This window comes from Pyrus communis, chromosome 15 (assembly GCF_963583255.1).
Source record: "Pyrus communis chromosome 15, drPyrComm1.1, whole genome shotgun sequence".
NCBI classification, from domain to species: Eukaryota; Viridiplantae; Streptophyta; class Magnoliopsida; order Rosales; family Rosaceae; genus Pyrus; species Pyrus communis.
The window spans coordinates 2,881,807-2,953,895 of record NC_084817.1 but is presented as its reverse complement, the minus strand read 5'-3'; the positions used below and the strand labels follow the sequence as shown (position 1 = coordinate 2,953,895).

At 37.8% G+C, this 72,089-nt stretch overlaps 4 protein-coding genes and 2 pseudogenes across 4 annotated transcripts; 5 read left to right on the top strand and 1 right to left on the bottom strand.

Annotated features, from left to right (window-relative positions):
* Positions 1–4,687: 4,687 nt before the first annotated feature.
* On the top strand, positions 4,688–7,108 carry LOC137718762 (aspartyl protease family protein At5g10770-like). Its single transcript, XM_068458299.1, has 2 exons — positions 4,688–4,900; positions 5,602–7,108. Exons 1-2 carry the CDS (start codon positions 4,717–4,719, stop codon positions 6,909–6,911), a joined length of 1,494 nt encoding a protein of 497 aa, XP_068314400.1. The 5' UTR covers positions 4,688–4,716; the 3' UTR covers positions 6,912–7,108.
* A 6,741-nt stretch (positions 7,109–13,849) lies between these two features.
* Positions 13,850–15,112, bottom strand: LOC137718100 (uncharacterized mitochondrial protein AtMg00810-like). The gene has a single exon (XM_068457610.1). It carries the CDS (start codon positions 15,110–15,112, stop codon positions 13,850–13,852), a length of 1,263 nt encoding a protein of 420 aa, XP_068313711.1.
* A 7,721-nt stretch (positions 15,113–22,833) lies between these two features.
* Positions 22,834–26,381, top strand: LOC137718588 (aspartyl protease family protein At5g10770-like). Its single transcript, XM_068458138.1, has 2 exons — positions 22,834–23,164; positions 24,839–26,381. The coding sequence occupies exons 1-2, from the start codon at positions 22,984–22,986 to the stop codon at positions 26,131–26,133; spliced, it is 1,476 nt and encodes a 491-aa protein (XP_068314239.1). The 5' UTR covers positions 22,834–22,983; the 3' UTR covers positions 26,134–26,381.
* A 10,950-nt stretch (positions 26,382–37,331) lies between these two features.
* On the top strand, positions 37,332–39,995 carry LOC137718096 (aspartyl protease family protein At5g10770-like; annotated as a pseudogene).
* Positions 39,996–47,009: 7,014 nt separating this feature from the next.
* Positions 47,010–49,095, top strand: LOC137718095 (aspartyl protease family protein At5g10770-like; annotated as a pseudogene).
* A 4,855-nt stretch (positions 49,096–53,950) lies between these two features.
* LOC137718419 (aspartyl protease family protein At5g10770-like) lies at positions 53,951–56,422 on the top strand. Its single transcript, XM_068457966.1, has 2 exons — positions 53,951–54,197; positions 54,949–56,422. The coding sequence occupies exons 1-2, from the start codon at positions 54,014–54,016 to the stop codon at positions 56,250–56,252; spliced, it is 1,488 nt and encodes a 495-aa protein (XP_068314067.1). The 5' UTR covers positions 53,951–54,013; the 3' UTR covers positions 56,253–56,422.
* The last annotated feature ends 15,667 nt before the right edge of the window (positions 56,423–72,089 follow it).

The window sequence follows — 72,089 nt, the reverse complement described above, 5'->3', positions numbered from 1 at the left end:
CTTCATCTCCAACCGAGGGCCAAAAGGCCATAAGGCTCGTTTTAGCCCTGTCACAAAAAATCATCTCCAACCAAAGGCCAAATATAATTTATTATTTAAAAACTACAACTTAAATTCAAAAATGAGATTTAAAAACTACACCTCAAATCCAAAACCTTTGTCAGCGTCTATTAATTTTGGAAATTGTTTATATAAATAGCTCATACCCCTCTTTTCTTTTTCTTTGTTTTTTCTTTTGTTTTCAAGAGGGATCAAGTTTATGACTTCCCTCCTATTTTTCTTGTATTTTTGTTGTTGCCTTCACGAGGGTCAGATTTAAGTCTCGCCCTATATTCTTTATATTTTATTATTAAAATAAGGTTTATGTCACCATACTTCTTTAAAAAGAAATATCGATCACATTAACAACATATCGATCCAAAATTAACAACATATCAATCAAATACTGAAAAAGAATCATTAAACATAGAAATTTTTGGGTCATATACAAAAACGTAAATACTTCTAAGTGTTGATGTGGATGACACTTTCTTAAAGTAGTCCCAAAGTGAGCAATATATTTCGTGATTAAGTTCGGATTTTTTTTTTTTTTTGAAGAAGCGATATTATCTATAAGGGGATGAGCTTAACCTCACAATGGGCTAGCAATAATGTGGTTCAAATTCGCATTTCACGAGAATCGAACTTAAGACCTTTCACTTACAATTGAAAAGGAATATCACTAGACTGTAGTATTAAGTGACAAGTTCAGACTTTTCTTGTTGCATTAAACAATTGTAAGAAATCTTAACCATGGTAGAGATAAGTGGACGACTCATGACTTAGAAAGGGCAACCATATATGTGGAAGTTTAAACAACGCATGAGGATATCCCAATGAAATTCATATGTGATCAATGGACTTTTGGAAATTTGACATTGACTTTGGTTGTATGCAATATTTCCAAGTACATTGACTTTGGCTTGTCCATTGCCCTAGTGACTAACTCTCATTATATATATATATATAATTGGAACATTTTATTTATTAAATTACAATATAAAAATTCTCTGTAAGCACTTCCCAGTGAGTTACCCATCCTAGGAATGTTCTTGCCCGAACTCACTTAACTTCAGAGTTCCAATGGAATCCGAAGCCAGTGAGTTCCCAAAATGCCTCGTGCTATAGGGAGGGGAGCATGTACATATAAGGCACATCACCCCCTCTTCGTTGGTTGATGTAGGATCTTAAAACTTTGCTCTTTTATGGTATTTTTTTTGTATTTATGAATCCAAACAAGAAAATTGGTGCATGTTAATGTATGAATTCTGACTTTTATTTTAAATTTATTTTATTCATAAAAATGAAATTTAAACATAAAAAGAAAACTACGACAGAACGTGACCTACATGTAGAGGCCAGGTTATAAAGATTGATGAAAAATAATTTGACGAAAATTGAAGTAAACCACATTGGTAACAGTAATACTAAAACATCTTCTTTGAGGTATTGGATTGTACATATGAAGACAAACAACGATGAATTAACTTAGAGCTCGTTTCAAGTTGCTTTTAAAACGCTAGAAAGATTTTTTTGGCGAAATTGTTTTTGGATCCATATTTTCTAGGGCTTGCAGTAAGGCATGATTTTGTGTAATTGAAATACGTGCCATGTGGTGCAACTTTTTATGTGTTATGGTAGACGACATAATTGATATTTTTCACTTATGGAGAAATTTAAGTGGTACTGTAACACCACATAACAAGGTTCCAAATACACCAAAAACTTACTTAAAATACTCACAACATGGATATAAATATGAATTTAAATGTAATAATACATGTTTCAACAGTCTTTATCCAAAAGGGTCCCCATTTTTGGTAGAAAAGAAGACTAGTTGTAAAGCCTAGCTATTATACATCGAACTTGAATGATCCAAACGATTTTTTTTAGATGTATGAATATATTTTTCAATTGAAGACAGGGAATCAGCTTAGATTGAGGCTCCCCACTGTTTGGTAGAAAAGAAGATTAGTTGTAGAACCTATTATTATACATCGAACTTCAAAGATCCAAACTAATTATTTTTTTTCTTTCTAGATGTATGAATTATATATTTTTCAATTGAAGACAGGGCATCAGCGTAGATAGTGGACGAACCATGTTCTCAACTCAACCAACAATTGTAAGAAATCTTAATCTTGGTGGAGATAAGTGGACGAACCATGACTTAGAAAGGGCATCCATATATGTGGAAGTTGGAACTACGCGTGAGGATATCCCAATAAAAATTCATACACGTGATCAATGTACTTTTGAAAATTTGACATTGACTTTGGTTGTATGCAATATTTCCAAGTGCATTGAGATAATTAGTGCACTACTACTACTTGTACACTGGCTTGTCCATTGCCCTTGTGACTAACTCTCATCATATTCATATATATATATATATATATATAGACACACACACACATATACATGTATGCAGAACATTTTATTTATTTAATTACAATATAAAAATTATCTTTGTAAAATATCGATTAAATTAGAATATCTTTTAATAATTTAATTATATGTTTCAAATAAATTCACAATTTTATATAATAAGGGGATGTATTGTATATGAAGGTTGATGGACTTTGCTTGACTCTTAAATCCAAGGGTATTCAATATATACTTTTAAGGTTTGATGGAAAAAAATATATATAAATAGACTTTAAAGAAGTCAATGAAAATCACCATGTATTGGATAAAGCCTTCATAACTTTTAAAAAGTCTATGAAAATCTTATGGTATTTAATTATAACTTTTGTGAGTTTGCCAAAGTTTAGGTGTATTCAGTTTCATTTATTTTAAGGGATTTGTAGAAGTTATGGATTTTAATGGACTTTGCTCTTTTATGGTAATTTTTTGTCATGAAAAATTTAACCTCTCCCCCAAATATTTTGATTATTCATTTTTCTCTATTTTTTTAGGATATACTTCACCACCCACTATAATGCAATGATTATCATTATCACTACTTTTACCACCATGTCGGCAACACCACCTTACCACAACCATCTCCTCCATCCATCATCGCCGCAACCTTCATTGCCATGAGCATCATCGCCACTCCTACGATGACCACCGTATTGGCATCACCATGGTTGTAATCACCACCTTTACGACCTTCATCACCACTGGGCCATCCCTGCTTATTCACCACCCGAACACCACCTGCCACCACACTCGCCACCCCTGCTATTATCATAGTCACAAAAACCACCAACTTTACTACTACCATCTTGTCAACAAGTACTACGTGACACTTTTCATCACCATCGTTATTACTACCATCTCATAAGACCACTTTGTCATGATCATGATGACCATTTTAATAATAAAAACTAAAACATAATAAATATGCTTGATAAACCACGTAATCCTAACATATTCTAGCATTGAGTACTCTCTAGAATTTTGCAAAAGTCCATCATTTAACTCTTTATTCTTTTCCACAAAATTACATTAAAGTCCAATAAACTTTATGGAGTTTTAAAATATTTAATCAAATTCTACCAAATTCGTGAAAGTTGATCGCTTCTAAAACTCAACATGAGTCCGTATAAATCTTAATAAAGCCCCTAAGATTCTTACAATATTTGTCAATTCTGTACTTATAGAGGACTAAATGACATATCAGACATATTATATGATAGTTTTTATCAGATATGATATGTATTTAAATTGTAATTAAGAAAATAAATGGTTTTCTTTAAATTGACGACACTGTTTGGAATCAAAGCCACAACCTCATGAAAATTACTTACCAGACCATTAATTCTACCATAAAAATTAATCTATAGAGACAAAACATGAAAGAAATAAGTCTGAAAGAAAGATCATGCCCATAAGACCAAGTATTATTATATCACGGATAATTTAATTCTCAAACATAGTAATCAAACCAATAAACTTGTCTTCAGATTGTTAGAAAAATATGAGCTAATTACCATATAATTGCATAGAAAATCAAAAAATAATTCATGCAATTATATATCAAAGTAATGCATGCACATAAGTAACCAATGTTAAATGAACATGACATAATGGATTAGAAAAACTTTAAAATATGGTCGAGGCAAGTGTTGGACACTATGTTCTTAAGATAAGTTTATGCCCTACTATGATGTTCATGGTTGACCAGAGCTTGTCTCCCATGATACAACGACCAAGTCCTTGTAATAGTAGCACTCCATATCACAAGGCACCACTGAACCACGATTGTGTAGAAAACTTTCTTGTATAGACTTAAAGAGACTCTCTAACTTTTAGTGCACTATATGTATGAATATATGGATGATGAAAAATTGTCCAACGACTATAGAGCTTCCTTATTTATAGAATTTGAGATGCCTCTTTGAAAAGTATGTGATTGTTCATAAAAAGTTAAAAGTTATAACTCTTCAATAGGATAGAAACGTATTTCCATTAAGACATTACTTCTAAGTTCCACTCATTAATAAATTTAATATAATAATAATATTAAATTTTCCATCGTACTTAAACTATGATTACCAATTGATCAAACTATGTACTCTTCAACGGAAAAATAATTAAACCCGACAACACACAGTTGCCATCCCTGCATATCTTCCAAATTTCCAATTAGCATATAAGGTTGAGAACGTATGCTTACAGGAACAACATTATCAAGAGGAAATAGCAAGAAGACTTGCTAATTTGCTATCCATGGCAACTCCCATTTCTAGCTCCTCCTTGTTCCTTAGATTTTCCATTGGTTTATCAGCATTTCTATGCCTAATTCTCTGCTCTTTGGCAGTAAGAGATACAAAAACCCACCTCCTTTCACTTACTCACACTGTTGAAGTCAACTCTCTTCTACCAGCAAACACCTGCAGCCCCTCCACCAAAGGTTAATCCCATATTCTCTCTAGCTAACTCCTCTATCCATGCACGCAGATGTTGTCTTTTCAACCTTTCAATGGAGCGTACTCTGCTTGCTTTATGTACGGATTATTGCATGCATGGTGCTGAATGAGTGCAAGTACATGGAAATATTTTATAGAAAAAATTAGGTTTAAATCCTTCATTTTTCTATTCCATCGATTGAAATCTTTTTCTTTTTTTAAATTTTTTATCGTGGTCCTTTGATTCTTATCCACGTCAATATTTTAATAATTATTTACATGTCAACATAATTAAATTTACTTTTCCAAATAAATCCACTTAATGTTAAAAACGTCACCTTTGGTATGTTTTTATTTATGGCTAAAATGTACCCACTCCGTTATGTATTTTAACCATCAAAACCGTCCATCTTTTTATGAATAAAATTGACAAATATGGTTTTACAAAAAAATCCCAAATCGTTAATTCAACAGTCATATGATTTCAGATTTAAATGATTTTTAGTAGACACAATCTTTAAGGAATATCTAAAAGATAGATGAGTTGAATAGCATTACAATTTGAATAATTGAAATACATTACGAAGTAAGCTCTATAAAAATATGTGTAAAAAAAAGTGGTGCCACCCTTCTGTCCCCACACAATATATATATTGTGACTATTAACTATGTATGTAATGACACACCTATACATGTTTCAATTCAGGTCATGACAATAAGGCGGCATCCGTACTGAAAGTGGTCCACAAGCATGGCCCATGCAACCAATTCCACCAACTCAAATCAAACAGTAACCCTGCCGATCAAGATGAATATCACACACAAATCCTCAACCAAGACGAAGCCCGAGTCAACTCAATCCACTCCCATTTCAACGACCCAATCCATAATTACAGAATCCCCGTCCCACTTGCACAATCCGACGCCACCGTGATTCCCGCCCAGTCCGGCAGCGTACTTGGTTCAGGAAACTACATCGTCAGTGTTGGCTTGGGTTCGCCCCAGAAGCAACTCTCGCTTGTATTCGACACCGGCAGCAGTCTCACTTGGACGCAGTGCCGACCATGTTCTGTATCTTGTTACCAACAGAAAGATCCCATCTTCGACCCTTCTCTCTCTACCTCTTACTCCAACATCTCCTGCAACTCCGCCGCGTGTTCCCAACTTGCAGCCTCCGGTGTCGCTAGCAATTGTTCCGCTTCCACCTGTGTTTACGGCCAACAGTATGGAGACCGCTCGTTCACAGTCGGCTTCTTTGCCAGCGAGAAGTTAACTTTGACTTCAACAGATGTTTTTAATGGTTTCGTCTTCGGCTGCGGCCAGAATAACCAAGGCTTATTTAGGGGCATCGCCGGTTTGCTCGGTCTCGGTCGAAGCAAGATCTCCCTCGTTGAACAAAGAGCTCAGAAGTACAACAGATTCTTCTCCTACTGCCTCCCCTCCACTTCAAGCTCCACCGGTTACCTCAGCTTAGGCAACTCCGACAATGGACGTTCAGGATATAACGCCGTCAAGTTCACACCGCTCACCACATTATCTCGAGGCGCGTCGTATTACGGCCTCGGACTGGTCGGTATCAGCATCGGTGGGAGTCAACTGCCAATTTCAGCTTCGGTATTTTCGACTTCGGGAACAATTATCGACTCGGGGACTGTGATCACGCGCCTCCCAGCCACTGCGTACACAGCGCTGCGGAACGCATTTCGAGAAGCGATGAAGAGGTACCCAACTGCTAGGTCGATTTCTTCCCTGCTGGACACGTGTTACGATTTCAGTGGAATCAAAACGATAACCTTTCCAAAGATAGGGTTTGTGTTTGGCAATGGGGTTACGGTAGACGTGGACGCAACAGGAATATTAGTCCAGCAGAGTGCTTCGCAGTTTTGCTTGGCGTTTGCCGGAAACAAAGATGATAGGAGTGTCGGGATTATTGGGAACGTTCAACAGAAGAGGTTGCAGGTAGTGTATGACGTTGCTGGTGGAAAGGTTGGATTTGCCCCTGATGGTTGCCAGTGATTCATTAGGTGAACCAACAGATACAATTGTAATACTGATACACCTAAACAAAGTGGATAGGTTATGTGTTAGTAATACAGCTAGTAAATTAAAAATAAAACATTGGTTTCCCAACCAAAAAAGATATTAAGTAATGTTGTGTATGTATGTTGAGAATAATTTTGAGGTGTACTCAGAATATGGTCATGTGTTTAGAGCTCGAGAAAGTATAAGTCAGAGGAGAGGGAGGGCACATACCCTCTCTTTTTTCCAAAGTTGAAAATTTAGTGTATATATTAATCTTGTGAAATATTTACAAATTCTAGTTGAGTTATTGTAAGATTCCACATCGTCCAGGGGAGTGATCCTTATATGTATATTCTCATCCCTACCTAGCATGAGGCTTTTTGGGAGCTCACTGGCTTTGGGTTCCATCGGAATTCCGAAGTTAAGTGAGTAGTACGCGAGAGCATTCCCATGATGGGTGACTTACTGGGAAGTTCTCGCGTGAGTTCCCAGAAACAAAACCGTGAGGGTGTGTTGGGGGCCCAAAGCAGACAATGTCGTGCTACGGTGGAGTAGAGCCCGGAAAGTGATCCCACCTCAGGCCCGGATGTGACAGTTATTAAGTTTTCCTCCCCCTTCTTTGTTTGCTCACTCCCGATCTCATGTTTAAAATCATATTGAGTAGCATATTATTGTTAACATGAATGAGTATTAAATTATCAATGCAACAAGTAAAGAAAAAAATAGAGAAAAAGACAAAATTAGCTTGATTTTTCATGAAAATGGGGTTAAATTCTTAAAGGTGCTCTCACTTACACTACAAGAAAATTACCCTTTAATAACGTAAAACTTATGTCGTTTAGAAAAAAAAAGTCATTAAAGGATCTTACCCTTGACGCTTTTTAAAATACATGTCATGAGAGAGAGTGAGATCATTTGAAAAAAAAAAAAAAAAAAAAAAAAAAAGAGCCATCATGGGTTCTTTTAATGACATTTTTGTTTTAAATGCCATAAATTTTGTCATTAAAAAGCAGTTTCTTGTAGTGCAAGTTAGGAATGAAAAATACATGAATACTCTATTAATTTGTTCTTGATTAATAAGCTCTCATTCAGCGAACCATTTTTGGATCCATCTTAATTGAAACAGTGACAAGACAAGCAATCCCATGATCATATCCATATAGCACATAAGCGAGAAACCAAACTTCACGAGGCGACAGTTGATGCCGAACCAATTCAAGTATCTTTAAATTTGCCTATTAGATTGAGTAAATTTGTAAAATGCAGAAATTCTATTTTCTTCCTTGTTATAAACATACTAAATAGACTGAGTCAAACTTGTAAAATGTAGGAATCCTAAATTATTTTCTAAGATATTTCGAGATAATAGGTATTCTAAAAGTTTCAAAAAATTGAAAAGAAAGTATGGTTCCGGAAGTTTTTTGGATTGAAAATTAAAAACTTGTCTTCAATTTTCAAACTGTTAGAACCCCGCACATAAATGAAATCGATAATTGAATACCACAAATGAATCAGATTTGTCATCCACTACATTCATGTCCATTACGCCTCCTTCGCGTGAACTGGTGAGAGCCATGTATTGTTCTTCATCAAAGCATGCCGTTGGGAGAAAACAGGTCTGCAACTATTTGTTTTCCTAATTGGGTGGGATTAGCAAGGATATGGCAGATGAACAGAGATGGAGAGGCATGAAGAAGGGAAATTGATGAACTTAATTATTATTATTATTTTTCGTAATATATTAGAATTACCATGATTATCTTGAACTTCATCAATTAAAAAAAAATAAAAGAAAAAAGAATTTGGAGGATGTCTAAATTTAATTATTCAGATCAGAATGTGAAATTTAGTTTTTATAATTAATTTAAAAATAAATTTAGTCTTAATGCGACATTTCATCAAACGATTCACAATTTTAGTACTACTTAGTCTAAGCCAAGCTAGTCTAGTATGAGCTAGTCGGGTGCAACAAGCGCACAAGTCTTAGCACTTGACACGAAGCCGTGTTTTCGTCCAGAGAATTTTTAGTGTATTTGAACACGGAATGGTACGTTACATGTTATTATACAAATGAAGTTTTTTTTTTTTTTTTTCAATTGTCTCTCCAATTATCTATGATATGTAATGTTTAATCCCATGTTCTAGACATACTAAAAAAATATCTGCACTAAACAATCTCTCCTTTTGACCTACTGGCGCCAACTATATCTTAATATTTTAATAACAATTATGTGACACAGAATACATATGGTGTATAGCATGGGGTTCAAAGTGTTTACTAGTAAGATGTTTAGAGTACTAGTCGTTGCCCTAAATATTATTGATTTTGAAATCGAGGTGATGAGTTAATTTGCATTTTTTTACAAACGATATTATTTACATTAAGAGGGTGGGGAATGAGTTATGCGTTATGCCTTACAATAGATTAGCAATAAAGTAGTTTAAATCGCCTTTGGCGAGAATCGAAGTTAGGACCTCTAATTTACAAGTGAAAAGAAATACCACTAGACAATAATACTAGTGATAAACTTAATTAGTATTGATTTAGAGCAATGGTCTCTCAATTAAAAATTTATAATCACTGGTCTCTAAATTAGAAAGCCCAAAATAAAGTTTTGAGCCCAGAAATGGAAAAACCAAACAAAGACCCTACAATCCTACTTGAACTGCTACCGCAGGAGAAATTTTTACTTATGACAGGAATATAGATGATATACCACATATTTTTATGTAAGTGGTGGAAAATTTTAATTTTTAAGTTATTAATCTTTTAACACACATATCCCACTATTTATATAGAAACACGTAATGTACCACCTTGTATGACGGTCACACTGAAAAATCTCTCCTGCCACAGAAGCAGAGCATTGCCGAGAAACAAAATTCCAAACAACCCAACCAAATCCGCAAAAATGATGGAAAAAACGACTCCACAACCTCCACAAAGCACTACATAGATAGGAACAACAACCACAAATCAAAGAAAGCTAGTTAAAGATGACCCACCAACAGCAAGGTCACAGAAGGCAACAAAACCGCCGAGGACAAATTCATGGGAGGACACCCGAGCCTAAAACATCGTTTGCCTTCAATAATCAGTACTACCAGAATCTCTTAGCACAGAGGGCTGTTTCAATCGGATTCCGTCTTGCTAACCAATGGCAGAAGAACTGAAGAAGAAAACAAGTGGAGATTTTTGCACAGGACCAAGTTAGTTTTTTTCCAGATCTGGACCGAGTCATTCTTGAAACCTGCTAGCATCGGCGTGAAGACAGGTGATGAAGGCGAAATTCGAGCCTCTTGTCCGACGACTAATGCCTGAAGGAATGAAAATACTTGCAATCTGGTGACGGTTTTGTTGGTTGGAGGAGAAAAATTGAAAGGCAATTATAGCCAAATGGTACTACTTTGTAAGCGTTGCTCAATGTCTAAAATTGTTTTTAACATGCATTTGTAAAACCTTATATTATTTGAGCTGTCAATTAACGTAGAAGACCAATTCATTTTGTTTTAAATGATCAGGGTACAGAGAGGAAATTGAAATGGCTGTTATCTTTCTTGAGTTTATGTTATTCTTTTTCATTTTTAAATAAGATCATAGTTGCTAGATAAGAATCAATGGATAGTTGCAAGATGTGAGTAGTTGGTCGATCAATATAATATATTTGGTCAATTAGTCAATCACATGTTCTGAGTCTGTCCAGCATTGGTGAGTGGAGAGAGAATTTGACGGATTCTCACAAATTGGTTTAAATGAAGATGCCTTGAAACTCTTTGGGGATATGAAAAATTCGGAGGTAGAGATTGATCATTATGCTCTCTCAGCTGTCCTCAGGTCAAGTTCGGATTTAGTAACCCTCCAACTGGGTCAACAGGCTCATGCATTGGCACATAAATCAGGGCTCGAGTCCAATGAATTTGTCGCTAGTTCTTTGATATTTATGTACACAAAGTGTGGGATCATTGAGGATACTAGAAAATCCTTTGAAGAGACCCCCAGAGACAGCTCAAGCATTTGGAACTCAATCATTTTCTGATATGCACAGCATGGGCAGGGATATGTTGCACTCGACCTCTTCTTCCAAATGAAGAAGGAAAAGGTGAAACTAGATCATATAACCTTTGTTGCAGTACTAACTGCCTGTAGCCACATGGGTTTGGTAGAACAAGGCAGCAAATTTCTAAAATCCATGGAATTCGATTATGGAATAACCCTGCGAATGGAGCATTATGCGTGCGCAGTAGATCTATACGGGCGAGCTGGGCGTCTAGATGAGGCAAAAGGCCTGATTGAAGGCAATGCCATTTAAACCCGACGCAATGGTTTTGAAGACTTGGTGCCTGTAAGGCTTTTGGGAATATTGAATTAGCTACTCAAATTGCAAGCCATCTGCTAGACCTAGAACCGGAAGAGCACTGCACTTACGTTCTTCTCTTCAACATGTATGGACATCTCAAAAGGTGGGTTGAGAAAGCTAGTGTAAAGAGGCTTATGAGGGAAAAGGGTGTGAGAAGAGTCCCCGGCTGGAGTTGGATAGAAACCAAGAATGAGGTGTTTTCTTTCAAAGCCGAAGATTGCTCCCATCCCCACTGCAAAGAGGTATATTTCGTATTGGCAGTTTTGATGGAGGAAATCAGAAGGATGGATGTTGTTGCTAATTTAATGGTTTTGATGCATAATTTCGATTATGTCGGCGACTGCTGTGATGATGCTCCTCTCCAAAATCATGATTCGGTTTTGTTGGCTGCATAAGCTGGCTCACCATCTTTGCTCAAAATACCAAATTGGTTTCACATTTGTATACTATTGTATGCACTATTTCTTGTAACGATTCAAATTCTTGTTTCAGTAAGTTTAGAAATTAATAAAAGAGTTGGAATGTTCGAAGTTTGTAAATTGATCAAACCAAACCTCTGATTCAGAATTAACATAGGCTTTGTTCCAAGGAATCACCAACTTGCCTTGTCTACTAATGTGAACTTGTTGCAAAAAGGCAGTTGTGTGTATATGAAAACAATTTCTGATTTGAGAACTAGGAAAAGTGGAGAGCTTTCAAAGGAACTCCTCACATTGGAGGAAATCAAGGTATAGGTGGGAACTTGTCTGCATCCTGATCATGATATTGTGAAGTTACCATAAGGGTAATAACGCATTGTACAAAATTCACATGTCATTGCATGATTAGTTAAAGGATATTTCTATTGTTGTATTTGTGGGAGCAAATTTGCACCTCATATTTTATTGGCGAAACCTATGTTAGAGTATGAGTGTGATTCTCACAGTTTAGTAATAATCATTGTTATTTCAGATTGGTATAAAGAGGTCTTAATGTGTTTCTAAGAGTTAATTCAACTTTGGTTTGGATTGAAACTCTACCGTTGGCTTGAGAATAGAACTCATACTTGTACAAGGATTTGGTCTTGTATTCCTTGTAGGATTATTATAGGGTAATCCAGATTTTGTGGTATAAAAACCATAAGCCCCTGCTCTCACAAAAATACGCTCTTATTGTTCCAATTACCTATAACTTGGAGAGCATTGAGTTTTGCAGAGAGGAGAAGGTTGTGTATAGATTTCTCTAATGGCTCTTAATCCTAATTTGTTGAACATAGTTATGATATGGTGTCTAGCACTATTCTTTCCTTTGATCAATGCCGTAAAGAACATGTGTGTTACTGGTACCATCCAAAACTTCACCTCTCAGTTTTCACACTACACAGAAGACACATCTGACCGTCGATATAATATGGCTGAGACCTTGGTTTTCTTGTCACACTTTGTGGGAGATATTCATCAGCTGATGCATGTCGGGTTCAGGACAGATGAGGGAGGAAACACGATAGCCTTGCGTTGGCACAGAAACAAATCCAATCTTCACCATGTGTGGGATAGGGAGATCATACAACAAACTATGAAGGACTATTATGACAGAACACACGGGAAAGACTTCGGCAAACAGTTTTGCTGGTATGTGTTGCAAATATTACTTCAGTATTTGCATATACAGAATATTTGGAGTGATGATTGTGATTTAGTTAGTTAAATCTTATGTTCTTGGCTAGTTTGTTATAGAGCTTATATGGTTGCTCTTACAACCTACACACAAGAAAAGAGACAAACAGAGTTAGACTAACACCAGTGCTGGCCAAAGGATCTCTGGTTCCCAAGTAAAAAAGAATGTAGGAAGTAATAAGAGTGTGGTGAGATTTTTTTTATTACCAGAATCAAGTGGTTGACCTAAGGTATTTATAGAAAATTGAAAAATTAACCCTAGTGTCCAAGTTTGTTGAACCTGTTAGCAGAAAGTTATCTAGTAGGTACATTGATGGAGAAATATTCTAATGAGATTCCTAAATATTCTTTGGAGAGTCTTGTCATGCTAAGAGATTGATAAATAAGCCCATTACATATCAAGGTGATATGCGTAGGTTCAGTGGCAATCGACTTGGACCGTTTGCAATGAATTGGGTCTAGGGCATATTGATTGTGGGCTTCTAGGACCTTCCTAGGGTATGTGGCCCATTAGCCCGTTAGGATTTGACTAAGGTTTGTGTATTCCGTCAAGGGTAGAGTATGTTAAGATAGCTACAATAATAGTTTTAAGAAGAGAGATAAAAGAGATGAGAGAAAGTGGTATCAGTAGAAAATGTTTTTCTTCATTAGGAGCCCCATATGATTTACATTGTTCACTTATATGGAAGTTTTTCAATGCCAAACTTGCAGAGCAAGTACTTCTCTTTAACTACCTCCTTATATCAACTAACTCACTCTAACCAAAGCAACAAATTCTAACTAACCAACTATATGTATAACAACCTATTTAATCTTTTAACAAGTGGCTTTGTTTTGACCATTGATAACTTCCTCACATGGATCACACTTTTGAACTTCATCCTTCTTACATCCCCCCTCAAGCTGATGCTCGAGAACACTAAGCATCAGATTGTTGCAATGGTGCTGAAATAATGGTGCAGACAAGCCATTTGTTAGGATATTTTTTTGATTGGTCTGTCGAAGACACATGTTGAACTTGAAGATCACCCCGAGTGACTCTTTCACGGACAAAATGATAGTCGATCTCAATGTGTTTGGATTTTGCATGGAACACAGGATTTGTAGAGAGGGCAATAGCTGAGACATTGTCACAATATATCAGCGGAGAGGAATGTAAAGGTATATGCATATCACAGAATAGTTGTCGAATCCAGGCAAGTTCTGCAGCCGTGATTGCCAACGCTCTATACTCAGCTTCTGTGGATGTTCGGGATACCGTGTGTTGCTTCTTTAATGCCCATAAGATGGGGTTGGAACCAAGAAATACAACAAACCCTGAAGTGGATCTGCGATCATTTGGATCTCCTACCCAATCTGCATCACTATAAGATTGCAGATGCAATGGTTCGGGTTTAAAATGAATACCATAAGTGGATGTCCCTTTGAGATAACGAAGGATTCGCTTAACTGCAATGACATGAGAAATCATAGGATTGTGCATGAACTGACAAGCTTGATTGACTGAAAATGCTATGTCAGGTCTTGTCAAATTACGATATTGAAGAACGCCAACAACATTTCTATATTGATCCGGATTGTGATACGGCTTCCCATCATCCTTGAGGAGTCTGTGATATGGGAGACATGGTGTAGCACACGGTTTAGAGTCCTGGAGGCCAACTTTATCAACTAACTCATTAATATACTTTGTTTGAGAAACAAACAATCCTTCTGAGGTGTAACTGATCTGCAATCCCAGGAAGTAGTGCAGGAGGCCCAAGTCCTTCATTTCGAATTCTACAGTGAGAGCTGTGATCACTTCGTTGATCAATTGAGTGCTATTACCTGTGAGAATGACATCATCAACATACAAAAGCAATAACACCGTGCCCTTTGAAGACTGTTGTATAAACAGCGAGGGATCAGCCTGTGAAACTTGAAATCCCAAGCTTAGTAAGAAGCTGGTGAACCTTTCATTCCAGGCTCGAGGAGCCTGCTTGAGACCATATAATGATTTGTGAAGTTTGCAAACATAGTTTGAAGGATGTGTGACACTCGCAAAACCCGGAGGCTGTGCCATATATACTTCCTCTTGAAGGATGCCATGTAAGAAGGCATTTTTGACATCTAGCTGCCTAAGAGACCACTTGAATTGAGCAGCTAAGGCAAAGATCAACCTTATAGTTGTAGGTTTTACCATAGGACTGAAAGTCTCCAAATAATCAACACCCTCTTCTTGACTATACCCTTGTGCTACAAGTCGTGCCTTGTACCTTGCCACAAACCCATCTGCATGTTTTTTAATTTTGTAGCTCTATTTGCATCCAACTAAATTCTTATTAGGTGGTAATGAGACTAAAGACCAAGTATGTTGAGAATGAAGAGCCTCTATTTCCTCTTGCATTGCAATCTGCCATTCAGAAACTTGGGAAGCAGTTTTGAATGTTTTGGGTTCAGAAGTAACCGTAGCTAACAAAGCTTTCTTTTTGAACACCCCATTCTTGGACCTTGTTTGCATGGGATGTACATTCATTGGTATGGACAGAACCACTTTGAGTCTCTCAAGGTGGAAATCAGGATCCACAAGGATATGGTGCTGTGTACTGGAGCTAGGTGGAGGCAACTGATGTAGAGAAGAGGCACAGGGTATGTGTAATGCATGTGTGTCATGTGCAGGTAAAGAATCAAACTCTGGAGCACGAGATGCACCTATTTCCAAGGATTCTGAGGTTCGAGATGCAGAAAAAGATTCTGAAGCACTAGATGAATGCATAGACAAGGACTCTGTGGTAGGAGATGAGATGGAATGAAATAAGGGTGTGACTGCTTGATTTGATAATGTGATGACTGGAGGTAACATGGGTGGATGCATTGTAATAGGTGATGCAAAAGATAATTTTGAAGTGTGTGACACTGTGAAAGTTGAGTATGGAAAACTAGCATCATCAAATAAAACATGTCTGGACACTTGAATTTTACCAGTGGCAATATCTAGACATATGAACCCCTTATATTGACTTGCATATCCCAAAAACACACAAGTTGCTGTCTTAGGTTGAAGTTTAGAAGAATTATATGGTTTGAGCAAAGGAAAACAGGCACAACCAAAAACCCTGAGATGGTTAATCTCAGGAACAGTGTTATATAGCATTTGAAAAGGGGACTTCATGCGTAAAGAAGCACAAGGCATCCTATTTATCAAGTAAGTAGCAGTAGCACAAGCATGAACCCAAAATTGCTTAGGTAGTTTGGCAGTTTGAAGAAGGGTTACTACTGTTTCTACAATATGCCTGTGTTTTCTTTCTGCTAAACCATTCTGTTCAGGTGTATAGGGACATGATTTGTGATGTAAAATCCCATGTTGTGCTAAAAATTGGTGAAACTTGGTACTTGTATACTCACCACCACCATCACTTTGAAAGATTTTAACTATAGCAGAAAACTGTGTACTCAAATGGGCATGAAAATGAACAAAAGTGGCAAATACTTCTGATTTATTTCTTAATGGAAAAATCCATGTGTAACGAGTACAATCATCTATGAAGGTCACATAATACCGAAATCCTTCATAGGATAGTAAAGGGGTAGGTCCCCATACATCACTGTGGATTTTTTCTAAAGGATGTACATATTTGTTTACAGGGAATTGAAATGGTAATTTGGTGAACTTGCCCTCTAAACATGGTGTACAAATGGATGAACATGTGTCTAGTGATGCAGGTACTTGAGATTGATGTAGAATTGCAGAAGTAATTGCATTGGATGTGTGTCCTAGCCTTTTGTGCCATATGCTTGAGTGAACTGGTTTTGCAAGGAAACATCAATGAGATGTAGGTGGTGAAGCTTGCTTCTGTGAAATAGTGAATGGTATAAGATAGTAACCAGCTCTACACAGCCCCTTGAGTAGGATTTTCCCTGTGGATTTGTCTTGAACCCAAAAAGAAACATCATCACAAATGAATCTGCACCTATTGTCTTTGCATAGTTGATAAACGGATAACAGATGCTGAGAAAGCTTTGGAACATGTAATACATTCTTAAGAGTGAGGGAATGATGAGGAACAACCAATTTAGACGTGCCAATATTGGAAATATGCAAACCTGCACCACTTGCAGTGGTAATTGTATCAGTTCCTTGATATGAAGTGGAGAGGTCCAAATTTGCCAAGTCAAATGTCATGTGTGATGTAGCACCAGTGTTTGCAAGCCAAAATTGGTCAGATGATGCTGAAGATTGATGATTGGCATACATAGCACTGAGATTAGTGGTTGGAGGCCTCCCTTGATATGCAAAATTACTTCTGTGATAGCATTGAAGAGCTGAGTGTCCATATGTCCAACAGATTTGACATTGAATAGGAGAGCTCAAGGTAGTGTTGGTATGTCTTTGAAAGCAATCTGCAGCAACATAACCCTTTTTGTTGCATATTTGACAAGTAGGAATCTCAAAAGGGTGATCTGGGCAGTGAGATTGATATGGCTTTGGAGTACCAAGAATGCCGGGATTACCGTTGGAAAATCTGGGACCTGAATTGTATTGGAATCTGCCTCTCCCTTTGCCCCTGAAATTGTTACCCTTATAGTTGCCAAAGTTGTGGTAACTCCCAGTGTTGTAAGATCAAGTATTATGATTGGAATTAGCAAAACTGGATCCTCCATTGTGCCTGAAAGATGGATCAGAGGAGGACCGTGGTTGATCTTGATCAAGAACAAGTGTTTTCCTTTTGTCAGATTGAATTCCAGCAACCATGGCACTACCAAAGGACAATCCGGAAGAACTGTCAAAAGACTGATCAATGATAGCTTCTTCAGCCAGGAGTTGAGACCTGAAGTCTTTGAGAGATATCTCATTCTCCCTTCCTCTGATCACACATCGAAATGTGTTAAATTTTATAGGTAGTCCTTTTAATGCAAGAATTATAATATCTTCATCATCAAAAATTACTCCAGCTGCAGCAAGATGATCTCTTGCATCCTTAATCTTTTGGAGATAAACAGAAACTGATTCTGACCCTTTCTTAATATTCTGAAGTTCTGTCTTCATCTGGAAGATCGTTGCTTTTGTCACAGCAGAGAATCGCTCAGTGAGATTCAACCACATCTTGGCAGAACTATTGCACCCAATGACGCAGGAAATGGTAGTGGTTAATAATGTGGCAATGAGCAACTGCATTAGTGCACGATCGTGCATTTTCCATACCAGGTAGTCATCATTTTCAACCCCTTCAACTTCAGAATTGTCGTTGAACCGTGGTGGGCACTTTCTTGAACGATCAAGAAATCCCATAATTCCATGGCTTTCCAGAAGCAATCGGACCTGAAAGCTCCAAGTAAGATAATTGGAATCATTAAGCTTTACTGTAACAGAAGTGGAGACGATGGAGAGAAGACTGGTAATCGGTGACTGAACAATCTGTAACTAAGTTGCAGTGACCATGTTGCAGATTTCGTGAACAATCGTTGACTAAGACGTTTGATCGAACAGTTGGTGGGCAGACAAGAAGAAACCAACTTTCTGAGCAACTGGTATGTTTTCCGTCGCCAAAAATCACAGAGAGATGCAAACTAGAGGGTAGAGAAGAGAAACAAATGCTTTAGAGGTTGAGCGGAAGCACCGGATCGGCCGGCGATGATACCATGTTAAGATAGCTACAATAACAGTTTTAAGAAGAGAGATAAAGGAGATGAGAGAAAGTGGTATCAGTAGAAAATGTTTTTCTTCATTAGGAGCCCCATATGATTTACATTGTTCACTTATATAGAAGTTTTTCAATGCCAAACTTGCAGAGCAAGTACTCCTCTTTAACTACCTCCTTATATCAACTAACTCACTCTAACCAAAGCAACAGATTCTAACTAACCAACTATATGTATAACAACCTATTTAATCTTTTGACAAGTGACTTTGTTTTGACCATTGATAACTTCCTCACATGGATCACACTTTTGAACTTCATCCTTCTTACAGAGTAGTCATATTTGATAAGTTGTATGCATGGTGCATGTGTTCCTATTAGTCGACATATTATGTCCCCACAAGATCCTAGTTGCATGAAAGTTCTTCTCGTGTTTAAGAGGTAAGTTCAATATGTTTTCAAATAGTTATCTATATATATGAAACACAATGAGCAATAATCCATCTTAATCAAAGAGACAACTGCTAAACTATGCTAAAAATAAAGTTAATTAACTCTAAACACGAAATGGTTCTAAAATGTGTTTTTAGAGTAGTGTCCTTCTTAGTGTATCATGTTGCATTAAAAAGGGGTGGCGATTTGCAAATGTGACATCCATGTGTAACCAGAAAATAAGCACATGAAGACTACCCAAGAGTGTGAACTCAAAGAAAAATTCATCCTTATGTAGTTGTTTGGATAGTTCCTCGATGATTAATCAACTAAGCACTAGCTAGATAAGATGTTCGTTCTTTATTACATTACATTAGGAAAAATATAACCAAACATTGACTCCGTTCCAACTACATTACATTAACATGAAGTATATGTTCTAGGGTTGGGAATCGTCTTAGAAACTATACAAGTAACTTTATTATATATATAATGGCATGCATATAGTTAGTTCTTCTCTGGACAAGATGTTCGTTCTTTATTAAAAGATAAGTTGTTGATAAATAACATATAATATTGATATACAAATTGTCAACAACACAACTTATCAATGTGTTATTATCAATAGTCAACACTATATCAGTGCAAATTTCGTTATTACATACTCCACATGAATTCTTAAAGATATAATATTAGTGTAATAGATCGTGCGTACTGCACATGAATTCCTAGAGAGATAATATTGGTGTAATGGGTTGCTAAGATTTTTGCGATATACGGAGATTAGAAACTTCAGATGATGATGTGAACTGATACTTTTAACCACTCTTTTCATCTTTTTCAATGGTGCACGGTGCACTATCAAAGTGGGGAAATTAGGCATATGGAAGAAAAAATAAAATAATAATAATAATTAAGCCATGCCAATTCGTAGAAAGTATGAACTCTTATAAATAAATAAAAATTTAAATGTTGCATGTTGGTGCTGAAAACTACAACATGATCGGAAGTCAAGCCATCAAAATCTCTATCAGTATCTCTCTCACTCTCTCATTTTTGGGACAGATTCCAGCTTTTCTCCGCCATCCACCACAACTTCTGTCTACCCCACGCCCTAACAAGTTCCAACATATCAATCATTTTTCCCTCTCCGATTAAAGATTCCCACTATTTTTCTTTCACGATTAATCACCAGAAACTGTTGATGTGCAATTAACAATCAAGCAAGAAGAAGAGAACTATGCAGGACTAAGGATTTTTTTTTTAATTATTATTTTTAAGGGAAGAGATGAGGATTCAAAACTATTACAGTAATTTAAGAGATGAAGGAGTTTTGAACCCGAGATGCATAAGTGGAAATCCAACACTTTATCCATTAGGATATTGACCACCCATTCTATTTAATTTTGTTAACTAAGGCCATGACATTGTTATGAAAACAATATTCTGATGTCAAAAGTCATAAATTCATGAACAATAATTCAAAGTCTAGATTGCGACGGATTCATGACTATGTCTTCATGGGATGTATAACACAACTAACTACAAAAACATCGTCTTATTTAAGGTATTTCATTGTACATATGAAGAAAAAAATTGACGAATTAACTTAATTGTTGGTACATATTAATTGGAAATTTGTTTTTATTTTGCATGAATTTATAAGCAAAAGAAAATTTCTACTTATTAGTGTGCTAATATTGCTTTATTAGTGAGGATGGTCAAGTACATAATAGATTTATAAAGAAGTAGTATTTATATGGAGTAGTATTGAATTGAATAAACCTTGGTGGGTGTTAATTTTCATCCAATAATTTTAATTTGATGCTGGGTGTGGTCTTCGTGGACTCAATTATTTGTTGGTTGCAATTGTGCCTAAATTATGCACCAAATAAACTCATAAAGTTATTGTTCATGTTGCACAATTACGCCAAAAAATAATTATTATCCTGTCATACAAGTCTTCGTTTTAATCATAATATTTTCTCAAACTCTGAATTCGAAATATTGATAGTATTGTATTTAATCATAGGATGTTGTCGAATTTTTAATATGAACAATAACAAGAAATAGCATGCCAAGGATTTACATGGGATAATGAAATAAGTGCATCAATATTAGATTTTGGACTTCTATATAATTTGTGGAGTACGTTATAGTGGGATGATGTCGATTTTGGGGTGGGTGGGTTACCACTTAGAAAATTAACATACATGGGACGGATCCGTATCTTCTTTTTTTTCCACCATCATTTTACAAAAGTTTTTGTAGGGTCTATTCCGTAAATGTATTTCATGTTCGGATCGATTTAGAACATCATTCATTGATTATTCTTACAAAAAATTAGACAAATTTAAAACTATTAAGATATTCATTTGTAGTGAAAAAAAAAATTACCGAATACGGCCCTAAAGTCTTATTCCAACCGTTATATGGTTTTATGTTAGGTAATTTTTTTTAAACATGATATTTGAAGAAACACCTAAAAGTGGACGGAGTGGGCCTTAAAAAAAATTGTCTAACAATTGTGTATGAATTTAGAGGTGGCAAACCAACTCATTGGATTGTCAATGAGTACATATTAAGACTCATGTAGTTTCATTTCACCTAACACCATCATCACCACTACTATTCACACTTATATATTATGATGATATCAAAATTAAACGAGTCTTAACGGATATCCATTAACAAACCAATGGATTGATTTGCCCCTTTAAAAGGATCCACTCATCATATATATTTGTTTTGGATGAGTAAAATCATGGAAAACATGATGATTCCTTTGGGCTGCCATTCCAGCATGTCTCCACTACTGAAAAATCAAGTGGCATGAAAATTGACAACGTTGACCCAAGTCAATTCAGTGCTGGAAAATACTGTACAAACGGTGAAAATTTTTTTATATATATATCTTCTGGAAGGCTGAAATGAATGCAAGAATTAATGATGTTGCTAATTTGCCTATAATTAACAAGAAAACCATGTTCATGCAATAATATACTAAGGTATAGTACAAACTAGTAGTGGATGATAATTTGGGTGCCTTCCCTATAGCTATTAGTAGGTAATTAGATCCACGGAAGTGATATAAATCAACTAACATGTTGTGATGGTCGATGTTTTCTACCTTAGAATAGGAAGAAATACTTCTATAGCACAAGTCACATACAATCATAAATACACTAGCTCATATGTATTTATCTCCTTTGTTACGTTAACCAGTCACATAATGAAGACTACTTTTGTATGACCACCAACTATGTACGATTACAAAGCAAGCTAACCCTGATCAATGATATAGTCAAACGAGTCGAATGCACAGAGATATTCAATATATCATCCAGCTATATGTCATTATAGGTCAAGCAATATATTATACCTAAATACACACCATGTCAATATTATTCACAAGTTGTGTATGTGTGTAGGTAGTGTTGTAAATCAGAGACGTCCTGTTCATAAATATTGTTTCTCTCTCATCAAGCTTACTAATCACGTGATGAAATTTTAGGTAAAATGACGGAGGGGAAGGTATATAAGGTGGTTGCCTAAGGTCTCACCCTTTAGTTAAGGCTGATGCTGTGTCTTTATACTATATGAACAAAACGGTGAGAAGGTTGCGTCACGTATAGACTATAGTATTTATCACTAACTTTTAAGCGTGCTTCGTTTGTCAATATCTGTGTATGTGATTCGGGATAGTTGGTCTTAATTCAGCAAAGAACGTGAAGCTGAAGCCACGCAGTCTAAATATACGTACACATACGCCATATCTACAGACTGTTATATCTACCCTTAAAAAAAAAACCTAATCAATCAATTGGTCTCATGTCAAGTTGTAAGGGTGACGTGTAAGACGCCAATAGGTTTCCCATTCGCTTATAAGGCTGAGAAGGTCACGCTATATGTAGGAGCAACACCATGATTTGAATTCTGGGAAGAGTTTTCGATATTCACGGCGGCAACTCCCAGTATTTCTAGCTCCTCCTCCTCCTCCCTCATGAACTATTTACTTTGCTTCTCTGTATATCTATCCCTAATTCTCAGCTCTTTGGAGAAGGGCTTTGCCTTGGAAGAGAACCAGAGTCCCCATACAGTTGAACCCCATCCAGTTTCTCATACAGTTGAACTCAATTCTCTGCTGCCAGCAACCTCATGCAGCCCTAGCTCCTCCGCCAAAGGTTAATAAATATGTTCAAGTTTTTTTTTTTTTTTTTCAATATTATTGAACCGGTCATTTCGTAAGTCATCATTGCAAAAGATCATTCATATAAAAAATCACTCACATAGAAGGCCACTGTATAATTTGTTAGAGCTTGCTTCTATGTACAAGGTTTAATTGCAATGTTGGAAATATATGTCCTGCGGCTGGTCGGAGAAATGTTTCGTCTTATAAAATAGATAAAAGAAAATTAGGGGATATTTTAATAAAGAAAGCACGGATTAGATTCTGCAAAATCCTAAAGTCATAAAATTATATTATTTTGGAAAGTAATAAGGTTTTGGTAATTTGATGTAAGTTTCAACATGCATGATGGTGATACGTACGGAACCAAATATGAAAATAGTGAGCTAGGATTTACTATTATCTGATGCGAACACGATTATATTAACACCAATAACAAAAGGGATTATGTTTTTCATATACTACTAATAGATTACATTAAATTAATTTAAATTATGAAAGGTGAATCGAATTGAAATATATACTAAAAGGAAAACATGCTGCTCCAACCAATTTATGCTATAAAAATTAGAATGACTCGTTTTGTCTAAATTTTGGGAACTTTCATAAAGTTATTAAAAGAGTTTTTTTCATGGTTTTGTTTCTTGAGTCTTTTGTTTCAAAAATATCTATGTGTGTGTGTGCAAATGACGTTTTGTTGTAGTAGCAAAAAATAATAATATTTATGCACTTTTGTTTAGGTTTCATCTTCACCGGTCTCCTTTCTTTTTTGACATTTAACAATTTAATTAACTACGAAAAAAAAAATATATATATATATATATATATATATTTTTTTTTTTTTGTGTAAGTATATATATATATATATATATATATTTGTCACTGAGTACTACAGTCTAGTGGCATTCCTCTTCACTTGTAAGTGAGAGGTCTTAAGTTAGATTCTTACCAAAAGAGAATTTGAACTAAATTATTGTTAGCTTATTGTGAGACTAAACCTATCCTCTCTTATTAGTCTAGATAATATCTTTTGCTAGGAAAAAAAAAATATATATATATATATATATATATATATATTTGTGTGTGTTTAAGCTACAATAATTAAAAATTACGGAATGATTGCTCAATAGGAACATGAAATCATAACCTTCAAAAACTATTTTCTTTTGGTACTAAACCAATTTATCCACAAACCATGCATGTTCTTTGTTTATTCATGGCCACATAAGCAGGTACCACAAGACTGGCAGAAGGACAAGGATGAGGGAGGGGGCTAACTCTCACATTAGGCTAGCCATAATAATGTAATTTAAATTTGCCATTAGCGAAAATCGAACATAAGACTTCGTAATTACAAGTGAAAAAAAAATATCGCTAGACTGCAGTACTAAGTAAAATAATACAAAGAACATTAGAGATTATAAGAAAATGTTATGTATCATATATTTCTCTTTATAAGCATTTTTTATTGAAAAGTGCTTTTGTTAAAATTTAAAAAAAAATAATAATAATTGGAGATATTGCAAAGTGTTTCCTCAAAAAGTACTTAAAAGTTATTTAAAAACCACTCTTATCACTTGAAAGCGTTTTAAGATTTTGTATCTGACGTAGTCTCCTTCGGTTATAGTAAAAAAGTGTAACTAATTGTAATCGATCTATTTGAATTCAGGTGGTGAGAGCAAGGAGTCATCATCTTCATCGGTACTAAAACTGGTACACAAGCACGGACCATGCTCTCGAATCAACAAGAACAAATCCAAAACTCTAACTCATGCCCAAATCCTCAACCAGGACCAAGCCCGAGTCGACTCAATCCACTCCCGATTCAACATCAATAAATCACCATCCACAACCACTGTCGGCAAACCCCGTCCATCCGCCGCCACCACCATCCCCGCCCAGTCCGGAAGCGTAGTGGGCTCGGGCAATTACATTGTCAACGTGGGTCTGGGCTCACCCAAGAAGCAGCTTTCCCTCATTTTCGACACAGGCAGCGATCTAACGTGGACCCAATGCCGCCCATGTGCTGGTTCGTGTTACGACCAGAAGGAGCCCATCTTTGACCCCGCAACCTCCGCCTCATACGTCAATGTTTCATGCAATTCTGCCACATGTTCCCAGCTGGCGTCAGCCACGGGATACAGCCCCCGCTGCTACACCTCCACATGCATCTACACCATTCAGTACGGAGATCGGTCCTTCTCCGTCGGATATTTAGGGAAAGAGCGGCTGAGCCTGACGTCGACGGATGTTTTTGATGGATTTTTGTTCGGATGCGGCCAGAACAACAAGGGCCTCTTCGGGGGTGCCGCCGGTTTGCTCGGTCTTGGCCGGGATAACATCTCCCTCGTCGAGCAATCCGCCTTGAAATACAACCGGTTCTTCTCCTACTGCCTCCCCTCCACATCTAGCGGCACTGGATACCTCAGATTCGGCAAAGGCGGCCAATCTTCCAAGGGCGTGAAATTCACACCCCTCGTCGACGTCTCCGACGACGGGTCGTTTTACGGCCTCAACGTGGTCGGGATCAGCGTTGGCGGGAAAAAATTACCGATTTCCGGTCAAGTTTTTTCCTCCTCGGGGACGATTATCGATTCCGGGACGGTGATCACGCGCTTGCCGGCGACGGCATACAGGGCACTACGGGACGCGTTTCGGCAGCGGATGAAGAGCTACACCTCGGCTCCGGCGCTTTCTATTCTCGACACTTGCTACGACTTCAGCAATGTTAAAACGCCGACGTATCCGAAGATTTCGTTTGCTTTCGGCGGAGGGATGACGTTGGATTTGGACGAGACGGGGATAATGTATGTGGCGAGTGCCAATCAAGTTTGCCTGGCGTTTGCCGGGAACAGCGACGACAGCGACGTTGGGATATTTGGTAACGTTCAGCAAAAGAGGCTGCAGGTGGTGTATGATGTAGGTGGTCGTAAAATAGGATTTGCCCCTGCAGGGTGCCCCTGAGCACGAGGGCTTATGTGATTAGTTGCTTAATTAGGCTGGCTAAAAAGTTTGATTAAGCCACCACCAGCAGCAGCAACTTAGGGCAAATTTTATAACAGAAAATGTAATAGTAATACATAATTATACATAGACGAATTGGCACAAACTATATATAGTGACAATTGGTTTGCGTGTGTTATAGGTAAAAAAAGAATTTAAGTATGCAAGCAGCAACTTGAATAAAAATAAAAAATAAAAGTACTTTCTGTCGTTGCTATACTACAATTCTTCTATATCTAGTCTCACAACGTAAGTCAGAATAATGCAAAATCAAGCCATGCAACAATAATTATTTTTTGTGTGAAAAAATAGGGGACTTGCATCAATGAAAATTTGGTTTCACTTAGTGTGATATTACCACAATTCTAATATCTGTGAACGAAGAAATTAAAGATTTTCAAGGAATTGCAAAATGAAGAAATTTATTTTCTAAAATTTGTGATTTATTTATTTTTTTTTTAAAATTTATTTTCTTATTTGTAAATTTTTCTTATTTGGTTAACCTAAAAGGATAAGGTAATTCAAATACAGAATCCAATGTAAGAGGTAGTAGTTAGGAAATGTACTAACAAAGGTGGTGGTGGTGATGATGGTGGGTGGAGGTGGTGGCAATGTTGGCGGCAGTAATGGCAGCGTCAACGACAGTGACGAAGATGGTGAATGATGGCCGCAATAACGATGATGATGATAATAAGGCATGATGACAGTGGCAGTGATGGTGGGTAATGGTGGTAGCAACGATAATTATGGTGAGTGGTGGCGATGGCAACAGTGATGATGGTGGGTGGAGGTGGCAGCATCGATGATGATGGCAAGTGGTGGTGGCAACGGTGGTGGGACTAACAATGGTGACCACTAATGGTTGAGTTTTTTTTTTTTTTTTAAATTTTTTATAAGAAATTCAAAAATGACAACTATCTACATAGATCTTAAACATGGAAATTAGAGGTCCCAAACATGGAAGTAAGTAAAATTGAACGTAAAAAAAAATAAAAATAAAAAAACACTATGAGAGCACGTGACCTACACGTAGAGACCAAAGTTATGAAAATTTGATGAAAATTAATTTGGCGAAAATTGAAGTAAACCACATTATTGGTAAAGTACTAAAAGATTTAAACCAAAGTATCTGAAGTAAAAGTTTGGCAATTAGGTTTTTATAACATGTTCTTGGTTTTCTAACGTTGAGAGATAGTAGTTAGGAAATGTACTAACAAAGGTGGTGGTGATGATGATGGTGGGTGGAGGTGGTGGCAGCATTGGCGGCAGTGGTGGCGGCAGTGAAGAAGATGGTGGATGGTGGCAACGATAACGACGATGATGATAATAAGTCATGATGATAGTGGCGGTGATGGTGGGTATTGGTGGCAGCAACTATAATTTGGTGAGTGGTGACGATGGCAACGGTGATGATGATGGGTGTGGTGGTGGGACTAACAATAGTGACCACTATGGTTGAGTTTTTATTATTATTATTATTTTTTTTTTTATTTTTTTTTTTATAATTTTTAAATCTCACTTATAGAAATTCAAAAATGACAACTATCTACATAGATCTTAAACATGGAAATTAGAGGTCCCAAATTTCAATTTGTTTTTCAACTCGAAAATTCTAAATTTATATGTTTATAAATCTAAATAAGAGGATTAGCGCATGTTTATTTATAAATTCTAGTTTTTAATTTGTCCAAATTTCAAGTTTATTTTTCTTATTCAAACGGAAGTAATTGAAATTGGACGTAAAAAAAAAAAAAAAAAAAAAACTATGACAGCACGTGACCTATACGTAGACCAAAGTTATGATAAATTGATGAAAATTAATTTGGCGAAAATTGAAGTAAACCACATTGGTAAAGTAATACTAAAAGATTTAGACCAAAGTATCTGAAATAAAAGTTTGGCAATTAAGTTTTTATAATATGTTCTTGGTTTTCTAATGTTGGCATTTGAGCACAGTTTCGACAATTAACCTCATTTTAATCGGAGCTAGTGGCGATGACTGATGACTGACGTACAAATTGCTAAAGAGCATTACGTTGCGTATGCATGCAGGAAATAAGCGCGAGGAGAGGACAGCTCAAAGAAACTGATCTTTGTGGTCGATGTAGAGTTGGTTTGGTATTACTGTGCTTTGAAAAAAAAATTATTTCTGCTGTGTTGTGAGAATAAACTCATTTTTGCTGCTTCATGTTTTCAGTTTTTTTTTTCATCCAAAACTATAAAAATAAGTTGTTTTTAAGTGTTTACCAAACATCTTTTTAAGCTCAGTTTTTTTTATATCCACTTTTTATCAAAGCATCTCAGTACCAAACCAATACGTAGTCTGGAAAATTACAGCTATGGGATTGTTTAACAAGACGCTAAAATAACACAAGCTGCAAAAGTTGTAATGGCAGGAAAGCCTCATCTTCTCTACGCCCTTGCCAAAAACACTCATGAGTATCCTTTCCTTCCCTAAACTATCCCAAGAGCTGAACCCGACACGCTCTGTTGCCATCCCTATCTCGCTCTCCGATAAGCTTATAAGGATCAGAACATTCTTACGTTAATTCCAATAGCAATATATTTTATTAGCCTGTTATTGATGAAAAGTCTCATTTCTAGCTCCTCTTTCATTAGAGTTTCCACTGGTTGTTTTGGATTAGTTATTACATCTTTCTTTGCCCTCTACTACCAACAAATACCCGCAGCCCTTCGCGACCAAAGGTTAATGTCATATATATGTGGTATTACTAATTTACATTAATGAGTCTTGCTGACATTTTTTTACGGATACTAATTTGGAGTGGATAGGAAATTGTTATTGGCACTCTAAATTTCTTATTCTACACTCCGAACTTTCTATATTTAGAAAGAAAAATACACTTGTGAGGAGTGTAGAATGAGATTTTTGGAGTGTAAATCGCACTTCCCGTGAGATGTTTTGTTTTTTTAGCCTTTTAAATCTTAGGGTTTAAAATATTTTTCTTTTATAAATAGTTTAAGGTTTTCTAAATCTAATTCAAGTCCCTATTTTTGAAACTTACCATATTTAAGTACTTCTACCACATTTATTATTCATAAATTTACCATTCCAGATTCTCTAACCATCCATACTTAAGATATTTTGCACTCTAATTATATTAATAGATAAAATTTGGGAATTGTTATTAGCACTCCAAAAATCTCATTCTACACTCCTCGCAAGTGTATTTTTCTTTCTAATTATAGAAAGTTTGGAGTGCCAAATGAGATTAGTTTAGTGCTAATAACAATTCCCTAAAATTTATTCAAAATTCAAGTTCTTTTATTTTATTTTTTTAAGTCAACATCAATACAAAAACAATCTATATTTAAAAAAAAATATCATAGGTACAAAAGTATTGGTGATTTGGTATGTAAGTACGGAGACGGAAATATCGGTACATAAGTTTTAGTATGAATGTATTAGTACATAACAATAGTATCTATACATATATAGGTACGTAATATGCTTTTGCATATATATGAAGAAAGGGTAATGCTAGGAAAATCAATTATTTAGATCAAATTTTGTAAATCATATGACGTGGTTGTTGATGATTGAATTATTATTGAAGTGTTAATTAATGTGCTTCTTTCCTGTTGGTAACATGTGATGTATGACTTTTCTCCTATTCGGAACTTAATAATAATTATCAATAATAAATAACATTTTTGTTGTTAAGGGGAGGGGAAAGGTTTGAAACTATTATAATAATTTAAAGGAGGGTAAGTTTCGAACCCGAGATGCATAGATGAAAACTTAACACCCTATCCACTAGGATATTGGACCATATGCAAAGGTTGTAATGTATCAATAAGTTATACAATTGTACTACTAGTCTCACTTAAAATACATAAACTTTTGTGTAAGTGGAATACTTGTCATGTGGTGCAACTTTTCACATGTTACGGTGGACGACATAGTTCATATTTTCCACTTATAGAGACATTTAAGTGATAATGTAACACCACATAACATCATTCCAAATACACCAATAACTTACCCAAAATATTGACAACATGGATATAAATGTAAAGCTAAATGTAACAATATACGTTTCCACAGAGCCTTTGTCCAGAAGAATTCCTATTTTTTTAAGTAAAAATGAGGACTAGTTGTCGAGCCCATTATACATCTAACTTCAAAGATTCGAATTGTTTATTATTTTTTTTTAAATGTAACAATATATGTTTCAATTAAGGTCGTTTCTTCTTTAAAAAGGGGATTAGTATGTGGCTTCACCACGACAGTCCACCCTTTCGGGAGTCGAGAAAACTCATATAAGCATTTCAACCTCCCTTTGACCATCATCGTGCGATTCACCAACGCCAAGAATTGAATCCAGAATCCAAAACATACCATGTGGAATACAGGCATGGAATTCATTCCTAACCACTTGGCCACCCTGTGATAGTTAGTTGAGGTCGTTTTGATAACAGGGCATCAGCGTAGAAAGTGGTACACAAGCATGGGGCATGTTCTCAACTCAACCAACAAAAAACCAAAACTCTAGTCACTTAGTATTACGGTTTAATGGTATTCCTCCACACGTAAGTGAGATATCTTAGATTCGATTCTCGCCAACGGAAAATTTGAACCACATTATTACTAACCCATTGTAAGACTAACTCACCCCTAAATAATATCATTTGCTAAAAAAATAAAATTAAAAAGAAAACTCTCATGTTCAAATACAAAATCAAGACCAAGACCTAGTCAACTCGATCCACTCCCTGGTCAAATCTAAAACATTTGTTAACTTCTATTAATTTTGGAAATTGTTTAGAGTTAAAGCTCTATATCCCTTTTTTGTATTTTATTTTTGTTTTCGAGAAGGGTCAAATTTATGTCTTCCTTCCTATTTTTCTTGTATTTTTATTTTTTCTTTCATGAGAGTCAGATTTATTTCTCCCCCTCCCCCATCCCCTCTATTCTTTCATATTTTATTATTAGAGTAGGTTTTATGTCCCTGTATTTCTTTAAAGAAATGTTGATCACATTAACGGCATATCGATCCAAAATAATTAACGGGATATCAAAATAGTGAAAATCATCATTAAACATAGAAATTTTGTAACAATAACGTAGATTGTTTAAGTGTTAATACTTCTGCGTGCTGATGTGGATGACACTTTCTTAAAGTACTCCCAAAGTGAGTAAATATATTCGTAATTAAGTTCAGACTTTTCTTGTTGCATTCAACAATTGTAAAAAATCTTAATCATGGTAGAATAAGTGGATGACTCATGGATGCCCTTATATGTGGAAGTTGGAACTACGCGTGAGGATATCCCAAAGAAAATTCATATATGTGATCAATGCACTTTGGAAATTTGACATTGACTTTGGTTATATGCAAAATTTCCAAGTGCACTGAGATAACTAGTGCACTACTACTGTGTACACTGGTTTGTCCATTGCCGTTGTGATTAACTCTCATCATTTCATATATATTATTGTATCTAGAACATTTTATTTACGAAATTACAATATAAAAATTATCTGTAAAATATCTGTTAAATTAAAATACCTTTTAATAATTTATATGTTTTAAACAATTGACAGTTTTGTACAATTCGAAGGTGTATTACATATGGAGTTTAATGGACTTTGCTTAATTCTCAAATTCGATATCTTTTAAGGTTTGACAAAAAAATATATAAATTGTGGGACCATGATTTTCTAGGGCCGGAGTAAGGCTATTTTATCCAAAACCTATTTTCTCAATTCAAAACCTATTTTATCCATCCTCATCAAATCTTTTCCACAAGGTAACTCCCAAATCTTTCCCTTTTTATTATACTAATTAGCTAATCAATTATGCAATTATTCTATTAATTGGCTAATTAATTAGTTAATTATTCAATTATGCCCGATTAAACACAAATCAAGAACCTAGCCTACAAAGAGAGCCAAGTGGCCGGTCCTCTCTCACCCAATGAGGCCGGCCACACCCCTATTAAAGCCCTCTCATTCTCTCCAAAACCCAATTCCAATTCTCTTGCTAAATTCTCTAAATTCTCCAAACACTTTACTCTCAAAATTCTAACCTTGGCATCGGAAGTTCTTCGGCTAAAGCCCCCCCCCCCCCCGGCGCCGCCCCTTCATCGTGGGTGTGTGAGACTCTTGGCCTTGACCTAAGGTGTTATTTGTTTTGTAGGTGCAATTTTGTTCAAGATCATGGAGGAAGAAATTTGCATCCACATGCATTCATGGAGTAATTGGAATGGCGCATGTAAAATTGACACACACACACACACACACATGTGTGTGTGTGTGTAGAAGAGTAAAATTGACATATTTGTTTATATATTCTCAGGTGAGCTCGTATATAATGGTAAGACTCAGTTCTATTAGAGATTACGAGTAACTATGTCAATTTTGTATGTTTAAATAGCATATTAAACATATGAATCATGTCCATACAATATTATTGGTCACAAGAGAAACTTGGCTTCACACCTCACACCTCCCACCTCACATTTCTACATATATTTATCCCATCACGTGACTATTTCATTTATTTAAAACTTATTTATTGCTTAAGGATATATATGAATATATATATATATATATATATATATATATATGAATATATAACTAAACTACTGTATGCAAAAAAAACAATTAAACATTACGCAATGAACAGACATGATACAATTAGTTAACTAAATTCGACAATGTACTCAACAGAAACATGAAATCATAAGATATAAAAACTTTTTTTCTTTTTCTTTTGGTGCTAAACCAATTAATATATCCACAAACCATGCATGTTCTTTGGTTATTCATGGCCACGTAAGCATGTACGACAAAGACGGCCTTATGTGTAGAAAAAGGTATGTAGGCTAAAAAATATATTTGTTATTGATACGTGAATGTGGAAAAATGGAAGAGAATGCTTTTTTTCTCATTGTGTTTTTCTACAAGATTACAAGGATATATATACATGATACAAGTGTGTAGGTAGGACAAGGTAGCCGTCCTAGTGTGTAGGTAGGACAAGGTAGGACGGCTGTAGAGGACAAGGTAGCCGTCCAAGTGTGTAGGTAGGACAAGGTAGGACGGTTGTAGGACGGCTTGACGGCTGTAGGTCGGCTAGTGTGTAGGTAGGACAAGGTAGGACGGCTTGACGGCTGTAGGACGGCTTATTCTTCCAATAATAATATTATATACAATTACACAAGGACTCCAACCATATTCCTTATTTGTCTAACACTCCCCCTCAAGTTGGAGAGTGGATGTCAAGAACTCCCAACTTGCGTAACATACCCGAAAACTTTTCTTTCCCAAGAGGTTTGGTAAACAAGTCTGCCAACTGTTGTGTCGTACCCACATGCTTGGTCTCTATTGTGCCATCTACAATCTTATCTCGTATAAAGTGACAATCCATCTCAATGTGACGAGTTCGTTCATGAAAAACAGGATTGGCAGCTATATGTAACGCTGCTTGATTATCACAAAATAAAATGGAAGGACCATCCAAAGGAATGTTCAAATCCTTCAACAAAAAACGAAGCCAAACTATCTCGCAACAAGCACCTGCCATGGCCCTATATTCCGCCTCTGCTGAAAAGAGCGAAACGGTTTTCTGTCGTTTCGTCCGCCAAGAAATCAAAGAACCGCCCAAGAATACACAATACCCAGTAGTCGAACGGCGAGTGATAGGGCAACCTACCCAATCAGAATCACAAAACGCAGTTAACTTGGTCTGGTTGTCAGAACGAAATAATAAACCTTGACCTGGAGTAGCCTTCAAATAACGAACAATACGAAGCGCAGCATCCATATGAGATATCCTTGGCTCGTGCATAAAACGGCTTAGAACATGCACATAATAGGTGATATTCGGCCGAGTGATAGTGAGATATATTAACCGACCTACTAATCGTCGATACTTTTCAGGATCCTTGAGAAGTTCTCCTTTATCAGATAATTTTGTGTCATCCATAGGAAAAGCAATGGGTCGTGCTCCCAAAAAAATCATAGTCCTTGAGAATCTCTAATGCATACTTGCGTTGAGAAATATAAATCCCTTGTTTGGAACGAGAAACCTCAATACCCAAAAAATATTTTAAATCACCAAGGTCTTTTATCCGAAAATGATCACGGAGAAAAGACAGCAGAGAATTAATGGCACTAGCATCATTGCCTGTAATCACAATATCATCCACATAAATGAGCAAAGCTGTGAAAGAAATACCAGATTTTTTAGTGAACAATGAATAGTCAGCTTTGGATTGTTGAAAACCGGCAGAAATGATGGCATTAGTGAATTTGGCAAACCATTGGCGAGAAGCCTGCTTAAGACCATACAGTGACTTGTGAAGGCGACACACAAAATTCTCCCCCTGTCGCCGAAGAACAGGAGGAGGAGACATATAGATTTCTTCATGTAAGTCACCATGTAAGAAAGCATTATTAACATCAAGCTGATGAAGAGACCAAGACTGACTAGCAGCAAGAGCAAGAAGACAACGCACCGTAATCATCTTAGCAGTAGGAGAAAAAGTGTCATGATAATCAATACCTTCAGCCTGAGTGAAGCCTTTAGCAACCAAACGAGCTTTGTAGCGGTCAATAGAGCCGTCGGAATTGTGCTTGAGTTTGTACACCCACTTACAACCAATGGGAATTTTGCCAGGGGGCAAGGAAGTTAAAGTCCAAGTACCATTAGCATGTAAAGCTTGAAGCTCCTCAGTCATAACACGTTGCCAATTGGGGTCAATGGCAGCCTCGGCAAAGGAGGAAGGCTCCACAGTCCGACTGACAGAGTTAATGTAAGAAAAATGCCTGGGAGAGTAACGGTGATAAGAGAGAAAATTACAAAGTGGATATCGCGTACCTTGTGTAGAACCGGGTTGCGAAGTCGAAGATGGGTGGGATGGCAAAATCACCTGCGAGCAAACGTAGTCTTTTAAATAGGATGGAGGTTTATGGGCACGGGAAGAGGTGCGGGGAAGGGGAGGATTGGTAGGTAGTGGGGGGGTAGGGATGTCCGTGGGTAAAAGGGTGAAAGGTAAGGAAGTAGCGGGGGGGAAGGAGGGGATGCCGAGAGGGCAGGGGCATGGGGAGGAACGGGTAATGGGGCAGCAAGGGAATCTGTGGGAGACGTGGAAGGGGAGGAAGGTGGAGGAGGGTGAGGCGTCGGGGCAGGAAGGGGTGGGTTATATGTAAAGTCCAGAGGGGGTGGGATGGGTAGGGTAGGCGAAGAGGATGGGATAGAAGGGTGAGAAACGGCATAAGGGAAAGTAGTTTCGTGAAAGATGACGTCTCGACTAGTGAAAATGCGGTGATTGTCGAGATCATAAAGGGTATAGGCCTTTTGTCCATGAGGATAACCGAGAAAAATGCAACGATGAGCCCGAGGGGAAAATTTGGTGGTGGGAGTGACAGAGGTGGCATATGCCAGACAACCAAAGACGCGGAAGTGGTCATAAGATGGGGTTTTCGAAAAGAGAACCTCAAATGGGGATTTATGATGGAGAAGACGGGTAGGGAGACGATTGATGAGATAAGTAGCGGTAAGAACACATTCCCCCCAAAACTTGATAGGAATATGGGATTGAAAACGAAGGGCGCGAGCGGTTTCAAGAAGATGACGATGTTTTCTTTCAACAACACCATTTTGTTGGGGGGTATAAACACAAGAAGTTTGTAAAAGCACCCCATGATCAGAGAAAAAACTACGAAGAGATAAAAATTCACCACCATTGTCAGTACGAATGCATTGGATGGTAGTGCGGAATTGGGTAGTGACATAAGCAAAAAAATCCTTAATTAATTGTTGAGTGTCGGATTTATGTTTCATGAGGAAGACCCACGTAAAGCGAGAAAAATCATCCACAATGGTTAAGAAATAATGAGCACCAGAAAGAGAAGATTGACGATTCGGGCCCCAAATATCACAATGAATTAAAGCAAAAGGGAAAGTTGATGAAATTGAACTCAAAAGAAAAGGTTGACGAGTTTGTTTTGCCAACGGACAAACATCACAAATATGACTAGAATCAAAAGGACAATTAAGAGAGCTAGATGCTAAAGCTTGCAAACGAGTGGAGGAGGGGTGACCAAGACGCCTATGCCAGAGGGAGGAGGGGATGGTAATGATGTTGCAGAGAGGTTGACGGGTGGGGAGAGAAGAGGTAAGGGCCACAAGGTAATACAGATCGCCACGTCGCTTACCCACACCAATCATCGCCTTCGAAACCAAGTCCTGCAAAACACACCAAGAAGGAAAGAAGGTTATGGAACACAATAATCCATCTGTAAGTTTACCAACCGATAAAAGGTCCACTCGGAAATTAGGGACACATAAAACATCCTTCAAAGTAACTGATGAATTTAAAGGAAGAGTGCCGGTAAAAGTAATGGGAGCGGAAGCACCACTAGGTAAAGAAACAGGCGGCAAATGTGAAGGAGAACGATTAACCAAACATGAAGTGGAAGAAGTAATATGATCCGTAGCACCACTGTCAAGAATCCATTGACCATGACGAGAGGTGACAGGTAACAAACCTTGGGCAAAATCAGTAGTGAGCACGGCATTGGCCTGAGGAGGGGTGGTGGTGTCACGTAGAGCAGCTAGAACACGGGAGTGCTGCTCGGCAGAGAGGTCAGGCATGGCAAGCTGCAAGTCATGCAAAGTGGGCTGGGCCCCGTGCACTTGGTGGGTCGCTAGAGTAGAAGAGGAGGCGGGGGCCTGGGTGCCTTGCATGTGATGGGCCTGGGTGAAATTATGGGGCCGGGAAGCAGAAAACCGTGGCTGCCGGGGAGGACTGGAAGGTGCATGGCTGCGGGAAGAACTGGAAGCAGTGGCACGGCGCGGTGGTCGCCACGGTTGGCCATGGAGGGGATAGCCAACGGGATAGCCATGAAGTTTATGGCAGGTGTCTCGGGTATGATAATCAAAATTGCAGTAGGTGCAGTGGAGGGGAGGACGAGCAGAGGAGGGACGAGACGGGCCACGAACAGCCATGGCAGCAGGTTGATCGACAGAGCGGAGGATGCCCAGGGAACGTTGTTTTTCAGCTTGAGACACCGAGGAACAGGCCTGACGAATAGTGGGAATGGGATTCATTAAAAGAATTTGGTCACGAACAGCAGCAAAGGATTCGTTGAGGCCCATTAAAAATTGCATGTGTTGTTGACGGTCATGCTTGGCATTGCAAGAGCACGTGCAGCCATCATTATAAGAAGCAAGCTCATCCCAGAGAGCTTTCAGGCGAGTAAAATAGGCGGAGATAGAAGAAGAACCTTGAGAAATTGTAGCAAATTCCCGGTTGAGTTGGAAGATGCGTGGAGCATTACTCTGAGAGAAGCGTTCGCGAAGATCATCCCATACAGCTTGGACAGAGGTGGAAAAAAGCACAGATTCTTGAAGGTCAGGTTCCAAGGAATGCAGAAGCCAAGAGAGAATCATGTCATTGCAACGACGCCAAGCCGCGTGAGCATCAGGGTCGTCGGAGGAAGAAGGTTCTTGGATATCGCCAGTGATGAAACCAAGTTTATTCTTGGCACTCAAGGAAAGCTGCATGCCACGGGCCCAGGATGTGTAGTTATCACCATTCAACTTCTTGGATACAAGGACAAGATTCGGGTGGTCGAAATGATGAAGGGAAAAAACACCATCGGAAGAAGAAGAGTCAGCCATGGGAACGGCAGAGAAAGCTGCCGAAAAAAAAAAAATTAGGGCTAGGGTTATAAACCTGCTCTGTATACCATGTAGAAAAAGGTATGTAGGCTAAAAAATATATTTGTTATTGATACGTGAATGTGGAAAAATGGAAGAGAATGCTTTTTTTCTCATTGTGTTTTTCTACAAGATTACAAGGATATATATACATGATACAAGTGTGTAGGTAGGACAAGGTAGCCGTCCTAGTGTGTAGGTAGGACAAGGTAGGACGGTTGTAGGACGGCTTGACGGCTGTAGGTCGGCTAGTGTGTAGGTAGGACAAGGTAGGACGGCTTGACGGCTGTAGGACGGCTTATTCTTCCAATAATAATATTATATACAATTACACAAGGACTCCAACCATATTCCTTATTTGTCTAACATTATGGGTCACAGAGAAGCCAAATAGAGTTTTGAGTGTAGAAGATTTAAACTCAATATTGATGCATGGTGCCGTCATTTACGAAATAATGCAAAGAGTATAGAGACTAGATAGATGAATGTTTCACAAACGCCACCCGTTATAAGCAAATGTTACATACTAAAGACATAAATAAAGGGGTGTGTTATCCACACACTCCTGTTTACTTCTCACACATCTTCTTAATTTTCGACATTTGGACCAAATAAATTGAAGAATATCAAATGACCGAAATTGATGAGAGGTGTGTGAGAAGTAAAAAGAGATGTGTAGATATCACACACCTAAATAAATTGGGTTTTCATATTCAATGAAAAGGGACCTTAAGAAAATGTTACCTTGTTGAAGTATTTCCGCTCATAAGCGTGTTTTTTTTTTTTTTTTTCCTTTTGAAAAATGCTTTTGTTAAAAAAGTTTGTAGAAATTGTTATATTACAATTCAAAGTAATTCCTCAAAACGAACTTTGTGTAACTAATTGTGAATCATCTATTTGAATTCAGGTGATGAGAGCAAGGAGTCATCATCTTCATCGGTACCAAAAGTGGTACACGAGCACGGACCATGCTCTCGAATCAACAAGAACAAATCCAAAACTCCAACTCATGCCCAAATCCTCAACCGGGACCAAGCCCGAGTCGACTCAATCCACTCCCGATTCAACACCAAGAAATCACTATCTACAACCACTGTCGGCAAACTCTGTCCATCTGCCGCCACCACCATCCCGGCCCAGTCTGGAATAGTAGTGGGATCGGGCAATTACATTGTCAATGTCGGCCTGCGCTCCCCCAAGAAGCAGCTCTCCCTCATTTTCGACCCCGCAACCTCCTCCTCATACATGAACGTCTCCTGCAATTCTGTCATTTGTGCCCAGCTGAGGTCAGCCACAGGATACACCCCCCGCTGCTCCACCACCTCCACATGCATCTACACCATTCAGTACGGAGACCGGTCCTACTCCGTCGTATATTTCGGGATAGAGAGGCTGAGCCTGCCGTTGACGGATGTTTTTAACTGGTTTTTCTTCGGGTGCGGCCAGAGAAACAAAGGCCACTTCTGCGAAACCGCCGGTTTGCTCGGTCTGGGCCGGAATAAAATCTCCTTCGTCGAGCAATCCGCCTTGAAATACAAATGGTTCTTCTCCTACTGCCTCCCCTCCACATCAAGCGGAACCGGATACCTCAGGTTCGGCAAAGGAAGCAAATCTTACAAGGCCGTGGAATTCACGCCCTTCGCCGACATTTCTGAAAGCGGGTCGTTTTACGACCTCGACGTCGTCGGGATCAACGTTGGCGGGAAAACATTACCTATTTCCCGTACAATTTTTTCCTCCTCGGGGACGATTATAGATTCTGGGACGGTGATCACGCGTCTGCCGGCTGCGGTGTACACGGCACTGCGGGACGCGTTTCGGCAGGGGATGAAGAGCTACACGTCAGCTCCGGCTCTTTCTATTCTCGACACTTGCTACAACTTCATCAACGTCGAAACGGTGACGTATCCGAAGATTGCGTTTGCTTTCTAGGGCGGGATGACGTTGGATTTGGACGTAACGGGGATATTGTACTGGGCGAGTGTCGATCAAGTTTGCCTGGCGTTTTCCGGGAACAGCGACAATAACGACCTTGGGATATTTGGGAACGTTCAGCAGAAAAGGCTGCAGGTGGTGTATGATGTAGGTGGTCGCAATATCGGATTTGCCCCTGCAGGATGCCCCTGAGCCTGAGGGCTTATGTGATTAGTTTGCTTAATTAGGCTGGCTAAAAAGTTTGATTAAGCCAGCAGCAGCAACATATAGCAAGTTTTAGAGTAATGCTACACTTATCACCTAGTTGTACCATCTTCGTAATAGAGGTAGGACCCGTCATGCATGTGGTTTCCATTTCTATTAGAAAAGTGGTACACATGATGATACAAATAGACGAATTGGCACAAATTATACAGTGACAATTGGTTTGTGTGTGTAATAGGTAAAAAAGAATTCAAGTACGCAAGCAGCAACTTATATAGAAATAAGAAATAAAAGCAAGTAGTTTCTGTCGTTGCGATACTATAATTTTTCTATATCCACCAGTCTCACTCAATAAGTTGGAATAATGCAAAATCAAGCCATGAAACAATAATTATGTTGTGTGTGAAAAAGTAGGGGACTTGCATCAATAAAAATTTGGGTTCACTTAGTGTGATATTACCATAATTCTAATAAGTTTGGATGACGATTAAAGATTTTCAAGAAATTTCAAAATGATGGAATTTAAAATGAATAAAATTTATTTTTAAGAATTTGTGAATTTACATTTTTGGCTAATCTAAACAGATAAGGGAATTCAAATACATAATTTAATGTGTATATATGAGATATAATAGTAAGGAAATGTACTAACAGAGGTGGTTGGTGGTGGTGGTGGCGTCAACTGTGGTGGCAATGACGATGGTGGGTGGTGGCGGCAGTAAAGACGATGATGATAATTGGTCATGATGGTGGTGGTGGCGGCGATGACAATGATCAGTGGTTGCAGTGGTGGTGATGGTGGGTAGCAATGGCGGCAACAGTGGTCATGACAAGTGGTGGTGGCGACAACAGTGATGGGACTAACAATGATGGTCACTAATAATTTAGTTTCATTTTTTTTTTTTAAGTTTTTTAAACTTCCCCTCATGAAAATTCACAATGACAACTATTAATATATAATTTAAATTTGGAAATTGGAAGTCTCAAATTTCGAGATTTTCTTTTCACTTGGAAATTCCAAATTTTTATGTTTATGAATCCAAACAAAAAAATTTGTGCATGTTAATGTATAAATTCTGACTTTTGTCTAAATTTTAAATTTATTTTCTTCATCCAAACAAAGAAAAGTGAAATTTGAACATAAAAAGAAAACTATGGTAGAACGTGACCTACATGTAGAGGCCAAGTTATTAAAATTGACAAAAAATAATTTGACGAAAATTGAAGTAAACCACTTTGGTAACAGTAATACTAAAAGATCATCTTCATGGGATGCAAGCAATAACGTTGCAACTAACTACAAAAACATCATTTTCTTTGAGGTATTTCATTTTACATATGAAGAAAAATATCGACGAATTAAATTAGAATTCGTTTAAAAGTGTTTTTAAAATGCTAAAAAGATTTTTTGGTGACATTATTTTTGGGTCCATGATTTCCTAGAGAAATTTAAGTGGTACCACATAACAGGGTTCCAAATACACCAAAAACTTACTCAAAATACTCACAAAATGGATATAACTGTGAATTTAAATGTAATAATACATGTTTTAACAGAGCCTTTATCTAAAAGGGTCCTCATTTTTTTATAGAAAGGAAAACTAGTTGTAAAGCTTATTATAGATCGTATTTCAACCATTCAAACCCCTTTTTATCTTTTTAGACGTTTGAATATATTTTTCAATTAAGAACAGGGCATCAGCGTAGAAAGTGGCCACGTTCTCAACTTAACCAACATAAAACCAAGACTCTCATGTTCAAATCTTAAGTCAAGACCAAGATCGAGTCAGCTCGATCCACTCCCGAGTCAAATCCAAAACATTTGTTAACTTGTATTAATTTTGGAAATTTATTAGAGTAAAAGCTCATCTCCCTCTTTTCTTTTCTTTTTTCTTTTGTTTTCAAGATGGCTCAACTTTATGTCTCTCCTTCTATTTTTCTTGTATTTTTATTTTTGCTTTCATGAGAATTAGATTTATGTCTCGCCCTTTTATTCTTTTATATTTTATTATTAGGATAAGGTTTATATCCTTGTACTTTTTTTTAAAGAAATGTTGATCACATAACAGTATATCGAATCAAAATTAACGACATATCAATCTAATACTGAAAAATAATCATTAAACATGGAAATTTTTGGGTCATACACAAAAATGACGTAGATTGTTTACATGTTAATACTTTTATGTGCTTATATGCGTGACACTTTCTTAAAGTAGTCCCAAAGTAAGCAATATATTTCGTAATTAAATTCAGACTTTTCTTGTTGCATTGAACAATTGTAAGAAATCTTAATCTTGGTAGAGATAAGTGGACGACTCATGACTTAGAAAGGGCATCCATATATGTGGAAGTTGGAACTACGCCTGAGGATATCCCAATGAAAATTCATATATATGATCAATGCACTGTGGAAATTTGACATGGGCTTTGGTTATATGCAAATTCCAAGTGCACTGAGATAATTAGTGCACTACTACTGTGTGCACTGGCTTGTCCATTGCCCTTGTAATTAACTCTCATTGTATTCATATACATAAAATTAGAAAGGAAGACTTTGGATGCGTATGAATATTTTCTGATCGAAGTTCTTGAAATTAATGTGACAATTTATTTCTATGAATGTTACTATATTTTTTAAATTAAAAATTGAAATTTATAGTTGTTTATATTAATGAGATTTTAAATAAAAAACCATAATTTGTGGGATTAAAAATATTAAAATATAAATTATACTATTGTGTGTGTGTGTGTGTAAACATGGGTACATTCATCTAAATTAATCAAAAAAATTATTGTACCAAAACATGGGTACATTCTTCAAAAATCACAAAAAAAAAAAAAAAAAAAAAAGATATTAGGCTTAATAACATTAGTAAATTTCTTCAATTACACTTGACATGGATACATTCTCAAAATCAAAGAAAAAAAAATGTACCTGTCACATCCCGGCCCGGGGTCCACCACACCCCGGGCCCACTCCACCACCGTAACACGATATTGTCCGCTTTGGGCCCCTACCACACCCTCACAGTTTTGTTTCTGGGAACTCACACGAGAACTTCCCAGTGGGTCACCCATCCTAGGAGTGCTCTCGTGCGCTACTCGCTTAACTTCGAAGTTCCGATGGAACCCGAAGCCAGTGAGCTCCCAAAAAGCCTCGTGCTAAGTAGAGATAGGAATATAAATATAAGGATCACTCCCCTAGGCGATGTGGGATGTCACAATCCACCCCCCTTGGGGGCCTGACGTCCTCGTCGGCACACACGCGGCCAGGGATTAGGCTCTGATACCAAATTGTCACATCCCAGCCCGGGCGGGACCACATCCCAGACCCGACTCCACCCTAGCACAATATTGTCCCCTTTGGGCCCCCAGCACACCTTCACAGTTTTGTTTCTAGGAACTCACACGAGAACTTCCCAGTGGGTCACCCATTATGGGAATGCTCTCGCGCGCTACTCGCTTAACTTTGAAGTTCCGATGGAACCTGAAGCCAGTGAGCTCCCAAAAAGCCTCGTGTTAGGTAGAGATAGGAATATACATATAAGGATCACTCCCCTAGGTGATGTGGGATGTCACAATCTACCCCCCTTGGGGACTCAACGTCCTCATCGGCACACGCGCGGCCAGGGATTAGGCTTTGATACCAAATTGTCACATCCCGGCCCGGGCGGGACCACATCTCGGGCCTGACTCCACCGTAGCACGATATTGTCTACTTTGGGCCCCCAGCACACCCTCACGGTTTTGTTTCTAGGAACTCACACGAGAACTTCCCAATGGGTCACCCATCATGGGAATGCTCTCGCGTGCTATTCACTTAACTTCGGAGTTCCGATGGAACCCGAAGCCAGTGAGCTCCTAAAAAAGCCTCGTGCTAGGTAGAGATAGGAATATACATATAAAGATCACTCATCTGGGGCCCATGCGCCCACCATACCCCGGGCTCGCTCCACCACCGTAGCACGATATTGTCCGCTTTGGGCCCCTACCATACCCTCACGGTTTTGTTTCTAGGAAATCACACGAGAACTTCCCAGTGGGTCACCCATCCTGGGAGTGCTCTCGTGCGCTACTCGCTTAACTTCGGAGTTCCGATGGAACCCGAAGCCAGTGAGCTCCCAAAAGGCCTCGTGCTAGGTAGAGATAGGAATATACATATAAGGATCACTCCCCTGGGCGATGTGGGATGTCACAGTACCACTTCCCGGGCCCGCTCCACCACAGTAGCACGATATTGTCCGTTTTGGGCCCCGACCACGCCCTCACGGTTTTGTTTCTGGGAACTCACACGAGAACTTCCCAGTAGGTCACCCATCATAGGAGTGTTCTCGCGCGCTACTCGCTTAACTTCGGAGTTCCCATGGAATCTGAAGCCGATGAGCTCCCAAAAAGCCTCGTGCTAAGTAGGGATTGGAATATACATATAAGGATCACTCCCCTAGACGATGTGGGATGTTACAATCCACCCCCCTTAGGGGCCCGACGTCCTCGTTGGCACACCACGGCCAGGGTTAGGCTCTGATACCAAATTATCACATCCCGGCTCAGGGTCCACCACATCCCGGGCCCGCTCCACCACCGTAGCACGATATTGTCCGCTTTGGGCCCCGACCACACCCTCACGATTTTGTTTCTGGGAACTCACACAAGAACTTCCCAGTGGGTCACCCATCATGGGAGTGCTCTAGTGTGCTACTCGCTTAACTTCGAAGTTCCGATGGAACCCGAAGTCAGTGAGCTCCCAACGTGCTAGGTAGAGATAGGAATATACATATAAGGATCACTCCCCTGGATGATGTGGGATGTCACAGTACCCATATAAGTTTAAAAGTGGATTAGAAAAAAATTGAATACATTTTATATATATATAAAAATAAAATAAAATAAAAAATAAAAAATAAAAAGAAGGAAAACTAATGAAAAGGGCTTGAAAACTTTGAGTTTTAATGATAAGGACAAAATAAAGGGTAAAGTGAATAGTACCAGGTTTGACTTTTTAGTGTAAAAATGTGGTTTTTCGTTAAAGTGAACAGTACCGTGGGTTTTTCGTTAAAACTCCCTAAAAAAAACGATACATTTTACACATAACAAATAGGAATATTTAAGAATGAGTACATTTTAAGATTAAAAAATTTTAAAAAAAATTACATGAATGGGTACATATAAGATTAAAAAAAAAAAAAAAAAAAAAGCTAATGGGTACAAACTTATTCTAATTTTTTATTTATTTTGGAATGTTTTGAATTGAAAATTAGTTAGGAGTTTAATAAAGGTGTGAGTATTAAAATTCTAAATCTATTATTAATTTTTATTTTAAAAATTTTTGTAACTGACATATAAATTCATTATTACATTAATGTGGGACAGGATCAAACTTTGAAAACTAATAAAGTTTCAGTCAAAGAACATTAATAACTAGGAACTGGATACTAATTTTTCCAATTAGAAAACCCTTTAATAATTTATATGTTTAACCAAATTGACGGTTTTGTACAATAAGGGAGTGCGTTGTGTATGGAGATTGATGTGCTTTGCTTGACTCTCAAATCCAAGGGTATTCAATATATACTTTAAGGTTTGATTAAAAAAAATATAAATAGACTTTAAAGAGTAAACAAGAGTCATCATGTATTGGATAAAAACTTTTTGTAACTTTTAAAAAGTCTATAAAAACCCTATGGTATTTAATTATAACTTTTTTGTGAGTTTACAAAAGTTAAGGTGTATTCAATTATTTTAAAGGATTTTAAATCGTTTTGGATTTTAATGGAGTTTGCTCTTTTATGGTAATTTTTTGTCATGAGAAATTCAACCTCTTCCCCACAGATTTTGATGAATTTTATTTTTACTAAATTTTTTTAGGATATACTTCACCACCCACTAAAATGCAATGACTATCATTATCACTACTTCTACCACCATGTCGGCACCACCACCTTACCATAACCATCTCCTCCATCCATCATCGCCATCAGCCTTATTGCCATGAAAGTTTATCACTTTAAAAACTCAACAGAAGTCCATGTAAATCTTAATACGCGCCCTAAGGTTCTTACGATATCTGTCAATTATGTACATACAATGACTAAATGACATATAATGTGATAGTTTTTATTAGATATGATATATATTTAAAGGGTGGAATCCTTTAACAAGAGGAATCCCTATTTTTTTTAAAATGGGGACACTTGACCGTTAGATTGGCTTTTAATGAAATTGTGTGGTTGAGATTGTGTTATCTGTGATTTAATCTCAACCATACAATTTCATTAAAGTCAATCCAACGGTCAAGAGGGTGTTCCCATTTTTTTAGAAAAATGGGATCCCTCTTGTTAAAAGGCTTGTTTAAAGGGTAATGCTAGAGAGACCAAATTTATAAACCAAATGATGTGGATGTTGATAATTGAATTATTACTTAAGTGTTAGTTAACGTGTTTAGTTTCTATTTGTGACACATTATTTAGTTTGCAAATTTAGTTTACAAATTTAATATCCCTAGCCTTTTCCATATGTAAATGGTGATTAAGAAAATAAATAGTTTCTTTAATCACATTGCGTGAACTCGAGTAGTACTATTATACTCCTTGAGGGAATGCAAGAAATTACCGAATTAATGTTAAGGTCGAGTGGGCCTTGATGGAAAGAAAACAAAGGGTTAGATTGGACCTGAAAGTGTTGAGGATGGAAAGAAACAAGGGGTTGTGGACCTGAACGTGTTGAGGACGTCCGTATGTATGGTATGTGGAGTCTAGGTTGAACTACTGTAACTCCACTCAACCAACAAAGTAAATTCCACAAACTATATCGTATGTAATTACCATTTGATCCACTACATGCTTATCATCAACAGCAAATTTAAACCGAGAGGAAATTATGTAAATTAACCCAAGATCCCCAGTAAATTGACATTCCTGTCTTCCCATCAGTATATAAGGAAGAGATCGTATGCTTACATTCACGGAGCAACATATTCTGGGTTTGTTATAACTTATATCTATGGGAACTCGCATTTCTAGATCATTGTTATTATTCCTTAGGTTTTTCATTGGTTTCTCTTCAATTCTATGCCTAATTCTCTGTTCGTTGGCTGAAGGAGAAAACAAAACTCACCTTCACTGTTGAAGTGGAATCTCTTCTACCAGCTGCAACCTGCAGTCCCTCTCCCAAAGGTCAATGCCATATAACTTAATTAAATTTCCAACCCTTTATATATTGTGCATACATACGTGTCTCTCTACCTATCCATATATTTATCCATGCTTGCATGTTGTCTCTTCAATCTTAATGCATCGCACTCTGCTTCGTTTTACACCTGCATTCATGGAGTAATTGGAATGGTGCATGAATATTACTCTTCCAGCTACAAATACACACACACACACACACACACACACACACATATATATATATATAGTGTGTGTGTAGAAGAGTAAAATTAACATATTTGCTTACATACTCTCAGGCGAGTCTCATATATAATCGTAATACTCACCTTTATTAGAGATTACGAGTTATGTCAAGTTTGTATGTTTAAATAGCATACTAAACATATATATTTCTATACAATATTATGGCTACAAGAAAAACTAGACTTCACGTCTCACATTTCTATATAAATTTATCTCATTGCGTGACTATTTCACCTACTTAAAGCTTGTTTACAGCTTAAGGATTTATATGAATATATAATTATATATATATACACACACGCATATATGAAAATAATTGTGAATCTGGATAACTGAACTCCTATATACATTCCAATTTAGGTCATAACAATATAACAAGGCATCAGTACTAAAAGTGGTACACAGGCATGGGCCATGCAATCAACTCCGCCTACGTAAACCAAAAAGCAGTACTACTGATCAGGATGAGGACCTCACACAAATCCTTGAGCAAGATGAAGCCTGAGTCGGCTCGATCCACTCCCGTTTCAACATTGGAAACAAAACCTACAGAATCCCTGAAGGACCACTCAAACAATCTGATGCCACCGTCATCCCCGCCCAGTCAGGCGACCTTAGTGGGCTATGGCGACTTCATGGTCAGCATGGGCTTGGGCTCGCCTAAGAAGGAACTCACGCTCTTATTCGGCACCGGCAGCGACATCACTTGGACACAATGCCAACCTTGTGTTCGGTCTTGTTACCCACAGAAAGACCCATCTTCGACCCCTCTCTCTCTACCAACATCTCCTGCAACTCTGCCGCCTGTTCTCAGCTCGCAGCCTCCGGTGTTGCTAGCAGTTGTTCCGCCTCCACCTGTGTTTACGGCGAACGGTTTGGAGACGGCTCCTTCACAGTCGGCTTCTGGGCCAAAGAGAAGCTAACTCTGACTTCAACAGACGTTTTTAACGGTTTTGTCTTCAGCTGCGGCCAGAACAACCGAGGCTTATTTAGGGGCATCGCCGGTTTACTCGGTCTCGGCCGAAGCAATATCTCCATAGTCGAACAAACCGCCGACAAATATAAACGGTTCTTCTCCTACTGCCTCCCATCCACTTCAAGCTCTACCGGTTACCTCAGCTTCGGCAAAGCTGGTGGCAAAGGTTCGAGAAAGACCGTCAAATTCACACCGCTGACCACATTATCTCAAGGTCCAGGGGTTTACGGCCTCAGACTGGTTGGCATCAACGTCGGCGGGCGTCAACTTTCTATTTCGGCTTCGGACTTTCGGGACCATTATCGACACAGGGATGGTGATCACGCGCCTCCCGGCCACGGCATACGCCGCACTGCGGGGAGCATTTCAGGCACCAATGAAGAGGTACCCGTCGGCTAACTCGACTTGCTGGACACGTGTTACGATTTCAGCGGATTCCAAACGATGTCGTATCCAAAGATAGGATTTGTGTTTGGCGGCGGGGTTACGGTGGACGTGGACGCTGCCGGGATATTTTTTTCAGCAGAGTGCTCCGCAGTTTTGCTTGGCTTTTGCAGGAAACAAGGATGATAGGGACATTGGGATTATTGGGAATGTTCAGCAGAAGAGGTTGCATGTGGGGTATGACGTTGCTAGGGGAAAGGTGGGATTTGCCCCCCTGCTGGATGCTCCTGATCGATTCAATGAACAATTATGAATGAGTAATGCTAGAGAAATCAAATTTTTTAAATTAAATTTGTAAATTAAATGATGTGATTGTAGATTACTGGATTATTAATTAAGTATCGATTAACATACTTATTTCTTATTGGTAATACATTATTTGGTTTGCAATTTAATTTAAAAAATTTGATCTACATAGCATTACTCATTATGAATTGATGATCCTTTATGGATATAATTGTAGTACACGTAAACAATGTGGGTAATACATACAAATGTCTAAAGAGTAAGTGTTTTAGGCTCCCTTTTGTTATTATTATTATTTTTATATAAAAAATCTGTTTCACTTTAAAGTTAAGAAATAAAAAATGTTAGATAAAAATAAAATATTATAATTAATTTTAAAATAATAACTTCCGGACAACAACTTTCAAAAGCAGCTTGTTAATTGTTTTTAAAAGTAACATGTATATTGCTTTTAAAAGCTACTTTTGTAAAAAAAGGGAACTAAATCTTTAATGAATATTGTTAATTCCTATAATAACCTTCATTAATTTTTTTAAATGACATAATTTATCATTCTACATATATTTTTTTTCCTTGGAGATCAAGGTGATGAACACCACCTACCACTACAACCACTAACCTTACACCACCGTTGTCATAACCATCACCATCGTTGTTACGTACAGCCACCTCCAACAATGCTGCAATCACAACAGCAATAACAGCAACCACTGGAAGTGGTGAGAGGAGACGAAGAGAGAGTAATGCCGGAAAGTGACGGCGAGTGATTCGTTCAAAGGAATGGAAGATATAGTCCGCGCGGTAATGGAATGGTAACAGCAGCATGCCACAACTCCAAGTCTAAATGAGGTGATAATGACTAGACCTCATTCCGCTATAATCATTCCATCTAGTATTCCAACGAGTGGTTTGGTCATGCCAGCCTCGGTGCCTACCAAAGATATGCTTATCCGCCGCAACGACAACCGAAATTGGGCAGTCAGTTCAATCTCCTATTATCTTCTGGCCATTATAGAACCGTCAGCCGGTTACTGTTGATGCAAACGGACTACAAAATGCAGAGCACACTCAAGCCATAATTCGATCGACCATAATTTCAGCAGACCTAAATCAAATCACTAGTGTAGTTCTAAGGAAAGATGATACAATGTCTGTCTACCTCATGGTTCATCTTTGGCAAAGGTGCCTTGATTTAGGCAAGCTTTGGAGTTGTTTCTCAATATTTACGGGTAGACGAACGACATTGAGGTTCTTAATAATATCGTCAGAGTTTGGCAATATTCAACCTCTTAAGGATTGGAGTTCCATCCATCTGTGTAAGATTGTATGTTCTTTTGCCTCTTACTCTAAGGACCATGTATAGACCTTCCCAGTTTGTCCTGAGCTTGCCCTCTGCAGGTACTTTGGTGTTCCCGAAGACTTCCCTTAAAACAAGGTATCCACTTTGAAAGTTTCGAGGTTTAACTCCTTTTGTTGCAGTATGACCGAATTTGTTGTTGATAGGCTGCAAGCGGACTTGGGAGCATTCCCTGTGCTCTTCCGCAAAGTCGAGTTCGAACTAGAGAATTCCGACATTTTTCAATTCAGTTCGTTCTTTAGTATACAAGTTTGACATTGTTGTGACTTGGACTAGGATCATAGCTTCAATTCCATAAGCCATGGAAAACAGAGTTTCTCCTGTTGCTTTCCAAACAGGAGTGCGATACGCATATAGACCTCCGGGTAAAACTTCTGGCCATTTGCGCTTCTTTTGCTCAAGTGTTTACTTCAAGCGTTGAGTGATCGTTTAGTTTGAAGCTTCTGTTTAAGTGTGAGGGTTGATTCCGAATTTTTCGTACTAGTCTGTGACCTTGGAGCTGGTTAATTGCAGACCATTGTCGGTGAGAATGGTATGTGGAGTGCCGAATCGGCAAATGATATTTTTCTTGACAAAAGCTTTGACCACCGCATCAGTAATCCGAGAGACTCTGCTTTAATCCACTTGGAGAAGTAGTACGTTGCTACTTGCTACTATAAGATATTCTTTGTCTCCTTTGGCCTTCCTGGGCGGAGCAACGAGATCTATACCCCACTTCATGAAGAGCCATGCCTCAGTGTGGTTGTTGAGTTATTCTGCATGCTCATGATTCATTGATTTGATGCATATCTTTGATATTTGAGGATAATAGTTAGTTATTAATTGAGGATAATAAGTGAGAATCAAATTCGCATCAAGGTGCATGTATAATTCTTTTCTGTTACCGTAATAGAGGTGGGTTCGATTTCATTCGGTTCTATTTTTTTACCAAAACCAAAAACCAAACCGAATTTCCTGTTCAATTCGATTTGCTTTTCGTTCGGTTATTTTCGATTCGGTTTTGGTTTCGGTTTCGGTTCAATTTTTTATTTTTATTTTTGTTCTTTTAACATTCTGTTTGGGCCCAAAATATTATTGGTAGGCCGAGCGGCAGGATGTGCTAGGCCCAAGGTGATGATAAATACTATGGGCCGAATAATAAATCCCGGGCAAGCTGGCAGGGTCGGCCAAATCCTATCCCAAGTAGTCCGGATGAGTAGGAAAGGTCGAGGAAGTCCTAGTACGACCAGGATTCTCGACCGGCAAGGAATGGAGTCCCGAAAAGAAGGAAAATTCAGAATCCCAGTAGGAGTGGGTTTGTTCGAGTTAGAGGCAAAATGGGACAAGGACTCCCAATCCAAATCAGAATTGGTTTCAAGGAATGGGGCACTATAAATACAAGAGATCATGCAACAGAAAAGGACCTTCAAATCAGCATACAATTGCCCTGCGCAAAACCTCTCAAACACCTTGAGATTTTTCCTTTTCTTTTCCTGCCGACACACCTTCAGTTTGGATAAACAGCACTGCTGCCGCAGAATCAGCCGACCAAGAAGCACCTTCAGTTTGGATAAACAGCACTGCGTCGAGGTCGACCGGTTACCTATCTAAGTCTCGGTCGAGAAGGGTTTTCGAACCTTTGTTGGCAGAGGTCACCTTGCTAGCCTTCTCGGCATAGTCAGGTGTTACGAGTTGCTTTACTCGGCGTACTGGACGCCGAGCGGTTTTATGATTGGATACTCGCAAGTGAGCTTCAGGGTTCGGCATTCCGACGGCCGAACTACGTTCACCATCAAGACATACATCACGTTCGAGTACCTGTGCCCATATAGTTTGGTCTCAATTCGACGTGCTTATACTCTTACGAATATAATCACAGTGACCGAATCGGGCTCCGACGATTTGTGAACTCCGCAGAATTAGCAGCCTTGTCTTCAGGCTGTAGAACCCAGAGACCGAGAGCATTCCTTCCTCGGTCGCAATCGCAAGATAGAGAAGTCAACGACGCACCCAAAGCGACATCAACAAATTTTACTCCTCGGCCGAGCTCGGCCGACGAGTTGGCACGCCCCGCATTCAACCGAAGGACGTAGTTAGCTTATTAGTTACTCGGCCTGCGCGCCACGTAGGTTTTGTAATTTTTAGAGTCAACACATTCACAAGAAGTTCATTGCTGAGTGACGGAGCAATCAACGGATTCATATGTACCAAAATGACAATGAATGGAATTTTGCTCTGTGACATTCACACCTGTTATAATAAGTCCAATCAAATTAAAAAAAAAAATTATCATATACATTATAGGATCTGAAATCTAACTGAAACAGATTAATATTCTGCAAAAACAGTAGAATCTGATGAATCACAGATGAGATAAAGTTGCAATTCCCCACCATACCTACCACAACTTTTCACCCATGCAAATCCCCTAGCCCTTCTTTGAACAAATTCACAAGAATCACACAGAAGGTGTTGACTAAGAATTTGCAGAACGGGAGAGAAAAGGAATAGGTCCAATAGGCGAGAAATTTTTCATTGTGACCGGTACACGAGGATACACCACGTGTTTTTATATAAGTAGTAGGAAATTTTACGTTTTAAGTTATTAATTTTTTAACACACTTATCTCACCATTTATATAATGACACATAATGTACCATCCCGTATACTGATCATAGGATTTCCTTTTAGGTAATGGACAATTATAATATTGATATGTTTTCGGCTTGAAGTTGGGCTTCTGTAAATTGTGCTGAAACTAACTAATGTTTGGAATTGGGCTTCGAAGATGTTAACATATAATTTAATTTAAATAAAAAAAATACTAATTTATAATTTATTCGGTTCGGTTCGATTTTATACTTTTGGTTTAATTTTTTTCGGTTACTGGTCAGTTTTCAGTCCTTTTTTTTTTTATTTTCGATTTTTCCAACCCACCCCTACGCAATAAAGCATCATCTGCGACTTCTATTAATATTAAAAATTAGTTGAAATGATGAATGAGTGCTAATTTAGCACTTTAAAATTTTCATTATGCACTACAAATATTCTCTTATTATTATTTATATATATATATATATATATTTTTTTTTTTTGGGTAGAGATGATACATATTTAAACTATGATTAAGAAAACTAGTGGTGTGGGCAGGTCTAGGTTGATAGGTAGGAGTAATTTAGATTTATTGTTTGAAACTCTTCAATGTAGCAAAAATTTTAATTAAAAAATAAACAATTTCAATTATAAGATTTGTTTAACGAGATTTCTTAATCACAATCGGATGAACTCGAGTAATATTCTCTAATATTCCTTTGAGGAATGCAACGAAGTATTATAGTTGACTTGAACGTGTTGAGAACGTTGGTGTATATGGGGTCTCTATGGACTTTGACGAGTAGACTGGTGGTGAGTAATTACCAATTGGTCAAGCTATGTATTTTTCAACAGAAAAATAATTAAACCCGACAACACAGGCGCAATCCCTGCATGTCTTCCAAATTTCCAATTAGTATATAAGGTTGAGATCGTATGCTTACAGGAGCAACATAATCTAGAGGAAATAGCAAGAAGACTTGCTAATCTGCTATCCATGGCAACTCCCATTTCTAGCTCCTCCTCCTTCCTTAGATTTTCCATTGGTTTATCAGCATTTCTATGCCTAATTCTCTGCTCTTTGGCAGTAAGAGATACAAAAACCAACCTCCCTTCACGTACTTACACAGTTGAAGTCATCTCTCTTCTACCAGCAAACACCTGCAGACCCTCCACCAATGGTTGATCCCATATCTCTCTCTAGCTAACTCCTCTATCCATGCACATATGTTGTCTTTTCCATCTCAATGGAGCGTATTCTACTTGCTTTATATATGGATCATTGCATGCATGGTGTTGAATGAGTGCTAAGTGCATGGAAATATTTTAATAGAAAAATTAGATTAAATCCTTCATTTTTCTATTCCATCGATTGAAATCTTATTTTATTTTAATTTTTTATCAAGTTTTTATTTTTATTTTTATCCATGTCGGTATTTTAGTAATGAAATATTTACACGTCAACATATTTAAGTTTAATTTTTCAAATAAATCTATTTAGTGTAAAAAATGTTACATTTGGCATGTTTATATTTATGGGTAAAATTTGTATCATATATTTCTATTTTTAATTTTATACGCATTCCGTCATGTATTTTAACGATCTGAACTGTGCATCTTTTAGTGAAATAAAAAAAAAACCTAAATCGTTAATCCAACGGTCATATGATTTCAAATCTGGGTCATTTTTTGTAGACAAAATATTTGAGGGAAAACTTAAAAGATAAACGGTTTAGATCGATGAAATATATTACGAAGGGGATCCATAAAAAAACATTTGTAAAAACAGCTTGTGTCACCATCATGTTCCCATATATACATATTGTATTTCATAAAAGTAATTGGGATTACATAAGTATGTAAATAATATCATTTGTTAAAAAAAAAAAAAAAATTGTATGTAATAACAAACCTATACATTTTTCAATTCAGGTCATGACAATAAGGCGGCATCCGTACTGAAAGTGATCCACAAACATGGCCCATGCAACGAAGTCCACCAACTCAAATCAAACAGTAATCCTTCCGATCAAGATGAATATCACATACAAATCCTCAAGCAAGACGAAGCCCGAGTCCACTCAATTCACTCCCATTTCAACGACCCAAAAAATTACAAAATCCCCGACCCACTTGCACAATCCGATGCCACCGTGATTCCTGCCCAGTCCGGCAGCGTACTTGGTTCTGGAAACTACATCGTCAGTGTCGGCTTGGGCTCGCCCCAGAAGCAACTCTCGCTTGTCTTCGACACCGGCAGCGGTCTCACTTGGACACAGTGCCGACCATGTGCTGGATCTTGTTACCAACAGAAAGATCCCATCTTCGACCCTTCTCTCTCTACCTCTTACTCCAACATCTCCTGCAACTCCGCCGCGTGTTCTCAACTTGCAGCCTCCGGTGTCGCTAGCAATTGTTCCGGCTCCACCTGTATTTACGGCCAAGGGTATAGAGACCGCTCCTTCACAGTCGGCTTCCTTGCCAGCGAGAAGTTAACTTTGACTTCAACAGATGTTTTTACTGGTTTTGTCTTCGGCTGCGGCCAGAATAACCAAGGCTTATTTAGGGGCATCGCCGGTTTGATCGGTCTCGATCGAAGCAAGATCTCCCTTGTTGAACAAACCGCTCAGAAGTACAACAGATTCTTCTCCTACTGCCTCCCCTCCACTTCAAGCTCCACCGGTTACCTCAGCTTAGGCAACTCCGACAACGGACGTTCAGGTAACGCCGTCAAGTTCACGCCGCTCACCACATTATCTCAAGACACGTCGTATTACAGCCTCGGACTGGTCGGCATCAACATCGGTGGGAGTCAACTGCCAATTTCGGCTTCAGTATTTTCGACTTCGGGGACAATCATTGACTCGGGGACGGTCATCACGCGCCTCCCAGCCACAGCGTACACAGCGCTGCGGGACGCATTTCGAGAAGCGATGAAGAGGTACCCAACTGCTAAGTCGAATTCTTCCCTGCTGGACACGTGTTACGACTTCAGTGGATTCAAAACGATAACCCTTCCAACGATAGGGTTTGTGTTTGGCAATGGGGTTACGGTAGACGTGGACGCAACAGGAATATTAGTCCAGCAGAGTGCTTCGCAGTTTTGCTTGGCGTTTGCCGGAAACAAAGATGATAGGAGTGTCGGGATTATTGGGAACGTTCAACAGAAGAGGTTGCAGGTAGTGTATGACGTCGCTGGTGGAAAGGTTGGATTTGCACCTGCTGGTTGCCAATGATTTATTGTTGAAGTTGTTGGGATTTCCTAGTTGATAGGGTTCCTTGTTTTTATGGTTTTATTCCAGGTCGTGCTAATAACCCTCCTATACTTGAGCGACAAGTTTGTTTTCTGTTTATGATTTAGTCACTTACCACGATTTTACAGGACGTAAAATCGTGGGCCATAATTACTATTTCAATTCAATAAGAATTCTCCCAGCCTACAAGCGTAATCGTACTTTGCACTTACAAAGCTCTTTGATTTCCTTTTTTGGTTCTACATTTATTAGGAGAACCATTGCTAATTAAAGATCACCAACAGATACAATCGTAATACTTATACACATAAACAAAGTGGATAGGTTATGTGTTAGTAATACAGCTAGTTAATTAAAAATAAATATTGGTTTCACAACCAAAAAAAAGTATTAAGTAATGTTTCGTATGTACGTCGAGAATAATTTTGAGGTGTATTCGGAATATTGTCATGTGTTTAGAGCTTGAGTAAGTATAAGTAGATTGTCTGCCCTCCCCATTTCCATACTCTCACATGCCCTCCTGTTTGTGTGGTCACGGTTAAGCCACATCAACATTTTATATTCCTATTACTTTTTGTTTTATTATTTCTATAAAAAATTAATATAAAATGTTGACGTGGCTTAACCGTGACCACACATCACAGGAGGGCGTAAGAAGAGTATGAAAATGGGAGGGCAGACAATCCACCTCCCTCACCCTTTTCCAAGTTGAAAATTTAGTGTGTGTGTGTGTGTATTAATCCTGTTGAAATATTAACAAAATTCTAGTTGAGTTATTAAGTTTTCATGCCCCTTCTTTGTTTGCTTACTCCTAATCTCATGTTTATATTCATATTGAGTTGCGTACTTTTGTTAACATGTATGAGTATTAAATTATCAATGCAACAAGTAAAGAGAAAAATAGAGAAGAAGACAAAATTAGCTTTATTTTTTTATGAAAATGGGGTTAAATTTTTAAAGGTGTGGTCTCACTTACAGTACAAGAAAACTGCCTTTTAATGAGGTAAAACTTATGTCGTTTAGAACATAAACGTCATCAAAGGGATCTGACCCATGACGTTTTTTAAACTACATGTCATGGGAGAGAGTGAGATCGTTTGGAAAATTTAAAATAAAAATAAAAAATAAAAAATAAAAAATAAAAAAAACTTCATGGTTAAGATCCTTTAATGACGTTTTTGTTCTCAACGCCATAAATTTTAAGGAAGTACTAGGAAGACTAAATTTATCGACTAAATTTGCAAACTAAATAATTTGTTACCAATAGAAACGAGCATGTTTAACTTTTAAGTAATAATTCAATCATCAACTTCTATGTCATTTATTTTATAAAATTTTGTCCACAAATTTAGTCTGACTAGGATTTCCCTTAAATTTGTATAATAGGGACATCCTTATTATACAAATAGATAAGAAACAGAATTTCAATCGTCCCTCCAATTGTATAATGACATGTGATGTTCACTGCAGTATTATGGACACTAAGCAATCTCTCCTTTTGGCCTACTGGCACCAACTATATCTAAACATTTTAAAACCAATTATTTGACACATAATACGTATAGCGTACAACATGAGGTTCAAAGTGATTCCTAGTACGATGTTTAGAGTATGAGTCGTTGCCCTAAATATTATGATTTTGTAATCGAGGTGATGATTTAATTAGTATTGACTTGTAAAAGGGACATCTAAATGTGCAACTAGGAAATAAGCGTACGTACTACGTAGTTTCTAGCTTGGAAAATCTGCCTATATCTGCAATATAATACAAATATTGGTTTGATTTTTCTTATGGGTTTGAATTTTTTGGGTTGTTTGAACTGATAAGACAGACCTAATTAAACTCTTTTAGCAATTAGCATAACACAACGACTTAAATATCAAAGTTAGAGTGGACCGCCATTGACCTGCTAATTACTACTTGAATCAAAATTCACGATTCCATATTCCCGCAGGTCCAGCATGCATGGACGTCCTACGCTGACATCATTATGTAGTAAGCACTATAATAGCAGCACTAGCAAACCATGTCAAATAGTTATAATATGACATGGATCAATGACAAATTTATGTATATATATTATTAATAATTATAACACGTATTATCACATGAATTCTAAATTGTTAACATGACGTGGCGTATTTATTATCTCACTCAAAAATTTGAACCATTGATTACCTTTACCATTATTAACTTCCCTTTTGCACCACATTCAATTATTGTATGAATGAATGTGTGATTCATATATATTTATAACCAACCAAGGTATGAAAAAGTTATTTGAAACTAGTATTCATGGATAAGTAACAGTAATTATCATGAATAATACGTCTTCCTTTATAAAAGGTAAATTTATTGCTAACAGCACACCAAATTACAAAGAAAAGAGGTCCAGTTAAAATAAATAAAAACAAATAAAACAAATAAAAAAAAGGAAAAAAGGATATGGACCGCCAAAACAAAGTTTTGAGCCCAGAACAGAAAAACCAAACTAAGAACCCTACAATCCTGCTTGAACTGCTGTCGCGGAACAGAATTCCAAACAGCCAACCAAATCCGCAAAAATGATGGAAAAGACGACTCCAACAACCTCCACAAAGCACCATGTAGATCAAAACAACAACCACAAATCAAAGAAAGCTAGTGAAAGATGACCCACCAACAACAAGGTCACCGGGGGCAACAAAGCCACCGAGGACAAATTCATGGGAGGTAGCGGTGTGAACACCCGAGTAGGAGCAAAACGTATTTTTTGATCCATGGGAGGTGGTGGTGTGAACAAAGGGATTGGCATATTGAATAAGTAGTGGCTAAGGGGGATCCTAGGTTTTATTTGTTCTAGGCTTTTTTACTAAAATGTTTCATGAAATTGACAAAACTCTTCACTTTGTTTTCTGATAATGAAAATCAATAAAAGTAGTCTCCAACTTTGTCCACCGTAAATCTTTTGATCATTCTTTGAAAAATATGTCAATATCCTCGTTAAGTGAAGTGGTTAGTTTGACAAAAATCCTCTTAAAAAGGTATGCACTTCCCGAGAGAATTGCGTCAAAACGCGATGAAGGAGAGTGACTGAAGATCCGCAAATATGCGGGGTCGAGGAAACCCGGAGCCAGCTGGGAAGGGTAGGAGAATGAAGGAATAAAACCATGGATGTGGAGGATGGGAAAGGGGAATTGAAATTGATGGCTTAAGTTTTGAAATTGATGACAGAGGTTTGAAAATTGATTCACTAATTCAGGTCACAACAAGAAGACACATGCATCAGAACTAGTGGTGCACATGCATGGCCATTGCCACGAACCCAACCAACACAAAACCAAAACGGCTACAGATCATCAGGAATGTTACACACAATTCTTCGAGGAAGACCAAGCAAGAGTCAAAAGTCGTTCATTTTTACCAAAAACGCAGCTGGTCAACAAAACTCAAACTTTGCACCTCCCCTTGTACACGACGAGGCAAAAGTGGTTCATTTTTACCTTTTTGTCACTCGTAAATGTCTCGGAAGGGCAAAGAGAAAATAAAAAGATGAAGGAAAAAGAAAAGAAGGAAAATGCCGATGAATTAGGTGGGTCAAGCTCCCTCTAATGCCTAAGCCAGCACTCCATCATACTTTAGAGCAATTTCACCCCTAAAGACTTTGCACCAGCACCCAGCTCATTTATCCACTCAAGTAAACAGTAATAGACCCTAATGAACAGTAATAGGCCAAAGCATCTCCATCCCTAACAAAAAATAGCCTAGTCAATTTTATTAAAATATTATTAATTTTTATTATAAAATAATAATTTGGTGTTTTAATTTTTGTCTTCATCTGACACCCCCTCCCGTCTTCTTCTTCCTCTTCTTCTTTTTCTTCCCACTTTTCCCAGTTTTTTCTTCTCTCTGTACACCATCTTCATCTTCTTCTTCTTCTTCCTTTTTTTTCTCCTCTCTGTACACCACATCATCGAATCTACCCTGACATGCGCACACCATAAACCCCCAAAAATCAACACCTTCATATTCAAAAATTCATCGAAAATATACAAAACGGAAAAAAAAATTCCAGTTGCAGCAAGATCCGAGTTAATCAACCAATCGACGACGATCCGAGTTGCAGGAGGATCATGATTTGGAAGGGGGACATGGTGTTGAATATATGGATTTATTAGGGGAAGGGGGTTGATGGGGTTCCAGGGATTGGGATGGGTTCCAGGGATCGGGGTGGGGTTCCAAGAGCCGGATGGGGTTCCAGATGAGAGAGATTGTAGCCATGACGTTAGCAAGGCGTCAAATGAGCCGTCTCCTTCCTCTGTCGATTTTAGGCCGACCTGTGGACTGGCTTGGGCTGGGTGCCAGTCTATTCCACCGGCTGGAGTGGATTGGCTGAGTCTCAGCTTGTTTTTTCCACTGGGTGCCAGCCTCTTTTGCTTCCGATGGAAGTGCTCTTACAGAATTCACGAGGCCACTTATATTCTTGTGTGGATGAAATCCCAGGAGACTGAAAATAATGCATCCCAATACATGAGAAATTTTTCAGTGTTGAGAAACGATTTGGTACATTAAGTATCATTACAAAAGTAGTTAAAATTATTTTTTTCAGTATTCAACCTCCTGTATTATAATACTTGGTTTACCAGACCATTTTTATGACACACTACTAAAAAATCTTTCGGAAAACACACAAGGCATGATAATAGTGTGAAAGAAGAGTGGTAAGGTTTGTCATTCTTTCATTGTTTCTTCATTTGTAAGTTTCACAAACATGAATAGTTGAATTCACTTTACACGCACAAACATGATATTTCCAGGTGTATGAAATTAGGAAGGCTCTTTTTTTCTCATAAGCTTGTGGAAACAAGAAGATCAAAACCAAAATTGAAGTCCACTATCTCAACATAAAACAATTTCCAAGTTCCCAAAGATTCATACGAGGAATGATAGTTTTCGCTCCAAAAGTCGATGAACTAGTGATTCACCCATAAAACGAGCATAAATTTTTTAAAGTGTTCGGAACACATGTCAGTACATTATTTGTAGCACAAGTGAAAGGAGGTTTTTTTTTTTTTTTTTTTCAAGGATTCCTTCACTTGTACAATGACATATGACGTATGCGCCCGTCTTCTGAACATATTAAAAAATCTCTATAAAGGGAGAAAAATTAACATACAATATTTGAGAAGTGGTCATCTTTTTCATCTTCTTTTCTAAATCACAATTTACTGAAAGTTGCCTAAGAAAGCAGCCAAGCACATTGAAAGTTGCCAAAAGCAAAAAGAAAACAAAAAACAATTGCGACTAGGACCAATGATCTCTTTAAATAATATGGATTACGGAAAAATAAATAAAGTAAAAAGCATATCAAAATTGGTCGGGCATTCCTAGTTCTGACAAGTGGAAGGTGAATAATGATTCAAGAAATAAAAGGCTCAAAAGAGTCGGGCCCCTCTAGATTCTTGATATGAGGCTTGATCGAGAGACTTCGACAACAAAAATTTGCTTTTATTTCAACTGATGGATTGATTGGATCATAGGCAATTAGATGCTTTCAACGTTAAAATTATCGATATGCAAATTTATGAAAATATAGTTAAATTTATCAAACAAAATCGGTTGTTAAAGAAATTTATAATGAAGTGAGTATATCAATTCATTCAAATTTAATCAAAATTAGAGAAAAATTTCTCAAAGAAAAAAAATCTAAAGTTCGAAATCTGCAATGGGTTCTGATGAAACTTTAATAATTGCTATATCTTCTCAATCAGGGGCATATCTATTAAGGGACCAAGGTGGTCCCGGGACTACCCGAAGCTCGAAAAAATGGTTATGAGGATCTTCAAGGACCACCCAAGTCTGGGCAGTGGGCAGTGATGGAGAAGAATGGCATGCTGTTCATTTCAGGAAGAGAAAGAAGAAAGCTAAATTTTTTTTTCAGAATGACTTGGCCAAAATAACGTCGTTTTGAGCCAAGTCAATAGAAAAATTTAAAACCTCACTCACATGGGAACCCTACACGATAGAGCAATCAGCTCATTCAACAATCAGAACCTTCACTTTACCAATAATACCTAATCGTATGCTACTCGGCGCACTCCTGTTCCTTACGGCATCGATCAACTCCCGCTACACTCTAGTTTCTGTTCACCGTTGCACCGACGAACGGGGCGACGACATCTCTAGTGAAAATCTGTAACCCTTCTGCAGTTTTTCTCCGTGTAAAGCTCTGGTCTGGATGCTAGCCACTGGTCCTCTGCTTCTTGGTCGAAGAGGTTTGTACTTTGTACTCTCTTTGACTCTGTCCATTAAATAATTTTGCCATCCACTATTTGAAGCGAGAAACTCAGTTTTCTCTTCCTTCCTGCTTGACTTGATTCGAACAAAAAATCTCTTGCACGAAATCAATTATCTCCCCATCATCAATTTCGACTGCATGCACACCTATCAAACCCTAGAATCCAACCGAACTCACCCCCTTCAAGCCCGTTTCTGCTCTTCCACTCGCTGCCCAGAAAATCAAGTTTTCTAGGTTCGATGTTTCATCGATTTCCTCCCCCTCAAAGATTATTTTGGTCTTTCGTGCATACTGATTTTTTATTTCTATTAATTTTGGTTGTGTGATTAGTGATTTTTGTTCTTAATTTTACTAAAAATTTTGAGTTTTTCTTTCTGTTGTTTCTATGGTTTTTGGTTCTGCATATTTCAATTACTCTCTCTTGCAGCGAAACCACCGCGACCACTAGGGGCCATTGCCGCATGAAATTATGGGCTTCAATCGTTTTCTAAAACCTTATGTATTCATGGTAAGTTATTCTAGGTTTTATTCCATATTCAGATCATCCCCAATTTCGAAAGTTTAGGGAATTGGTTCGTTTCCGTGTTGCATGTTTAACATTCTTCTGTGTGATGTTGAGTTGAGGCTTTACGATCTGGAATCGTTGAGGGTAGGCTTGAATTTGGCCAAATTTGGGTAAGAACCATTAAAATATAATCCTAATTTTCTATAAAATTCCCTGTATATTTATTATTTGTTTCCAATAGCACATAATCAGGAGTTTTATTTGATCTTCTCTATGCATAACCAGAAAGACCTTGGAATCACACAGTAAATCAATAATGCAAATGGACAGATCCCATCAAAGCACTCTGTTACCCCTTTGTTACATGATTTCGTTCATCCGATATGTGCTATCTCCCAAACGCTTATCCACCTACTGCCTATTACTATGGAAGTAAAACTTATGGCTGAACTCTTTTTGCTTGAGATTAGTTTATTGGTGGATTATTAGATTCTCTTGAAATTCATGTGTAACTTTTTTAAAAGAAAATTAATAAAAATGGCTTGAAAACTTTATGTTTTAGTGATAAGGAAAAAATAAAGGGTAATGTGAATAATACCAAGATTGACTTTTTAGTGTAAAAATGTGGTTTTTCGTTCAAGTAAACAATACCGTGAGTTTTTCGTTAAAACTCTCTTTTTTAAAACGAAATTGATGTTTGTTCATGAGAATTTGTATAAGCTTCGGCATGATGTGCATTATGAATTATTTCTTTCTACTTCCATTCAAGACTTTTAAAAGGAAGCTTCTCCTGATGGTAATTTCATCTTTTATAGCCTCACCTTCACACCATTCATCACTGAATTTGTTAAAACATAGGGAGAAAGAAAGCAACCTACAATTTTATAAACTATTGTCCGTATGCCTTTTTAATGGTATCAATGGTAAGTTGGCAATTAATGTAATTTCATACTTTCATTATATTGTGCATTAACTTTATATTTTATTTTCTTCCTATAGAAGGCACCCTTCTCAACAGCAAAAGTCAATTAGTTTAACAACTATGAAAGCTCTTAAAAAATCTTATCAATGGTTGTAACAACATTGATAGCCAGTAGAAAAGTAAGAACAATTTCTTTCTTCATAATAATTATTACCATAAATCATTGGTCTACAATTTTTCTTTTCTTTTGCAATTATTGCTTTCTTTGTTTGAATGAATTTGTATTTTTTTTCCCTTTGCAAATATGAATCTTTGCCATTGTAAATGTTTTTATGCATAATTTACGAAGTTTATTTTCTGGAAATTCTGTGATATCCCGTCCCTAAAATTATTATTTTATTTTATTCTAGACGTATTTCGAAGATTTGCTTGGAACTAGTTCTTTATTTCTCCAAATTTGAGAAAAACAAAGTGAGGGTTACTTTAGTCATTTCCAATTTTCTTGACCTTTTCGGTCAACTCTTGAATTGGTTAGGTAGAGTTCGATTCCATGAGCGCGTATGCGTAAACAGATCTTATTTCCGAGTCGAAACGGAAAAGTTAGAGCCATTTGAAGTTGGTGGCATTTTGGTAATATTACCAAAATGCTATAAATGGGAGGGAAACCTCCAGAAAAGGGAGGGTTTTTTAGAAAATGGAAAATGGGTGCTGCCTAACCCGTTTTAGGGAGAATTTGACCCATAAACCCACCAAACTTGACCCGCTTGTATCTTTTTCATCCGAGCTTCATTTTGAATGATCTTGGTGTCGATGGAAAGCTCTTGACGAGCCATACATCTCTGTGATGTTAGATTTTCCCATTTCTTTTCCATCTTTGCAGTTCGAGGTCGCAAAGTCCACGACTTTTCCGGCGATTTTATCATTTTTCTGGCGATTCCGGCAACGATTTCCTTCGAGTGAGGTATGAAACTTCATCTACTCTTCATAATCTTCAAGTGGGTATGCTTAGTTTGTGCTTTCGTATTCATTTTAGAGTTGGGTGTTTAGAACCCTAGAAATCCGGTTTTCTCCGGTGAAATTGGACGGTTTCCGATTAGAATTTATCATCGGCCTAGTTGTGACATCCCACATCGCCCAGGGGAGTGATCCTTATATGTATATTCCCATCTCTACCTAGCACGAGGCCTTTTGGGAGCTCACTGGCTTCGGGTTCCATCGGAACTCCAAAGTTAAGCGAGAAGGGGGCTAGAGCAATCCCATGATGTGTGACCCACTGGGAAGTTGCTCGTGAGTTCCCAAAAACAAAACCGTGAGGGCGTGGTCGGGGCTCAAAGCGGACAATATCGTGCTACGGTGGAGTCGGGCCCGGGAAGTGGTCTCACCCGGGCCGGGATGTGACAATTTGGTATCAGAGCCTAACCCTGGCCGTGGTGTGCCGACGAGGACATCGGGCCCCTAAGGGAGGTGGATTGTGACATCCCACATCGCCCAGGGGAGTGATCCTTATATGTATATTCCTATCTCTACCTAGCACAAGGCCTTTTGGGAGCTCACTGGCTTCAGGTTCCATCGGAACTTCGAAGTTAAGCGAGAAATTGTCACATCCCAGCCCGGGCGGGACCACTTCCCAGGCCCAACTCCACCGTAACACGATATTGTCCGCTTTGGGCCCCGACCACGCCCTCACGGTTTTGTTTTTGGGAACTCACGAGCAACTTCCCAATGGGTCACCCATCATGGGATTGCTCTAGCCCCCTTCTCGCTTAACTTCGGAGTTCTGATGAAACCCGAAGCCAATGAGCTCCCAAAAGGCCTTGTGCTAGGTAGAGATGGGAATATACATATAAAGATCACTCCCTTGGGCGATGTGGGATGTCATAATCCACCCTCCTTAGGGGCCCGACTTCCTCGTCGGTACACCACAGCCAGGGTTAGGCTCTGATACCAAATTGTCACATCCCGGCCCGGGCAGGACCACTTCCCGGGCCCGATTCCACCGTAGCACGATATTGTCCGCTTTGGGCCCCGACCACGCCATCACGGTTTTGTTTTTGGGGAACTCACGAGCAACTTCCGAGTGGGTCACCCATCATGGGATTGCTCTAGCCCCCTTCTCGCTTAACTTCGGAGTTCCGATGGAACCTGAAGCCAGTGAGCTCCCAAAAGGCCTCGTGCTAGGTAGAGATGGGAATATACATATAAGGATCACTCCCCTGGGCGATGTGGGATGTCACATTAGTTGTTAAAAGTGTTTCTCTTGTTGAGCTCTAGCTACCACGTAAATTTGAGCTCATCTAGTTAATGTTGAAATTCGGGGTTTGTAAACCCTCCATCTTGACTTCCACCGCGTGTGGTGGTGCGTGGGATCGTTCACGAGTGTTGTCTAGGTTTCAAATATCTTCTAGTGACCATGTGAACCTATGTCTAGCTTGGTTTCCAAAGATTCAATTGTTTGGTGTGGTGATCAATTTGGACCGTCACTTGTTTGTGTGATTGACGACAATTCGACCATTAGATCATAATGAAACTTTAGTATGTTATCCTCGAAGCATAATGTGGACTTTGGGAAGTTATGGATCATAAATCTGATTTGCGGATTGTTGTGGACCCCATCGTTGACCGAGAATTGAATTATGGTTAACATGTCTCGGAATGTTCTAAATAATAAAATTAGTACTATGGGAGACTTAAGTGAAGTCTAATGGGCCTACATTGGTTAGAGAGTGACTTGAACATATGTGGTATGGTTATTATCTTGATTTCTTATATTGGTATCATCTGTGAATTTTACTTGGTCTTATAATGTGATTCTATTGAAATCTGATTTTATATATATATATATATATATATTTAGCCATAGACCTATGTTTATCAAACATGATTTGGCTTGTGTACTGATGATGATCGTGATATGTGAATTGACGTGCATATTCGAAAGGTGGTTGATTTACATAGATGGTATGATATGATGAAATGCGAGTGACTTTAATTTATGTGAATATGAAATGGTTTTATAATCATGTTTCCTATAAATTGTTAATTTTCATATTTAGCCAATGATATTATTATATGAAGTGGGATTTGACGTGCATATTGGAAATATGGTTTGTTTTGTATGATTGGCTTGATTTGATGAGGGTAAGGGCTAGTGGTGGACCGTTAACCCATTGTCATGGGGTTTGTTGTTTTGAAACATGTGTCAATGCTCGTTTCATTATTTCATTTCTTGTTTCGTTGAGCCTTTATAACTTGAGTAACTTGATTCATGTGTTGTTTCATTGATTGGTGGTTATGCAATGTACTCCGCGATTCCGTTGAGTGATGGTCCGGAATCCTTCCTACTCCACTCTGCGATTCCGTTGAGTGATGGTCAGGAATCGTATCTTGGTTTGGGTTCCGTTGAGTGATGGTCTGGAATCCATCTTACTCCGCGATCCCGTTGAGTGATGGTCCGGGATTGTATCCACCTTAGTTCATTGAGTTTAGTTTGAGATGGTTGCAAAGGTGTAGGCTTTGGATGAACAATGTCACCTTAATTCTACTTTCATTATGTGTATGTGAATATGGGTGTGAGATGTTATGGTTGTTTGAAATGAACTTTTGGATGTCTGGGTGACTCCCTCGGAGTTTTCAAAAGTTTGGTATTGATTTCCTATGAAAGATTTATATTCAAGGTTTATAAATTATGATTGATGGCTGGTTTTATTATTGTATCACATGCTTATCTTATTGTCTCTCACCCGAGCCTCTCAGCTTATCTGAGTGTCTGATTTGCCAGTGCACCAATTTCATAATATTGGCATTGACTTTACATATGACAGGTCTGGGTAGATTATGAGAAACCGCTTGATATTTTGGTTCCGTTGAGTGGCCCGGAACCCAATGTTGTTGGATTCCGTTGAGTGGTCCGGAATCCTTGCTCTTGTTCATTCCGTAAGGTGATCTTAGAATCCTAAATTCGAGTAGATAGGAATTACCCACAATAGATATTGTGAAAATAAATTAGAATTACCATGTTATTATTCTTAACCCAAATTGGGAATTATGTAGAGTTCTTTAATTAAATTCGTGAAATGATATGTTATCTCACTGATTAATTAACGTAATTAAATATTAATATTGTACTTTGTGATTCCTTGATATGTTGCAAGCTATGTATTGAGATATAATGTTGGAAGTATAGTGATTAGTATGATGAAGTGAAATGTGATTTGACTTGTGTATTGGAAATAGTTGTGACATGTGATTGAAAAGCATATTGAATTGCTTGGGAGATGTGAGGTCTAGTAAATGACCGATGACCCATTGTGATGTGGATTTTGCTCAATATTGCTTCGTTTCGTTGAGTTTCGTGAATTGAGTAACTTGAATCATGTCTTGTTCATTCAAGCCATTGTTATGCTTCTTGGACTTCCGTTCAATTCGATTGGGTGGTTTGGAACTGAGTTCTGTTTGGATTCCGTTGAGTGATGGTTCGAAATCCCCTTTGGAGCCTTGGTCTGTTGGGTAGTCCAAAATCCCTTTTTCCAAAGATGTAGTCTTCAACTAAATTGTGTTGCTCTAGCCTTGCGTTTCGACTTGTTGTATGTGTTATTGATGATGTGATGGTTGACATTATTGATTGATGTGATTATGGAATGACGTTGGCTATGAGTGGGGTTATCATGAGTATTTTAGTTGATTAATATTTCTAGAGAATAATGTGTACTTTGTTAATTCTTAACTATGTTAAACACTATGAAATGCGATTTTATGTGGAAAACGTGATGAATTATGTGATGGTTGAAGTGGAAATGTTAATCGTCATGTGGGATTGTTATGTTGGATACCATGGTTATTGTTATGATTAGACTTGTTGATAAATGTGGCTAGAGAATGGTATTGTACATCGTTGGTTCTTTGAAATGATATATGTTGTGAATTGCGATATCATGTTGTGACATAATGGCCTAAATATTGATGGAGGGGAAATCATGATTTTCAGATGGGTTTGTTATGTAACCCTGAGTCTAGTATTTTCATGCTTGTCAAGTTCTATTGATTGATTGAGAAATGTTATACCTTTCGACTTAATCGGACTGTGTTATATGTCAATTATTGTGCATGACGAACTACGAATGGCTTGATCCCTGTCTAGGGTACGTAGGCAATCTAACAGGGAGTTTAGATGCAACCATAAAGCATACGAAAAATAACAATGTGATTCGATTATTGAGTTGTGCTTGCCCATATCCCGGAGGTGGGGTATGATAGATACGGATTTTCGGTAACAGCACGTGTCAATTCTGAACGTATGTCAGGATTGGGGGCGTGACAAATTCTGTAGTCTATAGTATACATATTCATTGAATAATATGTGACGATTCCTTTATAGCACTGCAGGGCATGCGGCTTCTGGAACCAGTGAGAAATTGCAGCTCCTCTGGGCTTGATCCATTTTGGATTTGGGGGGTCTGATTTGGAGGAAAAGAAAAGAAATAAAATTGGGTTTTGGATTGATGTGGTGTTTAATTTTATTTAATTTTTATTCTTGCATGTTTGATTTATTTTGAATTTTTGCATGTTTGATTTTTTTTTATTATTATTATAATTTTCACTATTTGTTTTGTTCATTGCAAGCTTACAATGTTTGATTAATTTCTATAGGGTGAGTTGTTCATTTTTCCTCTATTTATTCATGTTGTTTTATGAATGCTTAAATGTTCTGTATCTAATCTTACTAACACTTTGAGTGTATTTTTAATAATGGTTGTCACTATTTCTTCCTATTAATTTTTAAGTCTCTGTGTGTTTTTCACTGCAAACTTTGGACATCGATCTGTTTTGTTGGTGGTTTAATATGTTTTGTGTTTTGTTTTTCAGGCAATTGACTCAATTCATATGATTAATTCCCATGGTTTTCATGCCATATTGGTTGAATTTATTATAACTATATTTGATTTTGTTGCAGCAATATCCTCTTATAAACAACAAGTGGAAGGTTTACAGGACATTAACCAATCAGTTGAGATATTAGTTCATTTACTTTCTGTTGTACCTGGTTAGAGTGAGAAAATGTTTAGGTACTTTATAGTTTTGAATTTGTAGTTAGGAAGATTTAACAATACCTTTTTTTGTTTGCTTTACTTTGTTACGTCTTGATAAATGCAGGTTCAACAACAGGTTGCTGAAACTATCACTTATATAGCCTCCACTGTTTGGTTTGCTTTCTGTGTCTCTTTCACTGTTTCTATATTGTGGATGTACAGATAGATGTCAACCCTAACATTTAATGGTGTTGTTCACTTTGATAGCTATATGTGAACGGCTCATAGATATCAGACCCAGACAAATGCGATGAAGTGCCTTACAGCTTTTTCCTAATCCGTAGGTCCACGATTTGTTTTTTAAAGTGGAAATTCTGGTGTGATATTTTTAATTCTAATCATCTTCAATGCAAAAGTTTGTGCGCAAGTTTTTTGTTATAGTTTTATTTTTCTGTATGCATTATGTTTATCCTGAGCCAAAGGTTGCTAATTTTTTATTGACGAGTGTGTGCTGCTTGGTCTCCAATGATTGTTTATATTTACCAAGGGTATAATGAGAGGAACTCCCACAACTGGGACTTGCAGCCATGTTTCCAATTGCAGCCATGTTTCCCTTACGCAATGGGGACGGGATGCACGAGATGCAGCAATTGGAAACATGGTTGCAAGTCCCAGGTGTGGGAGTTCCACCCAAAGATTGGAACACCGGAAAGAGGTTCAGCAAATTCAAGATGCCCACAAGGATTTCTGAAACAACCGTTTCGAATATTTCCTATTGAAATCAACTTTGGAATGTATTGCCACTCTGCATTTGTAATAGGTGAAAACTGACGAGTGCCAGGTATGATTGTGTAAACTTGGATAAGTTTTAGAGTTTTGCCATACCACATGTCGAATGAGCAGTATGTGCCGACGAATTTATTATGTTGAAAGCTTAAAATTTTCCATTCCAGCACAATTGAATTTTCTTCTAATTTTGAATTCGATATAAATGCATTAAGACCACTCCAGTTTCATGTGTTTCATCTAAATTATGATTATTATTATTATGACTTTCTACATGATTTAGCTGTCTGCTAATTTCTTGCTTTTAAATTTAATATATTTTCTTAACTAAATTTAAGTTACGTGTTTATTTGCTGACAAAGTATGAATCACTAGAACTAAATACACGAGCCTCATAGTGTTGTGATATATTGTACAAACATGTATCTTTTGTTTTTTATTGAGTATAAAGATGTAAATATGTTTTGATGTAGAAGTAAATATATGTTAATATATTATATACGTTTAACATGACTTTAGACTCGTGAGATCGTGCGGGCTAAGTTGCTTGTTTATTACCAACAGCACACCAAATTACAAAGAAATGAGGTCAGGTCACCAAAAAAAAAAAAAAATAAATAAATAAATAAAGAAAGCAGGATAAAAAAGATATGGACCCCCAAAACAAAGTTTTGAGCCCAGAACAGAAAAACCCGACAAAGGCCCTACAATCCTGCTTGAACTGTTGCCGCAGAAGCAAAGCATTGCCGAGAAACAGAATTCCAAATAGCCAATCAAATCCGCGAAAATGATGGAAAAGACGACTTCAACAACCTCCACAAAGCACCATGTAGATCAAAACAACCACAAACTAAAGAAAGCTAGTGAAAGATGGCCCACCAACAACAAGGTCACCAGAGGCAACGAAGCCGCCAAGGACAAATTCATGGGAGGTGGCAGTGCGAACACCCAAGTCGGAGTAAAACGCATTTCCTGATCCATGGGAGGTGGTGGTGTGAACAAATGGATTGGCATATTGAATAATTAGTGGCTACGGGGGATTCTAGGTTTATTTTGTTCTAGGCTTTTTCACTAAAATGTTTCATGAGATTGGCATAACTTTTCACTTTGTTCTCTGAAAATGAAAATCGATAAAAGCGGTCATTAAGTTTATCCACCGTAAACATTTTGGTTAGTCTGAAAAATCTGTTAATATCCTCATTACGATTGACAAAAATCCTCTTTAAAATGTATACACTTCCCAAGAGAATCGCGTCAAAACGCGATGAAGGAGAGTGACTGAAGATCCGCAAATATGTGGGG

Excerpts from the sequence above, each read along its gene's own strand:
- LOC137718762 (XM_068458299.1), top strand. The coding sequence starts at position 4,717 with ATGGCAACTCCCATTTCTAGCTCCTCCTTGTTCCTTAGATTTTCCATT. Across the intron at positions 4,901-5,601 it reads CTGCAGCCCCTCCACCAAAG|GTCATGACAATAAGGCGGCA; the intron begins GTTAATCCCATA and ends GTTTCAATTCAG.
- LOC137718100 (XM_068457610.1), bottom strand. The coding sequence starts at position 15,112 with ATGGTAAAACCTACAACTATAAGGTTGATCTTTGCCTTAGCTGCTCAA.
- LOC137718588 (XM_068458138.1), top strand. The coding sequence starts at position 22,984 with ATGAACTATTTACTTTGCTTCTCTGTATATCTATCCCTAATTCTCAGC. Across the intron at positions 23,165-24,838 it reads CCCTAGCTCCTCCGCCAAAG|GTGGTGAGAGCAAGGAGTCA; the intron begins GTTAATAAATAT and ends ATTTGAATTCAG.
- LOC137718419 (XM_068457966.1), top strand. The coding sequence starts at position 54,014 with ATGGCAACTCCCATTTCTAGCTCCTCCTCCTTCCTTAGATTTTCCATT. Across the intron at positions 54,198-54,948 it reads CTGCAGACCCTCCACCAATG|GTCATGACAATAAGGCGGCA; the intron begins GTTGATCCCATA and ends TTTTCAATTCAG.